The sequence below is a fragment of the Carassius auratus genome, chromosome 3, assembly GCF_003368295.1.
Source record: "Carassius auratus strain Wakin chromosome 3, ASM336829v1, whole genome shotgun sequence".
NCBI lineage: Eukaryota > Metazoa > Chordata > Actinopteri > Cypriniformes > Cyprinidae > Carassius > Carassius auratus.
The window spans coordinates 19,142,436-19,213,374 of NC_039245.1; the positions used below are offsets into that span (position 1 = coordinate 19,142,436).

Consider the following 70,939-nt stretch of genomic DNA (forward strand, 5'->3'; position numbering starts at 1 on the left):
TGCAGTGCGATTCAAGGACAAATACTGAACGTTCACAGTTTAAGATAAAGGACTTTTCAGAAAGTATTTTCCTTGATAAGAGTGAACAGAGAACCCTTTCGATCACTGATAAGGTAAACATTATCATATCGGCACTGCTGTATGATTACATGAAAAAGTCATCAACATTCTGTTGCCTTTTATGCTACATGTAGGCCACGTACACACTACAAAGTTTTGGGAGTGACAGTGAATCCCTTCTGTGTGTGTGTGTGTGTGTGTGTAATGCAGGAGTTGCTGTATAAAAAAAAAAGAAAAAAAAAAAGAAAATCGACATTATCCATCTCAAAAATTTTCTGGGGAAATATTAAAGGCTAGTTGAAAATGGAATTTGATTTATGTGTTTGGAGCAAATATAAACTTATGAATCTCTCTTGCAGGCTGGTAGCTTGAAAAACTCAGTTAAGCCTTTTTTTTTAATAATTTTAATATCTGTAGACATACACTACCATTCAAAATGTTTGGAAAAAAGTTTTTCCTGTAGATATATATATATATATATATATATATATATATATATATATATATATATATATATATATATATATATATATACCTATGAGGTAAGAAAAAGAACCTTAATTTGATATATTCTCTGAAAACAAAAATCTAAAAAGAGATTTTGGACATGTTGACTTAAAAACAAGTAAAAATATTGATCAAGAAAGGATATCTTTGCAGTGAACCATATTTATCTGCAGTGTGTACGTGGCCTTGCAGAACTGCTGCATGGACAGAAATTCTGTTACTCTTATAGTGCTTGTTGAAAATCCTCAAGTAAACATCTGTGTTTATTTCAAAGTTCAAGTCACAATCTATAGCTCAGGTAAGCATTTGAATTCAATTCAACTGATAAATGTTTCTTTCAAAATAGACCCTTCTACTACTAAATGCATACAATTCTATCAACAATAAGCTCCATCAGAGGGCTTCGACATCAAAACAGCACACATTAAGTGCTGAACAGTGATAAAATACTGATCTTCAAACATGATCATTTACCTTACCTTTTTATCTGGACAACAGTGAAAAATACATTTCAAAGAGTTTGCTTTTAAAGAGTAAACATAGTACAACATGTAAAAAAGACCACCATCAGAAATACATGCACTGCAAGGGACACATTACTCTTCCTCCATTGACTTCTCGATCTCTTTCAGCTTTCGCACGAACTCTTGAGCCTCTCTGTTTCCTGTTCTTGCCTCCAGCATCTTCATGATGGGCTTCTCTGTATCAAAAGAAGCAACTCAGTCAGAAATGGATCCATTAGACCAGACACGACAATATTGTTGAGGTGGCGGTCCTCTCAATAGACAATGACACTTGTAATGGGAAATCTTTTCAAGAGGACAGGCTGCAACAGATACTAAACACCAAGCAATGGAATCGAACCAGTAACACTTTCCCTTTTCTCTCTGAATCAAGAAATAATCAGCAGTCTTGAAATAATATGTCATATTTGCTGAAAATAATTACACATTATTCCACTGGACTCAACCCTGTTTCTATAAAACAGTTGATTTTGTATGTGCTAGCTTAAATCAAGTCAAAAATAGAGCTCTACAGCATTACTAGACAATTACCGGCATGTTTTTAAGATCTAAACTAGATCTAAACTCTACAGGAAGGTTCAGTAGTTCTTCCAAAGTAGAGTGGAGTACCCCTGATTTAAGATTTGTATGGTTACTCTTATGGAGAAATGTTACGGGTCAGTGGATCAAATGGATAGATTAGCATACCGCTTGGTTTTTGGCGGGACAAGTGCAGGATAATGGGTTGAAGGGTCTTTCCAGCAGGTGTGGCACTCGGCCTGCCCGGCCAGCAGAAGTCACTCAGTGGGGCAACAGCCTCGCCAGCGAAATCATTAGTGGACAACCAATCATAGTCCATCACAGTGAAGGTCAGACAGGCACACCTGTGCCTGTACTGCTCAGGGCTGACATGGCTGTGAAGAAGCAAATGGGATCAAAGAGCTGTTGGGGGTGCTGGGACCCAAGCAGTTGGTGTGGTACTCACAAGTAAAAAAGCTCATCAAAAACAGGATGCAGGGTTTTGAGCTTCACTTGGGTGCGCTGACTCCGAGCCGTGGGGAACAGATGGTGAGGGCACAGCTCCACGATGACAAACGGGTCGCTGAGGCCTAGGAAAGAACGAGTTTGGAGACAAATCCAGTAACAGATAACAACAGAAAATATCAGTAAGTAGTTCGTTTGGGAGGAAATACCAGTGCTTGCCCAGCAGCAAAGAAATAGTGCCAAAGTTTTAGGTAAACTTTCCCGTCAGAATCAACACACAATGAAATACTGTATTTGCAGTGTGAAATTGGCTATGAATGGTTGAAATATGCAGGAAAGCCCAGATGTAATGAACACCAATACAAATTCAAGACTCAAATGTTATGAAATCATCTCTCTTGATGCTGAACAATGTCAATGTAAGTCAACAGGATATTTTAATTTATAAAAAAAATGTAATCTTAAAATTCTCTCTCTCTCTCTACAAATATGTAAATACATGGAGTCTGTAAGTTTAAATAAATTGTGTTTTACATGCAATGTATTTAAATTAGTAGGCCTAAGGGTTCACAGTAGAGATATTAGTAGAATATGGATGCACCAATTTGAAATCTGTCAGATATTAAAATTCATACCATTCTGTCTGAATAAATGAAATTCCAAAGAAAAAAAAAAGTTTTGAATGCTATTAATAAATTTAGGCATCTCAATATATATATATATATATATATATATATATATATATATATATATATATATATATATTAGTAGATATATATTTACCGTTAGCATCCAGGGCAATGAGGTCAGCTGCATGCAGTATCTCCACAGTGAGTCTTTGCTCAGGGGCATCATAGTAACACTTCACACTGACGCGACCAAAACGACTGTGCTTTAAGATTCTCTGTAAAGCAAATGTGCATCTGTTAAAGATTACTATCTCAAGCTTATAATGCAAACATTTGCTTCTTGTTAAGAACTGATAACACATTAGGGAGTGCAGAGACCCTACAATTGCTTTTAGTGAAAATGTTTGGAACATTATTTATTTTGTGTGCATTTGCTGTGCTATTCGTGAAGTAAAGCTAAACAGAAACACCACTCATTTAACTAAATTATGAGGCTACACATGAAAAAGGAGGAAAAGAAATATAAAATTGCGTAAAGTTTTCATATTCTAAGCAAAAACACCTGAATGCACAAATCAAGAAACTTTTAAATTCATAAGAACATAAGAAGATCTGAAGGCACAATTCTACACTATTAAACACTAAAGTAAAGTTGCTGCCTGTGAAAAGCAGTTCAGATCAGACATTAAAGTTGGGTTTGGTTTTGTAGCATGCTGGTTATGCAGACATCTGCCCCCGTAGGCAGCAGACATCAAGTCAGCTTAGCAGGATTTGAGACACAGTCAGAGACTGCGAAATCTTACTCAGTGCAAAGAACGCTTAGTCAAAGAGGAAATGACTGATGTAAACTTTTAATCATCAGAGGAGGGAATGGTATTTGTGATGTCTGAGCTCCTAATCAACACCTCCTCTCTCTGCAGGGCTGGAGCTAAAAGTTGTGGAGGCCCCGCGGGACTCCTACCCACCTGCTGGGAGATTTTCTCCAGGAAATACTGTTCGATCAGCTCAAAGGAGGAGCATTTGTTCAGACGCAGCTCCTCGTCCAGGGCCTGATGGGAAGGAAGAGGGAAGGTGGATGAAGCCATGCTTATTCATTTCGTCAGCCATATTGATTAAAGGTGAGAATACCTTATAATCTCCACTTTTAAGATCTTCCAAAAGCAGCCCTTCTCCATCAGCATGGAAGAACCGCACCAGTGTCTGCACAAAAAGAGCTGGTTATTAAGGTGTCTGATCACTTCCCAACTGACAGTCAATACAAGTCACTGTACTTCATGCCTTGTGCTCTTTCTTTGACTGTATGGACTCCAGCAGACATGCAGAGAGTCTCGTAACACACTCTTGTGACTTGTTATGCTAACAGACCAACTATATGGTGAAGGACATGTTCAGCTCACACGCTCGCTCAGCACTTCATGAGATTTCATGTAAATCTGTAGTGAGTTCCTGCTAGTTCCTCTCCGTTGAAATACTGGATCTTACATATTGATATGCTACTGGGGACATCCTAAGTTCTCCTCTGAGCACTGGCGAATATCTGATGTGCTTCTGACGGTTTCAGGCATGATGTAAAACCGTGACTGTGAATACAGGCTGAGCGATACCGGACATGAGGATCGCTGCCCTCTGCAGTCACAGAGTTCTTCTAATAAACCACCAGCTAGCAAAACTCATCGTTGGCTTTCAGGAGTATTTCTAACTAATATAGTACTCATTTTCCCTCAAAATGCTGGAGCTGGAGCTCAGGCAAGAGACCTGCCAACCTCTCTCAAAACAGACTCTGATTTTTTTATCTTTAGATTATGATTCCATCCAGTCATAGGATATTAAATATTTTTGATCTATGAGTGGTTTGCATGAGTGGAATGGCTGCCAGGAGGTGTTGCAAATAGGGTCATAGAGTGAATTGATTTTATTTGAAAGGGAATTTGTGATGTTCATTTGCCACTTTTAAACTGTCGGCCCGAACAGTTCTAAGAATGATAAGGAACAGTTACAGTTATATTTCAACTTGAGCTTGGTTCTGGACGGCACAGTTCTCAGCCTGTAACCATGCTGATTGACTATGTGTAATGACATCGATACTCAGGATTGGTCACTGGTCTGTTGTCTGGCTACCAGTTTCTCTCTCTAGCTGGCCAGATGTTATTTGAGCATTGTAAACAGAATTATCTGATCATCCTCCATATCGCATTCACTATTTACATCTCAAACTGTTTGTAAAAACTTGCATTACCAAGGCAGTGACTGATGCATTGTATTACGAGCTCTGTTAACAGCCCCACAGTGGAAAATGAAACCATATCTGTACTGGCTGAGCTGGAATTGGCACGGAATGGAACGAGAATGTTTTTGCCCAACTGTGGAAAAGCAGCAGTTGTGACTCATCCGTACTGACCTCTACGGTGTACTGGAACCTTGTGTAGAATTCCACCTGGACGCCCCTGTTTTCCGCCACAGTGTCCATGATCATCTGCAGGAGCAGCTCCCACAGACTCTGCAGAACCCTGGGGTGCACAACAACCAGAAAGATCACGCTCACAGACACAGCGACTTCCTCCACACACAGTCAGTCGATTACCACTTTACAGAGCCCAGTCTACTTGGAAAACATGCTTCAAAGGATAAATCTGTGTCATTACTGTTATCGCTACAGTATGTCCCTCTTATCACTAAATGAAGCAAGTAATTACCTTGTTAGATTCTCTTTAACCAATGACTCATTGAGGATGACTACAGTGTCATCTAGGTACTTCATCAGGGGAGCCACAGCCTGGAGCCGTTCATCGAAGAGGACATAAGTTGAAAAACACATTAGGCCATACTTTATTTATACTTATTTTATTCATACTTGCCTCATCGTTGTTAATGGAGTCTGGGGATAGGCTGATGTGTTGAATGCATCTTCTGAGTTCAGGAAGCATCTGAGTAGGACAGATTTTCATGTGATCGACTTATTACTCCAGAAACTGTGGAAAGCTAACCAATCAGGGGTGTTATTGCTCCAATACTTTTGTGACGTCATTAATGACAGTTTATTACTGTTAAACCAATGCGGTTCAAACAACGGATGAGTGACAAAGTTAATATATTTTCGTGAAACAGACATGACTAGCTTTTACAGAAATAATCTGCCATTAATTTATTTCTTTTTAATCTGACATAAGGTCTATTAGCAGTTGAACTGTGCTTTTGGATGCATGCCATTACCCTATCAGTAAGGTGTGCAATTATACGTTTGGCCTCCCTTTGCAGGTCGATATCAGCATTGTAGAGCTGCCCATTGAGGGACTTGTTGACCTGGTCCTTCCCTTCTAATCCGCAAGACTCCTCCATGGCCTGTTCGACCCCCCGCCAGTCCAGCTCCCGCGGTAGACCTCCCAGGTAAACACGCACATGCTCCGAGCTGTTCAGAGCGACACAAACCTGCGCCAAAGCAGCAGCCAGGAAGAAGAGGAAGGGAGATCGGAAATGAAGCAAGGATAGGTAAAGAGTGGAAAGAACAAAACGGTAGAAAATAAGGAGGTCTAAATGGGGTGGAGGGAGAGAGAGAAAGCATATAGTGCAAAATGAAAAGGGGGGCGCTAACGAGGTCAGACACACCGTGACACAGATGCACCGCTGCGACGTCAGTGTTGTCAGGGAGAAACACTCAACGCTGACATTTACTTCGCTTGTAAAGAAAGCCAACCCTCCCTTGCCCAAAAGCAGTACCTGCATGATGAAACTCTTGTGGTCTCGTCCCAGCTGGTCCCTCTCAATCTTGCGCTTGATCAACTCAGCGTAACACACCGCCTCACTGCAGAAATTCTGCCACACATCAAGAAAAAATCAATTCACATCAATTCTCCTTTCCATTACGAGAATGCTTTTTATTTTCAGTGTTTTTGACCGCCGGTCCCCAGCAGTGCAAGCTTAAACTGTATGCTTTTAAAGTGGAGCTTAGAGCTAAGAGGCGCTCACATCCGTCAGGCGTGTGATGAAAATGAAGGCTCCTGCTGAATCAGGCCATGCCAGCTGGGCCCAGAACTCCTGCACCTGGCTAAAGCATGTAGTAACGTCCACCGCCGAGGAGCTGTGTTTGGTCTGTCTCTGGATCGGCTCCAGCTGTGTAATTAAAACAGACACGTTACACTATGCAGCCAACACACACCGACTAACACACTCTCAATACTCCATACAGTAACTAGATTTTTGTAGGTCTTCTCAATAAAGACTTAAAAATAAAGGGGGATTTTGTAGCGATGCCATAGAAGAACCATTTGGTGTTCCACAAAGAACCTTTCTGTGAACAGATCTTAAAATAATTATTTCTTTCTTAACATAAAGAGAATTATCTGCAATAAAAAAGAACTGTGAGTAGATTATAGAAATTATTAACAAATTCTTTAAATTATAGGCTAAAGTTGATCCCAAAAGCATTGTAACAAGTACTAGAAAGTCTGGAAACTGGAAAAGTTGTGCAGGAAATCTCTAAAAATATCTCTAAACTTAATATAGTTGATGCTACTATTGTTATATATGTTTCTTTTTTCCATTTAAACAAAAACATTAATATTTAAATTCGACAAAGAAAAACTAATCTATAATTAAAGTGAAATAATAAAATAAACTAAAATAAAAAAATTGGGGTGGTCAACCAATGTTGGTAAAAATAATGGCGTGACTATTGCAGACAACTAAATGAATAATATTTAGCGGGAGTGGACATGCTGTCTTTACAGTAGAAACGGTTCAGTCAATAACTCACTGGCAGGCATGTAAACCATTACACACGTCTTGACTTGTCATCATGTCGCCCCACACCATCTTCCTCACTTTCCATAAGCTATTTCTTTCTGTTTACTCATCTGCGGCATTGCTATATTGATGTACAACACTTTAAATACGTTTTTAAAATGATTCTGCCTAAAACACAGCGTCCACCTTATTGTTCGCCCCACACCTAGAAAAAGAAGTGGACCAGGGTCGTGATGACACGGCCTCAATGTTTTTCAGTTAGGTTACAATGCAGATATTGATAAGAAGAGCTTGTATGTTCATGTCAAGTCAATGTTCAGGAGCTCTATTTGGGGTAACAGGCCCAGGCCAATAATCTGTTGCATTTCATGCTATTCTTCATTACATCACTATTGAAGAACTCTGATTGACTGGGCAAATATTGTATTGGTAGCTATAATATATGCTATAATGCTCACCTGATCCATTTCCACAGCTTTGCGGATCCTTTCAGTGGACTTTTCATGTACAATCTCCAGCCATTTATGAATAGAAGTCTTGAACCAGTTATGAAATCCAGTTAGAGCCAACATCTTAGTGTCTCTGAAGAGAAACGACCACATGTGAATCACAAAGTCATATTCAGGATCACTCAAGAGTAGATAACCTTTTCACTTATTGGTAAAATCATTTATCTATCAACCCTCATGTACAATCCCTCTTTATATAATTAGCCTAGCCGATGAATTAGCTCTTTTGCAGAATAGGAACCCAATTACTAACTTGAGAGGCAGAAACTCCCTGAAGCGCTTGAGGGACTTAAGAGACATGAAGAGCTCAAAAAGGGTCTCTCCCATGGTTTGGGTAAGCCGTGAACTCTCCTGCTCCAGGTTCCCACACACTCTCTCCATTGCTACATTCACGTCATCTGCCACCTGGAGACACAGCAAAACATTAAAGCTCCCTCGCGATTGCCTGACTCTTGTTTATCGAGGCAAACCTTATTTTTAGAGATCTGTAAGCATTGCCAGGGGTGCTCAAACTTACAAGCTTCTCTAACTGCCGGTAGGAGATGCTGAAGAAGTCAACCTTCACAGAGCTAAAAGACAAGACACAAAAACAAGTTTTTTTCTATGTTTTGTTTTAAGCTTGTTTAATTGTTGTTGTGCCCCAATCCATCACATTAAAAATGAAGTGTGTTTTAAATAAACTATTCATTGGTCGGTTTTCCCAAAATGTGTAAATGCTGTATCTCTGCGAGGCAATGAATCAAACCATTGTTCTGTTTGTTGTCTGACTTGCCGTGAGTTTGTATTGGGACTGACTGACTAATGGTAGGCAGGAAGCATGCTTTGAAAACCTGTTTGAAAATAGTCATTATTTTTGCAGTTCTGAAATTACATGTCAGAAGTTACCTGTAATAAAGTGTGTTGTAGACATTTTGTCCTTTCTGCACATCAACACATACCGCATCCACCACCATAACCAAACGCCTCAGCTGCTCCTCTAGAGTCTGTAGAGATGTGCAGACAACAGATACATCGGCTTCAGTAATGCTTGACCAGTGCTTTCCTGTTCAGTTATGAGCAACAGAAAATCTACAGATGCTTTGGACAGTACAACATGCTCTGTTTGTTCCTGTTTTATACTACAGTATATGCTAATATAAATCATAATATAAAGGGCCACTGAAACTAGGTATTTATTTTAGTTTCAGAGCTGTCTTTGTGCTGTAGCTAAATGGTTGGAGCTACATTTGAAAACATCAATACTTACGCCTTCATCTGGTTTAATGTTTGATATTATTCCTTCATACCACTCAACTGTGCCTTTCTAAAGTCAGGAATAAACAAAGAAACCCACAATTACAGACGGTAATAATATACAAATGCATTAATAATGAAATAGAATATTAACTATTTGAAATCACTGTGTAGAGTGGACCAAAAAATATTTGGACAATTTTGGACACAAAAACCCAACAGAAATTTCTGAATGTCACATTCAATACAAAATATAACATCAAGTAGCATCTGCTAGAGCATTTCTCAGAAATAACTTAGGTTTTTGTGAGCTGTGACTTACATTTAACCATCTGGGCTCTCAAGATGAGACGTGCATGTATGAAGTCATACAATTAATGTAATAAAAATTATCCATCACAGGAACTATATTCTGTTGAAAACAGCCGTGCTCCTAAATACTTTTGAGAAAACTGTGATCAACCACCATCCAACCCCACCCCCCAGGATTTTCTGATGAAACTAAAAATTATAAAATAACAGCATTTCTTTGAAATTGTAAAGCCATATATGATGTTACAACACATTTCTGACAAATTTGGTCAGTTTAATGTTTCCTTACTAGATAAAATTCTTAGTTACCCCAAACTTTTGAACAGTTGTATGTGTATATTTTTTGACAAGTCTGGCTTCAGTGTCCAAATACCTTTTGGGACCAATATATGTCTCACTGTTGTATGTCTTTATCACTTTATTACCTTTATAACTGTTGCTATTTCCAAGTGCAGTTCACTGCAGTTTGAGCACACTGCTCTAAAGGCTGCCATTGCCTGCATGTGACCAATGCTCCTAAAGCACACATACACAGAAGATCAATATCCAAAGAACGGTTTCAACAACACCATGTGGAAACTGCATGAACTGTTTGTGTGTATCTGAGCTCAGTATACAGTACTACATTGTAGTAGCAACACTAGAAATGCCCACAAGATGTCAATTTTTGAGTGCTGCGCTCCCCATAACAGATCTACCCATAGAAGTTTGAAAGGGCAGATCACCATGAGTTCCCAGACACAGCTGCTGCAGTTGATTGCAGAAATATCTGAATCGCAATGGTTTTATTTTGGTCCTTTGAGAAGGGAATCGAACTCATGAATGTGGGTTTCTGTGGACATATGTGTGAGTTTATGAGTGAACCTGTGTGTGTGTGTGTATGAATTCACCTCAGCATAAGCTCGCAGCGTATGATGGCAGCAGAATTGTTGCAGGGGAATACTTGACGCATACTCTTGATTTGAGACAGGCAGTAATCACAGTAAAGTCTGAAGCTCTCTGCCAAGAGACACTCCTGCACTCAGAAACACATAATTACAGACTGGACCCAGATGAAAAGAATTAGTTCCAAACTAGAGCCTTAGTGGGGAATTCACAGAGAATTAATTACATCCGCTGATAGCGCCGTTTATTTGCACACGCTAACTGCGTTGTTTTAGCACCCGATTCGCTAAAAGAATTATGCAGTAAATTAGCACCAATTAGAATATGCAATATGCCTACCAATCATGTATTTTTCTCTCCGTAGTTTAACAGAACATGTAAATGTGACCAGCTCTGTTCAGTTAAATAAACGACAGAGATATTGAATTTATGATCCATTGTTAGATTTTTTTATTACTTGGGTTTTTGCATAGGTCTTATATAGAACTTTCAAATCATGTTAACTCTTGGAACCTTATAAAAAGGATTCTATTTGGCATTATATGGTTCGGTTATTGTTACAAATGAAGAATCCCAATTTAGTTCTGTTTAGAAACATTTTACTTAAGAGTGTACTTTTTTGGTCACTAAGTATGCCTACATATGATTTTATCTCCCCAAAATTGTAAACACCGGCCAACTCAGATTTTCTTTTCACTTCAACCAATAGCGAGAGTTTAGGGCAAGGCTACTGACAGACAATGGGTAAAAAAAATGGGTGAATTGTGCCAGTGCTTTTACAAGATGAATTGAATTTGATGGATTGCTTGGGTTTCAGTCGGGACACCAAACTTGTGGAGCTTCTTCTTGACAGGTAAGCTAAACTCAAGTTTAATTCAAATTCTTTATTGTCAAACCCAGATCAAACAGCAAAATATTTTAGGGATAAGAATAACTGTTGGAAAATGTTGTTTGAAAATATGACAGCAGTAGCACTTACTTCACCTTTAAGCAAACATTTTAAAGGATATTCATACATTTTACTGAAAAAAAATGAGTAAAACTCCAAAAAGCGCTGAACCCCAGACCGAATTCTGGTCTCTGTGCTATGTGCCCAGATATTCAGGGTCAGCGAGCTGTCGTAAAAACTCACCAGCTCCCCGTGAACAGCAGTATCCTCCCACTCTGCCTCCACAGTTTTCAGCAGCCTGAGGAGCAGAGCGTAGCTCATCCTCTGAGAGCGGTGATGGCTGCTGTAACACTGCCAACGGCTGCAAACACATGCAAAAACATCCGTTTTACACACTAGTGTCAGTCTCACTGTTGGCAGGCGTGTGTAGCTGAAGCATGCAGCGATTATCAGGATGGGTCTTGGTGTTATAAGCATTTGCTGTATTCATGCTGTTGTGCTCATCCTGTCAATAAACACGCCGACTGCGTGGTCGCTTCGCATTTGAGACATGATCTCACTACAGGTTTGATGTTTAATACGCACATGATGGCCTGCTGCAGAGGGGAGAGGTCGGCCTGCACTGCATGATGGGACAGCACAGTCCATGCAGCCGCACACACTTGTCCATTCCAGTTATAAGGCTCTTTCTGAAATTAAAATGCAACGATAATTATTTATGAAAAGCTCTAAGCTTAATGCAGATGCATGCTAGGCAAATAAAAAAAGCACAACCTGAATTTGATTATGCTCATAGTCCAGAATCTGACTTAACATCTTCTTGTGAATGGATACATTGGAGGCCATTTTACTCAGTGCTGTGTCTCTCTGTTGAGCAGAAGGAGGAGTGATTAATAAATACTATGAAGATTTTTATGTAGCGTTATAAATGTCTTTACAGTCACCTTTGAACTATTTAATGCATCTTTGCTGGAAAAAAAAGTCCTAATTTACTGATCCCAAACATTTGAACAGTAGAGTACTAGCTGCTCTTTTTCCATTTAACGCATGCAAATATGGATCTATGTGTTTTCGAGTTTCAAAATTATTGAACAGCATGCATCCCCCATTGAATAAGTAGATGGAAGAGTGAAGCCAACATATTCTTCAACATTGTACATTTGTGTTCTAATAGTAGAATGCAGGTCATGTATCATATGGGGGTGAATTAAAAAAATGATAATAGAATTTTATTTTGGGGGGTTACAGGTGAGCAGCAGTACCTGAGTGGTGAAGAGGCGAAGAATCAGGTGACATTCTCCTTGAACTTTAGAGGCACTGGATCTGGGCTCTAGCTTAAACCATTTATCATAACCAACGACCGGGATCTCCTAGTGAGAGACAGAAAGTGATCCAAAAGTCGATTCAATGACAAGCACAATGAGTTGCCTCACTGTTACAGAAACTAAGTGTGCGGAATTAGAACTCACATTCAGCGGAATGTTGATACAACCCAGGAAGTCATCAGCATTCTCCTCACTTCCTGATGCAGCGGCCCCGTTAGCCCTCACCGATTTGGCAATTTGCTTGAAATATCTAATAATATGATGCAACAGTTTGAGTCACACATTCAGCATGCATTTGAGCCAGTATTTGCAGAGAATATGTCAGATGTCCTGTATCACAGGCTCATTTGCTTTAGCTTAGATAACAGATGGCCAGTGTGTGATCTACCTGCCCATTCCTCTGAATCCACTGATTTCATTCAGCTTCTTACAGGCTTCCGCAACAGAAACATCGTCATCATGATCCCTAGGGTGGAAAATAACAAACAATTTTTCAGTGAGAAAAGCAGAGATGACTGTTCTCGTTCTGAGGGACATATGTTGATTAATTTTACCATATGTCCAGATGGAGTAGGTCATTGTGAACATCATCAATGTCACTGTGGAAAACAAAACACATTTAAAAAAGCACAGATAATCTAATATTATCTATTCATTTCTAACAGTAGGATACTCACAAAACAAAGTGTTCATTCCACACGGGGTTAAGAGTCTCCGGTTTGACTTCGGTCACCTGGATATCTCTACCTGCCAGCACTTCCTTAACACTGGAGCGCTTCTCTAACTTTTCCCGTCTCTTGCGAAAACTGAACTTCCTCTCTTTCTTCTCCTCAGTGTCTTTGGGCGACTGTCCCAAGAGGATTCCCAACATGCAGTAGGGGTCACTGTAGCCTATACAGCACCAATAGAAAACAAATACACAAATTAATTCAATAAAGGTCAGTATGAATAGTTTCAAAGCAGATAAACAAATGGTCTGTTTCACTGGAAGGTTGTTGGTTTTTGTGTTGTCTTATTGTTTGATCATTTATGCACTCGCAGAAAGAAAATGACAAAACTGTCACTTTAGTAGGTAAATAAGGTACAAAAATGTACCTTTTAGATTTTGTACCTTAGGGTACTGAGTTAAAGTTTTGTACCTTTTTTTTTTCTTCCTGAGTGTGTGATGGGAATTTTGGCTCAACAAAAAAGGCGAAAAAACTTTAAACAAAAAGTTTAAAGTCTAAAACTAATACATTTCTATGATTCTTTAATTAAAAATATATAAAGATTTTTGAAGATTTTCAAAAGGTATTATGTCTAGATGTGAATGTTTTGCCTTTTTGTTCTTTTCTCCACAACAAAAGTCAATGCCACTGATAAAATCAAAAAGTCATGATACTAGAAGCGAAACACAGAAATAATTCACAAAACATCTTACCATTGGCATCTTTTGCCATGAGATTCTTGCCTTTCATCACAGAGACCCTGAGAGAAAAGCTGGCTTTCTACAAAGGAATGTTTCAGACATGGATTAGAATACATCCCGCCGGTAATAAAAACTGAGCATGTTTCATTGGCTGTTTGACATGGTGGCAGCACCTCGAGTGAGTGCACAGTAAAATAAATGCAAGCATGCCATGCTGTAGTGCCAAGGCCTGTCGAGAGGAAAGAAATCAATAGAGGTTTTTCAGATGTTAGAGGTGAGTATATTATGTATGACAGGCAGTGGGAGACAGCTGTTCCAATGAAGGTTCGGATCATTGTGGTGCACATTCAGATACCATAACATTTTTCTGTTCTCTTCAAAGACTTTTAAGAGGTTACAAGAGGTAACCAGGGCTTCTTTCATTGTCTTGCAAAAATAAAACTGCTTTAAATTGTTTCTTTTATTGATTCTGCATCAGAGAGGCTTTCTACTAGATATCAGTATTTTCCACTTGTTAAAGAATGATTTTACCTTTACTTTGAAATCTGTCTATAAAGAAATAAGTTGGCTCTTGATATCAAGCTGGCGGCAGATACCACTATTGCTGTGATCGTCAGAACAAAAGATTGAGAAGAAGAGAGACATGTTTGTAGTATCAGACAAAAGTTCACAAACTCTATGTGTGTCCCTCACCTTTGATTCTCTGACTCGCTGGAGGATGATGTCATGCTCCTCTTGACCCATATCAAAGACCTGAGCGAGAGTGATCAAATAAAAGATTTATAGAAAATTTGCATTTTGTATTTATTTCTTGTCTCATCTTCAGTTTTTGTTCAGTTGTCATTGCTAGAAAACGCTTGTTTTGTTTACTGTGTTGAGACAAGCTGAAGTGGTGTTTGGTATCACACTGTATCACGTGCCTTGTCCGTTTTGTATGCATTCTTATTCTTAGAAAAGGTTAGTATACCGCGGCAGCCCTTGAGTGAAGCTCTCCATGTGTGAAAACAATGTAAAGACCAGCAACCCTACCTATGTGACTTCACTGAGCAAGGACACAGACAAGGGACTGGAGTATTGCTTCTTATTCATCCTCTTTCGTACAACTTGTTTCACACCTATTTCAGTTTATATGACCATTCTTTACTATATACTTTCAAATACCTACTATTATTAACATTTGCAAACAACATGTCACACACTGTGTAGGCAATGCAATCCTGACAACCTGCTCAGTACAGGTTATGCAGGTAATGATAGAAATGTCAGTGGTGGGGGGAGGGGAGAGGAGGGTGAATGTACAGTGCTCTCTTCCACTCTCAATACCACGACTGAGGTGAGACCCTTGAGCAAGGCACCGAACCCCCAACTGCTCCCCAGGCACTGCAGAAATATGGCTGACCAGTGCTCTGTGTGTATGTTCACTACTGTGTGTGTGCACTTGGATGTGTTAAATGCAAAGCACGAAACACTTCACTTTGCCTATGTCCGCTAATATTCTACTTTCTTTTCCTATTGGTCTCTGGAACTGCCAGCATGTAGTAAAAAAAAAAAAAAAAATATATAGTAGAAACAAGTAGATTTCATTACATCTATTACTAGTCATTCAAGGCTCAGCTTCATGACCCTGACTGAGACCTGGATCAAATCAGAGGACACTGCTAAACCACTAGCCCTTTTCAATAGTTTCTAATTTGTTTTGTCAAAACAAATATTTGTTATTCACATATTCTTATTCTGTGACAACTTATTTACATTATGTTATGTTTTTTTTTTCTATCTATAAAATATTTGAAATGCAAATACTTTGAAGCTCAATAATTTATAATTTATAAATGTATAATTACACGGTGGTTAACTGTCAAACACATCTTGTAGACATCACCAAACATACTGTAGACTCACTCCCGTCCTTCTCTCCATTCTCAGGGGCAGAACTTATCCTTTTTAGGGATGCAACAATCAAGATCAGCCGATGATTAATGCGCATCTTGTCAGTAAAGCCGGTTCTCTAATCAGCAGTAAATTCCATCAGTTGCGTGATTTCACATAGAACAGCTGTTACTACACATAGCCGTTGTTAACTGACTAACTTCGCAAATAAACACTGAAAATGAACGTGGACTTGCACAGCTAGTCAGTTAATAACGGCTCTGTGTAGTAACAGCTGCTCTATGTGAAATCACGCACCTGATGGGATTTACAGCTGATTAGAGAACCAGCTTTACTGACGAGATGCGCATTTGATCGGCCGAAATCTAGCTTCTGGGGTGCCTCAGGGCTCAGTTCTTGGACCACTTCTCTTCTCTATCTACATGGCATCACTAGGTTATGTCATTCAGAAGCATGTCTTTTCATATCACTGCTAGGCTGATGACACTCAACTCTACCTCTCATTCCTTCCTGATGATCCAACGATAGCTGCTCGCATCTCAGCAAGTCTAACATATATATATATTTTTTCTGGTTGAAAAACCATCACCTTAAAATCAACCTTGCCAAGACAGAACTGCTTTTCGAAAAGTGTAGAGGTGTGACCTCGGCATTCTGGCCAAATTCACCAATTGGCCTTTAACCATCATGGCCTCCTAACAAACTCCATACTGATTGGCTTCATTACTCGGTCTCCTCTTCACCAATAAGCCAGGTGGATGCTGCACACTGGTGGTGGTGAAGATACCCCCTGACGATGTGAAGCGCTTTGACTGCTTAGAAAAGCGCTATATAAATATAAGGAATTATTATTATTATTAGTTTCAGCGAACCCAACACTTCATCACAATTTCTCAATCCATCAAGGACAGCCAGGAACCTTGGAGTTGTGAGTGTGCTCTGTGAAATTTACCTGATCATTATTGCTAAAACTGTTTTCTACTCGTTTTCTTTTTAATTATATAAAATAATTTAATAATTATAAAAATAATGATAACATTAACTCTTTTTATTCTTTATATATATATATATATATATATATATATATATATATATATATATATATATATATATATATATATATATATATATATATATATAAAACTTGCCATGTGTACTGCGTTAGACTAACCAGGACTTGTCTCACCACTTAAATATTGTTTTGTTTGCATCTATTACAGTCATTTCTAAATTGCTTTGGATAAAAGTGTCTGCTAAATGATTTAATGCAAATGTAAATGGGTTAGACCCTACACTGAAATAGTAGCTAATGTATTCCCCCCAAGAGGCTTTCCCATAGCTAAATTCATTCCCAGTTATTGTGGTGCGAACAAGCCAGAAACGAGGTACTTTCACCAATAGTTATAGGAATTATGAAAACATTCGGAGCAAAAGTCCCTTATGTGGTCCATGGGTCCCTAATTTGGAGTCCAAGTGAAGTATCAAATAATTACTTATGAGCACAACTTGTTTCAGAAGCTCTGGTTCTTAGTGTCTTTCTCAACTTTCAAAAACTGCTAAAGAAAACAATTTAACTGCATATATATGTCTTTGTTCTCTTTTAAACTCTTTAAGAAATAATTTAAAGGTTATGAGTGCTGACAAACATGATTCTTGAGTATTGAGAAAAGGGTCTTTGCCTTTTGAAGCAGTGATAGGAATCATGGTTATGTCAGTGGTTAGGGGAAACATTTTTGTTTTTTAAGAAAAAACATTACAGATGAGATACTTCAAACGTAAGACCTGCTGCACCTCTGTGTTAGAGGTCTCAGAATGGAATCAGATTCCTCTGGAGTGACGGGTTTCATGGGTGTGATATAAGCACCAAACATCAATCCCCATTGGGAAAGGGCTTTGATGTTAAATCATGTCTAAGACAAGAGCATCTGCTCCAACTCATAAAACCAAGTCGGTGTAAACAAACCCCCCACCAGCACCTAAGCACAACCCTCTATTCCCCCACAATCCCTCCAAAGATTATCTTTTTTTTTTCAACAATGCAAGCATTCAATCTTTAAATTCAAAAGATAAAAATATCCATATCTATATATATTTATATATATATATATATATATATATATATATATATTTCTGTATATTTCATTTTTATTTAGAAATCAATCAGAGTATGATATTTATTTAGGTCTTGGTGGATTTGAAGTGCCAGAGGTACAATATGCATTGTAATATTTGTGTTGTTATGGAGGGATGCGGGAGTGTTTGAAACATGTACTATACAATTTATTGAGAAAACAACAAAGTTGCACCTTCTGCAGGTAATTGAAAATGTCCCCTTCGTTGGTTACATATTCTGGCGACGGCACCCCAACGCGATTGACCATGGTGTAGATTGCCTCCTCATACAACAAATCCAGCTAAAACAGAATGATTTATTTCAAAATCGTTTAAGGAGAAAAGCTTAGGAGAAAAACTGCAATGTACCACAAAACGGAATCATGCTATCTGAATCACTGCTGCTTTTGAAAGGATGACCTGGAGACTCACCTCATCCCTGGTGGATCTCTCAGGAACAAAAGCCTGGTCTTTGCACTCCGGGGGTGGAGGAGCACAGCTGCTCTCCTCCTGTAAATGCATGAGGATGGAGAACCAATAGAAACAAAGATGACAGGTGAGGTGATCAATGAAGAGTGGGGAGATCATTAACTGTGTTTAACAATGAGCTCAAAGCATCTCTCTAACTGTGTAGACTCAAGGGCTTCACTGGCTGAGAGCAATGAGCTGGCAAGAGCAGAGTTTATGAGCCCCTCAGAACGATCCTTTATAAGAAACTGATAATTTGATCCAAAATATGAGCTTATTTTCATTTGAGTTGGGCTAATAGTTTAAGAGGATCTTGACAATGGCACAGCAATTAACTCCCACTTTTGTCGATGAATTTCATTTACTTTATAGTTACAACGCAATCAGTTCTCAGAGAGAAGTGATTTGATTCAGATGTTCTAATCAATGTCTCCACACTCAGCTATTTCAGGGAGAATTTGAAACAAAGAATAGAAAATAAAACTCAGACACAGAGGTTTTCCTACCATGGATTATTACTAATAGTAGTACCACTGTATTCTTTAGAGCACTTTGTGATAGTTACCATAAATACCATGGGCCATGAATAAAGCACTCAATCGGTATCAAACTGTTATTAATGAATAGCCTCACTGTGCTATGTTTGTGTTCTATTCATAATTAATTCAAGATTTTAAAATAAAATAAAAAATTCCATTGGAATTAAATATTGATTTTGAATCGAAATAGCACAAAGAATGCAGAATTGCAATTAAAATTTACCTTCACCTACAGTAAATATAGTTGTACTTAATTTATATATACTTGTGTATATTTAACACATTTATTGACAAGTGTGGAAAAACACTTTATTTCCCAGAATGCCATGCCTGTTAAATTTTCCACTTTTTCAGCAGCCTTGTTTCTGGAAGTTTTTTCATCAAAAAGTTGATTTATTTCACTAATTCCATTCAAAAAGTGAAACTTTTATAATATATTCATTCATTACTTACGGACTGATATATTTCAAATGTTTATTTCTTTTCATTTTGATGATTATAACCAACAAATACGGATAATTCAATATCTCAGTATCTCAGAAAATTAGAATATTACTTATATTCTTAGAATATAAGACCAATACAAAGAAAGGATTTTTAGAAATCTTGGCAAACTGAAAAGTATGAACATTAAAAGTATTAGCATGTACAGCACTCAACACTTAGTTGGGACTCCTTTTGCCTGAATTACTGCAGCAATGTGGCGTGGCATGGAGTGGATCAGTCTGTGGCACTGCTCAGGTGTTATGAGAGCCCGGGTTGCTCTGATAGTGGCCTTCAGCTCTTCTGTATTGTTGGGTCTGGCATATCGCATCTTCCTCTTCACAATACCCCATAGATTTTTTTATGGGGTTAAGGTCAGGCGAGTTTGCTGGTCAATTAAGAACAGGCATACCATGGTCCTTAAACCAGGTACTGGTAGCTTTGGCACTGTGTGCAGGTGCCAAGTCCTGTTGGAAAATGAAATCTGCCTCTCCATAAAGTTGGTCAGCAGCAGGAAGCATGAAATGCTCTAAAACTTCCTGGTATACGGCTGCGTTGACCTTGGACCTCAGAAAACACAGTGGACCAACACCAGCAGATGACATGGCACCCCAAACCATCACTGACTGTGGAAACTTTACACTGGGCCTCAAGCAATGTGGATTGTTTGCCTCTCATCTCTTCCTCCTGACTCTGGGACCCTGATTTCCAAAGGAAATGCTAAATTTACTTTCATCAGAGAACATAACTTTGGACCACTCAGCAGCAAAAAACCAGTCCTTTTTGAAGCGAGACGCTTCTGACGCTGTCTGTTGTTCAAGAGTGGCTTGACACAAGGAATGTGACAGCTGAAACCCGTGTCTTGCATACGTCTGTGCCTAATGGTTCATGAAGTACTGACTCTAGCTGCAGTCCACTCTTTTTGAATCTCCCCCACATTTTTGAATGGGTTTTGTTTCACAATCTTTTCCAGGGTGCAATTATCCTTATAGCTTGTACAATTTTTTCTATCACTTTTCCTTCCCTTCACCTCTCTATTAATGTGCTTGGATACAGAGATCTGTGAACAGCCAGCCTCTTTTGCAATGACCTTTTGTGTCTTGACCTCTTTGTGAAAGGTTATAGTCATCAAAATTAAAAGAAATAAACATTTGAAATATGTCAGTCTGTGTGTAATGAATGAATATAATATACAAGTTTCACTTTTTGAATGGAATTAGTAAAAAAAATCAACTTTTTGATGATATTCTAATTAATATGACCAGCACCTGTGTATATATATATATATATATGTGTGTGTGTGTGTGTGTGTGTGTGTGTGTGTGTGTGTGTGTGTGTGTGTGTGTGTGTGTGTGTGTGTGATACAGTCTTTCATTCACTGCTAGATAATTTTACCCAACTACAACAAACCCAGAAATGTGAAACAGGTCCATTTAGTGCAATTCTCCCACTTTGATTTGGTGGAGATTTCTGGTAAACTGTAATCTGCTGTTAAACACAATTATTAAAAAAAATAATAATACAAGTGAAATCAATTAAAATGTTCATCTTACAGTACGTTTGTTTTTAAAAATGTATAAGTAATTCAAATCAATTACGCATAGGAGAAAAGAATGGGATTTTTATTTCCAGGATATTGACTGTTAAACTCATATTGTGATACAGTAAATTACAATTCCTGTAATTCCAATTCAACTTCCTGTGGGTGTGGCCAATTCAATTAAAATTTCATAAACATCACTTGATCATAAAATCCCAGGAAAACAGCCATCAATTTGCTAGCAATAACTCTAGCACTGAACGCCGTCAATAGCTCATGAATCCACTGTAAGGAAAACACTGAGCCAGAGATGTGCGTGTGGGAAGTTATTAAGGAGGGATTCGCTGCTCGCCAAAAGAACAGTGCTGCCTGTTTCATCTTTGTTAAAGACCACCAGAATGGTCTACCAGGGTGAAGAGATAAAATTTGAACTTTACAACATAAATGGGAAAGTTATTTTCGTCCACAGCAAAATGGTGAATTCCGATATCAGACCCTCACAGCAGACGTGCCATATGGTGGTGGGAGTATCATGAATTACAGCCTAAGAACTGGATAGCTTGCAGTCTTTGTGGGCATAATGAATCCTAATTGTACTCTTCATCTCCACAGCAGTACCGCCGGCTAACGTTTGTGAATTTCTCTGTCTGCTTTGTATCCAATCTCACTAGACATTGTATTTCATTCTGCACTGCATTTAGTCTCTTTGCTTGCATTATTATTTGTCTGTCAATTACGTTAGCTGACATTTATTACCATTATTATGTGACATTTCCTCCTATCATTTCCATTGTCGCTGTAAGGTTGTGGAGGAATTGCATTTAGTTTTTCCTTACAGATGGACTATAATGAGAAGAATGGCACTAAACCTGACTTGACTTTTACAGAAAAATATACTAGTGAATGTCAGGATATCCGCCCTCGAGGTGAAGTGCAGTGTGTAGGTCGTGCATTGCAATGCTAATGATCTTAAACACACAGGTAAATCAATAACAGAGAACAACCAGAGAAATTCTGTGTTTCCCAATGGTCAAGTTCTGACCTTTAGCTGAATGAAATGTTGTGGCATGGCCTGTTCAAGCAAGACAGCACCAAAATCTCAATGACATAACGTGAAGGAAGGATTTGCTTAAGTGCATGCAGCCTTTGTTCAGACCTTCTTAATATCTATATAAAATGTCAATATTATCTCATTTTCCAAGTAAAAATTTAAGTTTGCACAATTTTCCCCGCAAAGATGGTGAATGTTGAAACACTGTGATCAATAACAAAGTGAAAAAGCATACTTTCATGCATTAATTGCGTGATTAGATCTTAAGTATGCCATTTCTATAGGATTCTTCAATAGTGAGCATACAGTACTACCCATTTTAAGTGTTAATGATGTTTTTATTACCCAGAACCACTTGAAGGCAAAGTCTACTCAGGCAGCATTGATTGCTGTCCTTTTCAACATACTGCTAGAACAGTGGGAGAGGAACGCTCTTCAATAAACATCTAATTCAAGCACATTAACTCTGGCGCTGTCTTTATATGAGGGGAAGAGGGAGGGTGAGTTTCTGAATCCCAAAGCAATGCTCAGGAGAAAGAACTACTTTAATATGACCTGATTCTTCAGCACACTTGGGAATGTGGTGACAGGGATACACCTTGGTAAAAAGCCGGGATGCAGTCTTTTTGAAGAATGTGGTTACCTCAGTTTGGCCAGCAGACAGCAGACTATCCTGTTTCTGGAGGATTTTATTCATGCGGTCAAAGAACTCCCCGTTTCCCCTGGCAACCCTGGAAAAAAGAGATGGATTAGTTCAGATGTGGAACATTTCACCCTTGTTTACATTTAATTGCACAGTGGGGCTTCAAAAAGGGTTTCCCGTCCAGCCGAGTCTGGGACATTTTTTTTTTTTTCTCTGCTCTGCTTCACTGTAATCACTATCACATATATGCTCAAAAGCTCATCTGGACCTCTGGAGTGCTGCTCATTCACACTAATAAGATGAGCAACATTGAGAGAGCTATGACAGGAATCCAGCAAACGCTTGTGTTGGGTTGACGTAATTACTTGAGCATAGATAAATGGAGAAGTGGTAATAAACTGTCAGATTTAGACTGAAACCGAGAGTGGTGTTGACATACGACAGGACAAGGACAAATCAGCATGAAGCTTTTACTTTCAGACAATGTTTAGATTTAAGAGAAGTAAAAAAACATTTTGTAATGACAGTAAAGTTATACTTCTCTATTCCATGTGAAAATTAATACAAACAATAACACTTAAAGGAGCACTCCACTTTTTTGAAAATAGGTTCAAATCCCAACTCCCCTAGGGTTAATCAGTTGAGTTTTACCATTTTCGAATCCATTCAGATGATCTCCGGGTCTGGTGGTAGCACTTTTAGCTTTGCTAAGCATAGATCATCGAATCTGATTAGACTGTTAGCATCTCACTCAAAAATGACCAGAGAGTTTCTATATTTTTCCAATTTAGTAGGTACACTGTGTACTATGACTGACGGAAAATGAAAAGTTAAGATTTTCAAGGCCGATATGGTTAGGAACTATACTCTCACTCCGGCGAAATAATCACGGAACTTTGCTGCCATACCATGGATGCAGCAGGCACAGTGATATTAGAGCCAGGGCCGCATTAATGCATGGGCTTACCTGGATGGGGTGGGCCCCCACTAATGCTGAAAAAAAACAACAACAACAACCGCATTTTAAAATAAGTTGATAGTCCCTTTAAAAAGTTTCATCGCTTTGCTTCGAGAGTCCGTGCATGAATGCAGTTCCCTGCGCAAGAAAATCTCTCACTTACTGAACCCTGCTGAAAGGATCCGAAAACAGTTAAACTCAACTGTTTAACTCGAAGGGAGTGGGAAAATTAACCTATTTACACAAATAGAGGAGTGTTCCTTTAATTGCAGTTGATACAAGGGATGTGCCAATTCTAAATACAGTACCACAAATAATGACTTATAACAGAAACAATAATAAAAAGAAAATATTAACTGAACCGATTATCCAACGAGCATCATAAAAAAGCACCCTTTTTTTCTTCTTCAAAAAATGATATCAGGTTACAGGAGAAAAATGCACAGATAAATACTGTTGTACCTTTGCTGGTTTGTTATTATAATCAAATGACTTAACCATCCTCGTTATATAAATTCCACTGATAAACATTTTATTTTATTTTTTCACTAGTTGGCTAGTACCAAACTAGCACTAACCTGTGGTGTGCTTCCCAAACAATAGCTGGATTTCAATCACCCTGCTTTTATGCACATTTTGAAGTATCGCATCAGAATTGAGTGATGGAAACGTTACATTTCGAATAAAATGCCTTAATGCGCCAAAAAAAGTTTTTACGCTCGCTTGAGGTGTTTTTTTAAGTGTGCAAAAAAGGGTTAATGCAAATAATGAGAGATGGAAATTCATTTTGCAAAGCGCATCAAAAAAAGACATGTGACTTTGCACTATGGGACGGTAAATGCAGACTAACCAGCGGACCGATCTCATTCCACAGCATCTAAAATGTTGTTATGGTCATTCGGAAATGCCAGAGCAAATCTGCCATCAAAGTATTTCTGTATAATTGCCTCCCAGAACTGTTAAACGACTACCTCTCAAACAGCAGCATCCACCTCCGAAAGCAACAAATGCATTTATTGTGTTTCGTCTGCTCATTCTGAGGTGCAAGTAATTTATTATATAGGAAAATTATTATATTCAGTATCTTCTCCTACTTTTCTTAGTGATGTATAGTGGCAGTTTATCAGGAAGTGACGATCTTGTTCTCTTTGACTCTTTGGATGGAAATGGTGCTTGTCCGCAAATGCGATATTCCAATTCTGCGCATAAGTCAAATTTGCAATTTTGATGGAAACCCAGTTAATGACATTACCAGCAGCTTAACTACCATAGTACAATACATTGATGGAGAAACTAAAAAGCTAGTCACAATTAGTTTTCAAACCACGTTGGTTGAAACACTGGTTAAGCTGGTGGAACAAGAGTCAAACAAACATGTATACTCCTCAAAAATGGCACTTTAGTTCTCCTAAAAAATACCAGAAATAGATTCAAATTTGTAAATGTATGGAATTACAGACATAGATTGTACTGCATATTAAACGGATAATTTTGCTCAAGAAATTATGTTTCTAACCACAGGTCGAGAGCTGTAGTTTTAACCACACAAGTTTGTGATGCTGTTTGCAAACGTTCTTTGGACCTATGGATTCACGAAACACCAATTATGTTTGAAACGACAGATCTTACAATCATAGTTAGCTACACACTTTTGGAAAATGCACCCCAGTCCGGTGCATAATGGAAATGAATGCTAGTCTTTTCAGTGAGGCAGATAATCCATTACTTTACACATCTGAAAGAATGGGATCAGATAGCAGATGTGGCTCTTGCAAACAGAGCCAATCCTCCCTTCATGCAAAATATGCAAGTTGTGTAGGGCCCCCGAAACACCAAGGGGCCCACTTGCTCTCGAAGAAAATTTAATTTGAGTTTTGTTTTTTAATTTGGCCAGCGGTTATGAAAACATGAATTATCATTTATTTTATTGCGGTGTGCTGTCGCCTTTTCTATGTAAAAATCAGTTAAATCATGTTATGTGAATGTCGTAGAGTCTTGCTCGAGACTAAAAAAATAATTTCAAAGCGTATCGAGTGGTGGAATGGATACGGTTTCTCAATCGCTTTCCACGATTTAAGATGGCGTGAAACACTGACAAATGCATTTCATTCATTTCATCCCCCTGGCCAACACAGTTTTGAGTAGGGCCCCCTGAAGTCTAGGACACAAACAAGCTTGGGAAACACTGACAGCAGAAATCAGGACTTGTTGTGGACCTTGCTGTTTCGAGGTTATGTACAGAACGCCTGTGCTCACTGGGAATTGAGGTGACAGGCCTCCTCGTCCCTCTGACAAGCCTGAAAATCAACAGCTTGAAGCACGTCCCAGAGAAATGGGCTCCATGGTGATAAGAAAATGATGGACGTTTTCCATTCTCATTAGGCTGCTTAAACATCATCAATGCAACAAGTATACAGTCTCATATTGCCGCTTCCGATCAAGACTCTTACACACTGTCCAACTTCATTTATCTTATCGCAAGGCGATCCAAGGAGGGGGTGGAAAGCGTGCATCTCCCGCAAACTGGGGTGAACTCCTGGACCCCTGCCACTTGCTAATTTTCCAGACCCGGTAGTCATGGTGATGATAGCCCGTTCAATGCAGGATTGGTTGGCAGAGTGAAGCACCTAGGGAATATCGCCCCATCTCTCCTGCTCTGCCCTGCCTGACTTCAATAGAGTGTGGAGGAATGAGCGGGGAACGCATTAATATGGCCATACAGCTGTCAGACCCCCTCGGTTGAGCTCCAGCCCCCCATATCTCATTATTTATCCAGCCCATCCACTCCAGACCATTTCTTTATCAACACCATCACAGCAGATGAGCATTATATATCTGTGACCCCAGATATCCAACAGAGCGCTCCTGGGTTTCCCTCAGGAGATGAATTAGGGATGACACTTTGAGTCTGCATTCATCCATATTAATATACTCTCAACGAGGCCACACATTATATCATTGTCTGATAAATCTAGGACTGTCTAGACCATTTTGTACTTACCCATGAGAAAGAAAAATCACAAATGATACAGCTTTAATGTATCAGTTGATTATCATAGATGGCATAGAGATAAAAAGATGTGCAAACGTGTATCAGTTTGCTCATTTCAAGAACACACTCACTGTCCAAAATCCCAACCTCCAAAAACATGTCCGCAAACCCCAAGGTTGGGCTGGTTATCTTAGCCTTGTAAAGGGGTGGTAACTAGGGTTGGGCTGATATATCCATTGCCAATGGCTGATAGACATCATAATGTTGTGCCTGCATCGTGATGACCCCAGCTTGAAACACGTCCCCGAGAAATGGGCTCCATGGTGATAAGAAAATGATGGACCTTTTCCATTCTCATTAGGCTGCTTAAACATCATCAATGCAACAAGTATACAGTCTCATATTGCCGCTTCCGATCAAGACTCTTACAAACTGTCCAACTTAATTTATCTTATTATATATATATATATATATATATATATATATATATATATATATATATATATATATATATATATATATATATATATATATATATATATATATATATAATAAATCTCCATTATAGTTCAGTGGTTCTATAGTATTTTGACATGTGTTGACAGGGTGTTAGGAATTTACTGAATTTACTATTTAGGGAACTTACTGCCTTTAGAAGAGTTTACAAGGTATTTTTCTTTTCATCTTACCTCAGTAGAATGCATATTAAAGTTCATAAGTGCAGCACTAATTTGTTTACAGCGGAAACGCTTTGAGAGCCACCTGCTGGCAGAGAGTGAATATGCATTTCATTCAGCTTATCTGCCGATTCGGTTTCATGTAGATATTTGTATGTATAGTTTCACAAGACTGAAGTCAAAACATTCTGTTTTAGCTTCAAATTTAGAAGTTATACAATCTAATTTAGATTTAAAAAATGCTCATGTTGCATGTACGCAGCATCTTTGTTTGGATCGTGATTAAAATCCAGTGGTTGCCTCTAATTTTAAATGTAAAGAGCACAAAGCCTTATTTTGTTTATATTATTATCTGCTATATTAGTGCAAGTGACGTGACATATAGCCAAGTATAGTGACCCATACTCAGAGTTCGTGCTCTACATTTAACCCATCCAAAGTGCACACACACCCGGAGCAGTAGGCAGCGATTTATGCTGCAGCACCCGGGGAGCAGTTGGGCAACTGCAACCTTGCTCAACGGCACCTCAGTCGCGGTATTGAAGGTGGAGAGAGCGCTGTACATGCACTCCCCCCACCTACAACTCCTGCCAGCCTGAGACTCGAACTCACAACCCTTGGATTGCAAGTCCAACAACTTCCCCGCTGTTTTATGAAACGTGCAGCTTTTTGTCCAAGCAATAATAAAAGGACCCATTTAATTTACAATTTGTCAAAAAAAGAAAAGAAAAGTAAATCGAATCGTGAGATCAAAATCGTGACTAGTTACATCCCTACATTATGATATAGTAGTTTTACCAATGCTGATTAATTTGCATCCAAAATCATACTTAGTAGATTAAGTAGTATGTCTGAATTCATAGAATTCATGAAACAGTAGACAAAAGGTGAGTCCTCAGGAGAGGATTTGTGAATGACAGTGTAGCGACACAAAAGACGCTGATAGGTGACATGACAATATCAACATAACAGATGTGGTACATCTGGATTCCATTCTTCGACACACATTCATACCATATAGAACATACTTTTTTTAATGTCTCTAAGTATGCACTTAAAAAAAAAAAGAAATATCTACACAGAGAGTATGTGATTTTTGCATGCAGCCTTTTTCCCTGTCTTTGTGCTGCCATCAGCTAATCAATGTTGTCATGAGCAGCTATATAGTGATTAGGTCACATGAGATTTACAGCTCAGGTGATTGGTTCAAATAAGTTATGGTCCCATGAGCACAGATGGCAGATATCAAATCAAGTCTTTGAGGTATTATAGATAATATTGGCAACCATGCAAAATGACTGACAGACAGAGAAAGTTTCTGATTGGCTAGTTTCAGAGGCTGCTTCTCTCTCTATTTTCATCTGGGTACAGAGGCTAGTACTGTCAGATAGAGACAGGTAATGATATAATTCAGTGATATCTTTCAAGTAGTAAAGACATTTCATGCGTGGTATTCCAAAACATTGCTTAAAGCCCATTCAAGTTGCCTGTTTCTCAGATTTTGTCTCCTGGGAAAAGACCTTAGTCATCTTCTCTAGAGTTTCACAGTGTCAAAACTGTGCCAAGACACAAAAGTATGCAATCAAGTATCCTGATATGAACTCTTAAACACTTCAGAATGTCAAATTCCTATGAAACGAACTGATCTGAGCTCTGTTATCTGAATTAATTTTGTAACTGTATGCTTTTACTGTATATCAACAGCTGCCCCATTTGTTTCTGTTTTATTTCTCCTCAGGAATTTTAAAGGCCGGGTAAGCAATTTTAGAGAGGCTAGAAATAGAAAGTTAACTTTGAAAGCATAGGATCCCATCCTCCCAACAAATCACTCTCCAAAGTCACACTTCAAAGTCAGCCAATAAAGTGTAGGCCTCTGTGTTTCAAAATTGTGTCTAATACTATATAAATTACAAAGGTTTAATTGGCATCTTTATTTCAAACGACCGGACCGACCACGACCCGAATATCATTAAAAATATTTTTGAATGACTCATAACAGCGGGAAACTGCGGGTGACCGCAGGCACCCGCTCATTTTGGATCAACCCGCGCATCACTGGTTTGTCAGTGCAGACAGGTTGCATGTAGGTATGCAGATAAATACATTGACAGGAAGGTTCGACAGCCTATCGTAGTCCTCGGACAGAGCAAAATGATTGGATGGAAATGTATGGCCCTATGCCTTCCACAGATGATATAAATACATATAATTACATTTAGACCACTTAGTGATTGCTATCAGGACGTGAAGAGATTTTCAACCAGCATAACAAAAAATATTTTTTTGAACCAAATCACCTACCCTGCCTTTAAGATAAACATCTGAGACATAACTGACAAAGCTAATAAATAGTAACCTCTGAGCTGTAATATTTTACTCTGGGTGTTGCTGAAAACCAATAAGCTTGCTGTTTAAAAGTCAAGAACACTTTTGCATCTGTGCTTGGCTTTACATCTCAAATCAAAGCTTTTAAACCTTTCTGTGCTGTTATTACTTGAAAAGTGATTGCATGGGAGGCATGGATTATTACAACTTCTGTGATTTATACGAATGCAAGTGTGACACACACACACACACACACACAAATAGGCACAAAGCTTATTTGGCCGTCCATGTTCATGTTGCTAGGATACAGACCTTTCCATGAAGCTTTTTATTATTTTAGCAATATTGTTTATTTTCATTATTCAGACTTCAAAGGTTGTATTGGAGACCAAAAAAATGAAAAGTTAATAATTTACTGACATATCACAAACACACACAGATACAAGCGTATGAATGCAGGAGCCTCCCGTTGACTGGACTTCAGAGGCACAGAATAAAAAATACGGCTTGGCACTTATGAATCAGATGAATGCCCAGCAAAATTAAATGTTAAGTATGCAATAATCATCCTTTGGTTAAGGCGACATTTAGAGACAAATCGTTTTGCCGAGTTCGTGCAGAAAATAAAAGTAATTCTCAACCACACAACAGGAAATAAAATTCTGAATGGAGCTCATTACCTCTGATTCCATTCGGACCCTTCAGGTCATACTGCATGTGATTACACTAATTTCTAATGCTGCCGCCAATCAACCGTATTCCTCATATTTTCCACAGCATACTGCGGGCGCATCATAATACAAGATCTTTCTCTTAACCAGGTAATTTAGATGACTGTCACAGCTATACCAATGTTACACATCGAGGCTCCTACTGCTGTTTGTTTCCCAACAAGGTGATTATATCAAGTAAACATGGTGCTGAACTACTGCTCCTTCATGTTGTTGTGAAAGTCTTGATTCTTGTGGATCATTAAGAAGGAAAAATATTTAATCTATAATTTAACATAATCGTTTGATTTTTGTAGTTTGTCATGTTCTGTTCTAATAAGATGGCAATAAGACACTAAATCTAAATTATTCTGTGAATGATTGAAGTGTCAATATTTGTGTTTATATTAAAATACTTTTAATATTTATATTCAATTTGAGTCATGCATGGGCTAAAATAATCACTTTTAAAAGAGAGAAAAATATAACACACTGGTTCCAAAACTGAATTATCAAGCTAGCATCTTTATAATCGAGCTATATACTCACTTATAGATCAGAAGTACATAGCCAATGGTCATGTAACACATCTGTAAGCATGTGATTCAATAAAAAGCTTGGGATGGAGAAATCATTCCACCTCTTTCTCCTTTTAAAGTGATGACAAATTCTCTCTGTGTATTCGTATGAACTGCAGTCTACGGTCGGCTTGACAATACAAAATAAAATCTCCTATTCACTGTAATGATCAACTCAAATTAGTGTGCATGATTAGATACAACCAAGACAAAAACACTATTACAAACCGTCTGATCTAATCAATAACAAAATATAAGGGAAACCTTGCTCTGATTCTGAAGATATGGAACATGAATGGCTACAGAACTGAAAAACAAGCGTATTTTCCTGCAAAGAGAAATTATTTTGGATTTACATAAAAGTTCAGAGGTTCATTTATTCCTGTTTCTCCGATAATCTCACACAATGCACTTTTATCGTCCTGCCACTCAACATGGGTCAACACCATCAGATACACAAATGTTTAAGATTAAGAATGAGACTAAATATGTTTAAGCTCCTTCTACTGGACTGCCACCACAGTCAGACTGAAAATCGTATGGTGATGACAAAATCACAATACATAATATTCTGTTCAATCCTGTATTTACTGTATTCAGCAGCCATGTTGCTTTTCTGGTGTCGCTACTAATAGGATGTACAGTAGTTAACCATTATTCTCATTCTATTATATTGTATTATTATAAATTATCTATGAATTTAAAAAAAAAATGTGATGTAGATGACATATTTTAAACTTTAATATAATTTAATGGACCTGAGCTGACACAAACTACCAATGAGCAATGAACTAACATTAGCAAAGATCAACAAATATTGAAACAAATATATTGTTTATTGTTAATTGATGCATTAACTAACTTCAGCTAAAAAGACCTCATTGTAAAGGGTTATGCAAAACATAAACAAAATTGGATCAAATTATGAAAAGAGAAAAAACAACAACATTTAATTAACCTGTATACAACCAATTAGAAAAACTCTGTGTGACCTTGTTGAACTCAAAGCTGGTGAAACATGGAAATAAGACCTACTCTGAATGAAGAAACTATGAGGATTTACATTTTTTTTATTTTTTTTTTTTATAGTAGGCCTAATAAATGAGTAATAACATAGTAATATATAATATAAAAGATATTGGGATCTTATTCCACATAATCGTTTTTAAACGTTTCCATTGATCTGTAGATCAGGGTCTCCTGTGATGTGAATAAGTACGGGACGCTCTGCACAGCTTTGTATCATTTGCATAATATTAATGAGTGAGTATCTGGGTTACAGGTATTAATTCTCTTTGGTGCTAATGAAGGAGACAAACAGCTTCCTGCAGACCTAATGATGGTAGACATATAGCCCGAGGCAACAGCGGCAAACGCACTTCGCAGTCTCATAGGAGGCTGACTGAATCCCGTTTTTTTTCCAGCTGCTAGTTAGGAAAACAATGGCGGGATTGCATGCATTGACCGCTGCTAATTACATCTGGTCAGTGATTTCAGCAATCACCCTCGCGTACAGTATTAAAAACATTAACGAAGAAGGGGACATCAAACCAAACGCAAAACAATCACTTAGTTCAGTTCTGCACGTAACAGGTGTTTTTCCCTCCTAGACAGAAGAGGTGCAGTCATTAAAAATAAAGCAGCTCATATTTTAGGAGCAGCTGTGATAAACAGACGTGTTTCGGTTGCTATAGAAACCACAAGGTTCATATGCCCATCATTACGTTTGGCTTTGAAATCATTCAAAAAGGAATCAGAACATGACAGACAGAGAGGACGGCGGAAAAACAATTGACTTTGTTTCCCTACAACAGTGAACCCGTTCACAACATACACGTTTGTGGACATGAAGTTGATCATATAGCATTGAACAATACCTACCTAGGACTAAATAAGTCAAAGTAATGTGTTTACAAGCATATAAACCTGTAAATACACCAGATTGGGTGAATAACATGTTCTGTTCTTGTAACAGTGTGGAGATGCAGTGGAAAGCACATCAGCCATGTTTTATTTATAGCCTCTAGTATTAGGACTTTCTTCGACTTGCATTATCATTCATCGCTAAACAAAAGTAACCAAACCACTTTTATCTTTGCTGCCTGAAAATTGTCTACAAAAAAAAAAAAAAAAAAACCTGGCATGAGTGGAGAAGAAAAAGTCTACTGCACTGAGCCAGGAAGGTAATTGTTGCATGATCCACACAAAGGCCTTCTTGTACTGAATTCTTAACAATGATAAAATTGAAATGTGATAGAACAAGGTGTCAGGATTGAGTCATTCTCAAAGCATGAATGTACTATAGACGTAGTAGGCGTTCAAGAGCTAATTGAGTCACTGGCCTCTTCGTGGACAGTCATGCCACCATCTGCTAAGATCTGGAGGAAGTTGATAGATCAATATAAAACTCGAAGAATTAAGAACATTGAAACAATAACCCTCCATTTGTTAAAGGTATTAACCTCTACTATATCACTATGTAAAATAATGATCGTTAAAGAAATTATTTTCTGAATCGAAGTATAATATTAAGGCATCCATTTTTAACCAGTTTACACAAGAGGTAAAAGCCTCACTTGACAAGCTGTTCATGGATGAAAATCACAAAGACATTTTCAAAATGAATATATTGCAGACTCTTCATCAGCAACCAATTTGAGAAATTAAGTTAAAGGTGGGGTGAAATGCTATTTCATGCATACTGAGTTTTTTACACTGTTAGAGAGTTGGATTCCCATGCTAAACATGGACAAAGTGTCAAAAATTAAGTTGTACGTTTGAAGGAGTATTTCTGTTCCAAAAATACTCCTTCCGGTTTGTCACAAGTTTCGGAAAAAAGTTTCGAGTATGGCTCTGTGTGTGACGTTAGATGGAGCGGAATTTCCTTATATGGGTCCTAAGGCACTTCTCCCGGAAGAGCGCGTGCTCCCGTATAGCAGAGCACTGAGAGCACAACAGACATTCACTGATCAAAGCGAGAGCGTCGCGAAATGTCACAAAAGTAGTGTGTTTTTGGTTGCCAGGGCAAGACAACCCTGCACAGATTACCAAAAAAAAAAACAGCATTAAGGGACCAGTGGATGGAGTTTATTTTTACAGAGCATCAACGGAGTTGTGCAAGTGTTTGTGTTTGTTCCCTGCATTTCTAAAATGCTTGTTTTACAAACAAAGCCCAGTTTGACGACGGATTTGCGTATTGTTTATTTCTTAAGGATGATGCAATCCCAAGGAAAAAGGGTCACGATTGTGTGTTGGAACCACAGGCGGTGAGTAAAACTGCTTAAAATATCTCTGCCTCCTTGTTAGTACGTCCGCCTCCCATCGGAGACCTGGGTTCGAGCCCTGCTCGGAGTGAGTCGTTGCTGCTGCTGCTCTCAATCAGTTTCATCAGCCTTCACAGCTGTCACAACTTCCAAACGCTCTCAACGCAAAAGCTTACTCGCGCTCGTGATTCTTTAGCTCCGCCAACACGTCACGCCTCCAGGCGCTCATGTTTTTCCGGGAAAAATCGGTACAGACTATCTTTCTCTTATGAATATAATAAAATGAAATACTTTTTGGAGTTATGAAGGATGCAGTACTACTCTATAGGTACTCAAGATTAACAGGATATTGAGTGAAAACGAGCATTTCGCCCCCCCTTTAAGTACACGCCAAAATACCATGTATTACTTCTGCTTTTAGTTAGGTAGATGATGAATTATAAATGTGCAATCTAAAAAAGTTTGGGTTCAGCAAGTTTTATGTTATATATTTATTATTTCAATAATTTCATAGCAAGGATGCATTAAATTGAACAAAAGTTAAGAGTTTTACAAACATGGTCAAGGTTAAAACCTAATAAAACCATTGACACTAATGATAATAATATGTTTATATGATAAATGTTTCTGAACATCAAAGATTCAGCATATTAGATTGACGTTGTAATACATAACATGATGCTACATTATATGTTATGTTATATGTTTGACTGCATTACACCTGTTTTCATTTAAATTTGTACAAAATATGCTTTGTATAAATGTGTTGCCAATGTTGCACACATGTGTAAGTATTAAAAAGTGGGACTCCACATCCATGGTTCTTTTCAAGCTTTCTTCCCCATTTCCCTTAACATTTTCAGCTTTTCCACTGCCACATTTGTCTTTCTCTCTGCGAGGTTTCAAAGGCACTTTTCTTTGTAAAGCAGCTTTGGGACAATATATTGTGAAAAGCACAATGCATACAAATAAAAAATGAATTGACTTCATGGTTCTTTGGAGATTAGAACTATTCTCTTCTTTAGAAAGCCTAAATCTTTGTACTGGTGCTTTATGGCAGTTGTAGTTGGGTTCCACTTTGCCTATAAAGTAACAAGATGCTTTCTAAAGTACAAACAGATTAGAACTGGTGAGTATAGAAGTGAGTTCAGCAGCTTTAGGCTGTAAAAGCCTTTTAGGTTGTAATGGAAGCTTTCATTTTGAGAGAGTGTGCTCTCACGGTGCAGACTCACCTGTGTACGATGGTGCCAGAGCGGCGTGCGAGCGTTGGGGGACTCCCTCCAGCGCTGGTGCTGGCCGGTGGCTCCCTCCTGGTCCTCAGGGACTGGCTCCTCTGCACCTGCCTCATCACACTGCTCTTCAGATCCAGCAGCGTCGACATGCTCATTCACTATCTGCAGAAAATACCACATACTGCATCAGCTACGCCGCAGGAGGGGTGGAAAGGTGACAGAATGAGGGGACGTGTGGGGGCCATTATCAGAGAGCATTTCTCAGAAAGTCGGAAGAGGCGAAACAATTAACCCTGCGTCCTCCTCTAGGGCCGACCATTGGCTATGCTCACAACGGGAACGATGAGTAATTACAGGAATCATTCCTCCCTCTCATAATCCAGTTATAAACACACTTAGCATAGGGCACACGCGGCTGCTGTCCAGTGTTAATTGACGCACGTGTCAGGCACATTTGTCTTCAGCCGCAGTGAGCGGTCATCGGTGTGAGAAGCGATTACTCTCACTGTCAAGACAGCGACAAATTTTTCACCCGACAGCTCAGATGTGGTGCAGATGGAGATTGTGAGAGATGGAGTTCGGTACAGACTCGTAATTCTGTTATGACTGGAACCAGAGGTTTAAACTCTATGCTCTTAACCCAAGGAACCTGAGAGCGAAGAACAGCCACTTCTGAGAAGAGACTGAGAGTGACTCACTAGTGAGCCACATTCAGTCACATCTCTGGGAAAAGCAATGGGTCTATACAGAGAGAAAGAATCACCGGGTGAAAAAAAGATTCGTAAGCGATTGACAGAATGAGTGGCGGATGATCATTCTGATTGAGATGTCACATGCAAAATGTACAAATGGTTCTTTCATCTCATGACAGTCCGCTTTTGTCAAATCTCTAAATGTTACGAGGAGGAGTTCTGAAGCCCACTGCCGTATCAGTTGTTTCATATACATCAAAGACATACAAACAACTTTACGTTTTCATGTCACTGGTACAATATTCACAAGACTGCATTGAATTGTCAAGTTTTGGTTAAGGGCATATTTTTCCAAAGATTTAGCATATTAAATCAGTGAAGAAAGCACCATAGACCCGTTTGGGCCGGTTTATATTGCAACATATTTTTTTCGAGCTGTTTACTACAGTCCAGCTTGATCAACTCTCGTACATGACAAAACCAACATGAAGGTGGCCCAAAAGATTTATGCTGAGTACCAGTTTAGCTTTTCTAGCAGACATTTGCAGCATTGATTTCATTGCATTGAAGTCCACACAGCTGAAAATAAAACATCTTAGCCCTGTCTACAGCTCTAATTTGCTCCTGTCTGGAAGTTTCTAATGATCCTGAAGACCTTGATTAGCTTGTTCAGATCTATTTAACTAAGGTTGAAACCATGTTTTGCAGGACAGTGACATTTCCAGGGGCAGGACTGGACAGCCCTGTTTTAGCCTAAGCTGGTTTGCTGATTGTAGCAGGTCTCTGAACCTGGTCAAAATTGTATTTTGACTGATTTTACCAAGGTTTTGGTATTTTATTACTATTAGTTCTTTTAAATGCAATGTTTATATCCACCTATTTCCTGAACGCGGAAGTCTCGCCCGACTCATACTGGAACGATGCTTTACATTTCTAGTCTCTGGAGTTTCTAGTCATATTACCATTTTCTGAGCTGCTAATATAACATTAAACCTCTGAACATTTTTTAAAAAGCACATGGTGACATAGTTTTATCACTCTGTAGAGTTGCAATGACCATCTTTTTGCAGTAACTCACCTGTCATAGTTTAATGAGAGAGTAGATGGCCTGAAGCAGCTGCACTGTAAACGGATGAGTGCACATATCGCAACACATACACTGAGAGATTTGCTGCTGCACAAAACAAGTAGCCTACTGTACAGGAATTCCTTAGGTTTATTGCTGTTACTGTGACAGCCAACAACCTAAAAGCTTAAACCTGCTCACATTTATATGGCCTAGTGGTTAGAGAGTTTGACTCCTAACCCTAGGGTTGTGGGTTCGAGTCTTGGGCCAGCAATACCATGACTTAAGTGCCCTTGAGCGAGGCACCGAACCCCAAACTGCTCCCTGGGCACTGCAGCCACTGTTCTGGGTGTGTGTGTGTGTTCACTGCTGTTTGTGTGCACTTTGTATTGGTTAAAAGCAGAGCACGAATTCTGAGTATGATTCACCATACATGGCTGAATGTCACGTCACTTTAATTAATTAAGTAAATTTTATCCTGTTTTAACATGGATTTCTATGGAGATTGGAACACAGGAGCATCCTAATGGAAGTTAGAATCCATCATGGCGGCACTCATCGTTTACTCAGGAAAAAGGTAGATAATTGAGAAATGTTTGAAGACTACATGCTAATGTTTTAAAGTATTTACTTATAAAAAAATAACAGCATTGCAGTAGTTTTTGCTATACTGAAATTGTACCAGAGAACCTTGGAACGTTTTACAGGTAATGGAACCGTCTACTGAAATCTAGGTACCGTGACAACACTAATGTCAACTCAAATCTGCAGACTGGCTCTGACTTTCAGTAACTAGCATCAACTCATCCAAACTGTAAACAGGGGCAAACATTGAAACAAAAGTCATATTAGTGTATTTCTGCCTTGATTCTGCTTTAAGGTTTTTCTTTTCCAGAAAGGCAAGCTCATTTATGGTTTCTCTCAGCTTGAAACGAGGAGAAGACATTCTTGCTTTTCCCCTTCTTTTTATCTAACCAGACGTGCATCAAGAAACGTTGAAAAGATGAGACGAAGCAAAGCAGTCCATCTGAATCCCAGCACCTTCCCGACTCCCTCCACAGAGCAAATTCCACCAGTCGCTGTGCTGGAATCGAGTGTAGTGCGCATCGAACAGCACCGCGGCGCATTCACCTGAATTCTCAGCTCTTACTGGCGCCAATTAGCACCAGGCCACCGAGCAGCTGCTTCCCAGGTAAACTCATTTCAATCACTCACTCCGCCATCTGAATTGAATGTCACTCCGTCTCAGTCATCAGCTCCCATGAAAGGCGAGAACTGACACGCTACCAAACACAAGACAACAGCTGCAGAGGGAGCACTGCCATAGCCGAGAGCGGGAACATCGGGTCCTTCTCACCGGGTCGTCCCCGCTGAGCCTCTGTCCCTCACAAAGGTTCTTGGGCCATGTGAATGACATCGCTGCTCAATAGAGAGACGGTAAGCCTGGCAGTCAAAGGCTTCTCCGCTGGGGATGGAGGGGTCTCTATGGTAACGGCTGAGCGAGAGGAACCGCCAGTGCAGGTACATAGGATTCAACAAAAGCTGCACAAATTTATCATATCACCTTGTGTCGGGTCAGTTAAACTGGCAGTAGTGACCAAGGGAATCTAGGAAAAATTTCACATCATCTTCTATTCTTACACTGGCATGTAAAAGTTAAGTGCACCCCCATCAGATAAGCAATATCTTATTCTCTCATGGCTTCAGATTTATCGATTTCAATTCTTCCAATTGCTTTATTGATTTCATAATCTTCCGTTTCGTAGATTCCTACTCCCATTCATATACAAAGGCTGAGCGACTGCTACAGCACATGGATTTTTATTCTCATTTATAGAGATGAGGTAACCTTCTGATCTTTGTCAAGGGAAATGAGGCAGGGCTGCTGTATAATGCTTTCACCATCCTGAGCGGTGCCTATTCCTCAACCTTCATTTACTGTGGCAAATTCTTTCTGACAAGATATGCCATCCAAGGGAGAAGACCTTTCAGACTACAATGAGGTTGTCCAGGTCAGTATTTATGCCTTCGCTAACCATATTTAACTATATAGACCATCTTGAATGATTTTGGCATCATTAGGTGTCACATAAAGTTCTGTTTTGCATAATTTTTTGTGATATTTTAACATGAATCGTATGTGCTGTGAACACTATTTCCAATTTATTCTATTGCTCTCAGCCCACTAATCCAACAGGAACACTGTTTTCATAATAATTTGTGATGGCAGGCCCTGTTGATTGTCATCGACGCAATCACAGCTCTCTTTCAGTCTTTCTGGATAAGCACTGAGAGACGGCCCATAACCGTGTCTCCAGTATTTCATAAAATTGGAGAAATGTCAAGTATCCTTCTCATTATGAAGCTCTGAATGGTGGGGTAAAAGGTTGCCAATATGGGTGCCAATTTTTTTCCACTTCAATAATGAAATGATATACACATATATTTAATATTTTAACCTGCCTAGCCACAGTGTAATCCAATCAAATCAGAGCCACAGTCCTTTCTCCGAATGTGTCATCTATATTATTTGTGTGGGTATAGAGTACCCTGAGCTTTTTCTCCCCAAGCGAGAACTTGGAGAAGAATCTATGTCTAACCTGACTTACAAAAAAGACAAACGGAGCTGTGGATCATTCAGTAGAGGGGCAGAGACATGGGAACGCTCAACGCTATCTCACGACCAATTCGTACATATTTAACGAGGTGGCTTATTCGTACGAATTTGTACGACTTCACTCGTACGATTTTATACGATTTGTCTAACGGTTAGGTTTAGGGGAGGGGTTAGGTGTAGGTCATTCGTACAAATTCATACAAATTGAGCAACTCGTAAAATACGTACGATTTGGCAAAAATCTTATGAAATTGTACGAGTGTGGTCGTACGAATTTGTACGAATAAGCCACCTTGTAAAATATGTACGAATTGCCGTGAGATCGGGTTGGATCACTCAGTCAGTGGGTGATTCCATGGGAACCTAGAAAGATTTCTACTTCTTAAAAGAAATCATGAGAAAAAATGTTATATACACACCACATATATTATTTTAATAAAAAAATATTAGGGCAGTCAAAATATTAAGATATTTAAACATATTAATATTTTTCTTGTAATTAATGATACACTTTTTAATGAAAGAAAAGAATGGTATACTATCTTTAATAACAAGGGCCTAAAATTAAAACTTGCCAAGTGCCAAATGCATGCAAGTAATAATCAGCAACGGCGAGAATATGACACAGTGTTACTCGCCAGATGGCCGGTAACTTTTTTAAATTAAATCTAACAACGCCTGAGAACAATCTGATTTAGCGTGATTATCAAATCGCAAAGACTGTGTGGTAATTGTATAAATAAGTAATTTGATTCACTGCATGTCTTTTAATGATTCACAGTAAATGCGGATGGAGTATCCCTTAAAGTAAAATACTGTCTTATATAATATTGATGAATTGGATGGATTGGTACTTACTACTACTGATGGGGTGCTATGGCCCTGTGACAAAAAAAGGTTAGGAAATATTAATACGGGGCAGGTAGCACAGGGGAGGAACCAGGGCTCATATCATTATTATCTCAAAGCCGATAAGACCAATAATCCTCCAGGCTGTGATAAAGGTGTATGAGGCCATCAGGGGATCTATGCCAGCTTATTCCCCACAAGCCCATACTCAAAGAGCCAATCTGCAGTGTTGATCAACATTAGCATCAGGCATAATACCACAGACATTTTGCAATTGAGATCGATCGGACTCGAAACCCTATTGGTCTCTCCAAAATGAAACTAAATGAGAATAGCTATAGTTCTGTCTCCGTCCAAGCTGCATTTGAGATGTTTACAGGCGCTTACACTCACCATGTGATGGAACAAATCAGTTAGACGTCCAATGACACAGTCTTTTACACCGAATGTGTTGTGTCACTGAATGCTGAACAATGACTGCTAGTGAAATAGCCCTGTTCCAAAATCTAGTAATCTGCCTCACTGCCTGCATACCATGGACAACTTCCTTCTAAATCAGCGTCCCAACCATTATGGCGCCTCAAAAGATTCTTAAAAAATTCGAAATAAGCTAAGCACGTACTACAAAGCTGAAATTGTCTCAATTTGGAGACTTAAAGACTCCTGTCATGTTGCTGTTAACACAACTGATCGCTGACTATAAGTGCATCAGTTACGAGATCATTCTTCTCCCTGATCCTTAAATACATACTGCACGAATTTGCTCCCATACAAACGGGAGAGCTGATTCTCGAGAACAGCTAAATAAACAACATGTCACAAGTCATCTCACAAGTCATCTCACTGGAAGAACTTCAGCAAACAGCATGCACTGCGATCTGTGACTTCTTGTAGCAAACTAGCCATCAACTTGAATCAATCAAAGGCAACATGCTGTAGTCCTGTAGTACACTATTTGGCTATAGGCCGCAACACAAATAGCACTCTGCATAGGAGACTTGACACACACAATTGATTTTTACGTTGTTGCTAAGGTAACACTGCAATACTCTTAAAGGGTTAGTTCACCCAAAAATGAAAAGTATTTCATAATGAATCACCCTCATATCGTTACAAACCAGTGAGACCTCCGTTCATCTTCGGGACACAGTTTAAGATATTTTAGATTTAGTCCGAGAGCTCTCAGTCCCTCCATTGAAGCTGTGTGTACGGTATACTGTCCATGTCCAGAAAGGTAAGAAAAACATCTTCAAAGTAGTCCATGTGACATCAGAGGGTCCGTTAGAATTTGTTGAAGCATCGAAAATAAGTTTTTTCTGATGCGCCCCATAACAAAGATAACACGTCAGCAGCGTCACTGCAGTGTTGTGAATGCGCTCACAACAGACACGGAAGAGAAGACAATGCTGAATAAAGTCATAATTTTTGTTCTTTTTGGACCAAAATGTTTTTTCGATGCTTCAAAATATTCTAACTGACCCTCTGATGTCACATGGACTACTCTGATGATGTTTTTCTTACCTTTCTGGACATGGACAGTATACCGTACACTCAGCTTCAATGGAGGGACTGAAAGCTCTCGGACTAAATCTAGAATATCTTGAACTGTGTTCTGAAGATGAACGGAGGTCTCATGGATTTGGAACGACATGAGGGTAAGTCATTAACTTAAATTTCAGTTTGTTCATCACACATTGCTTAAAATGACTTCAGAACACTTAGAATAGAGCATACAAAAACGATGAATTGCATGCCTTTTTTAACTTTACTAGACATGGTCACTATAAACTACCAACATAAAGAATAAAGCTGTGAAGTAAGGGTGAGTAAATTATGAACATTTTTATTTTGGGGTAAATTATTACCATCTATTACACATATTTTCCAGTTGTCAGACTGTGTTGTCCACTTTATATCAACGGGAACTGATCTTGTGCTGCTTATTTCATATGATAGAATGAAACAATAACACTGCCTCGATTTATTTGACATTTACTATGGTTTACTAACAGGTTACTTTTCAAATAAACAGCAACTCTCAAGTAGTCTTCTCAAATTAGACAGGGAAATTTTACTCTGCTAAAGTAAAGCAGCTGATTATTGGGTAACATAAATGGTAAATGATGACGAGCTGTCATGATTTTAGAGCGAAATGAAAAATGGATTGACATTTGCAAGCCAAAAGCTCTAATAAAATACTGGTTACTTTTAAATCAAAAGACTCTTAAACTCCAGGACAGCATCTGATTGCAGCCCATTAATATATATATATATATATATATATATATATATATATATATATATATATATATATATATATATATAACAAAATATATATATAAAAAAACAAAAAACAAAGAAGTAATAGATTTCCACTTGTTTTCTACTGCCGTACTGAGACGTTCACAGAAAGACAGATGAGAGAATGGAGTGCTGTCTTTCACCTGTGGCAGGAAGCTCTGCTCACACGTCTGCTCAAGCCCCATTAAGAACAGCAAAGATTTAAACTGTCAATCACACACCAAAGGGAAGACTGCGGAGCTTTCACATTCAATTACAGTGGGACTAGCTCTTACGTTTTTCTCTGATTCCACCCCCCCCCCCTCTTTGTACTAAAAAGTTTTTGCTCTCCAAAATTGTGTTTAAATGAACATACTACACTTGATTTATAATTTTCTTCTTGGATTTTCAACCTGGTCTTGTGTCTATATGTGTTGTTGTCTTGGCAACTAACTGGCTTGTGTACCATTGCACCATCAACCTATTACTCAGGGGTAAAATAAAATATGTGTTCGCATTTAAATTAAGATTTTTATGGGTACCCCATGTAATCCAGACACACCTCATTCAATTATTTATGCATTATTTGTACTTTTTTTTTAAATCTGCACTCTTAGATTTGAAATTTGAACAAAAAATGTATTTATTTAATTTTTTAGTGTATGAAGCCCTTTTATACTATTTAATCCATCATTATTTCACCATCTAGACAAATGAAAGTGAAATGAAACACTGCTTCACCTAATACCTAAAGCTTATTGATGTACATCACACCACAAACAGTTCTACTTCTGTCTAATGACTGCATACTAAATAAGACAAAAGCAAAATGATAGTTCAGTTTCAAGGCAAAATGTTCTGTTTCATTGTCAGGCAAATAAATAATAATAATAATAAAATAAATTGCGCCCTCTGAGAGCTACGTTACCACCCATAACATCTGTTGAGACATATCTACAGGTGTTAAAGTACTTTAAGATATAAACAGAGACTTGCAAGCAGCAAAAAAAAAGCGTAAAACCATTAAATCAAATGCTTAAAAAGCCCAAGCAGTCACTAAAACCCAATTCAAATCCACATAAGCCATTACGCAGATTAAATGACAAAAATAATGCGATTGAGTATATTGGAAAAAAAATCCTGTAACCCTATAACGCAAGTGTAAAGCAAGACTTAACAAAATGTGTGTTGACTTGCACTCACAGAAAATAGAATAAAGCTAGTAATATTTCCCACTCAGGCTTATTAGACTATAATTCACAATGTTAAATAAAAGCATCCCGTTCAGGCAGCACAATGCACGTAAAAATCCGTAGAAATGCGTCTCACCTGTGGATTTCTCTCATTCACTGCTGTGCGATGCTTGCTCGACTGTTTCTGTGCGTCTCTGACTTTTCTTCGCCCATCGAAATCTACGCAACTGGTCGGTGGTATATCCCTTTAAGACGGGAGATGTCAACTAAGCAATAAACGTTAATTTGTCCTCATCTGATGACAGGAAAACGTTTTAATTTCTCCGAGACGTTTCCGTCTGCTCTCTTGCGCGCCGGTAAGATCCATATATGGTCAAGGGAAGTGCAAGACTACTTTGCATGCCACGAGCTGTTGCTGAGGGGCTGTCAGCTGCTTTGCAAAGAAAGAACAGCTTTTCGGCGTTTTATACTATTATAAAGCAAGATATTTTTTCGTTTTTGTGTGTAGATCATGTGCTGCAACATAAAATAAAAAAGACTTCGTTATGCAAAACAGCTATAAACGTCCAAAAAGTGTGAGTATTTGGAGCTACAATTCATCTGCTTTATACAGATAATAATAGATTCTCTATAAGGGTTGCATGAGTGTTGCCTGCCAAACAGATGAATATCACAGTCTGGACAGCCTACAATTTTATAAATCATCCCAATAATTGACTCTCCCTTACTGTGGGGTTTGCCAGCCTTGTATAACTAGGGCAAATTTCACAAAACCACCATCAAACCTCTAGGCTATTGTTTTCAGAGCTTGGTGAAAGAAAGCCACAGACGAGACTTGGCATTTATGTAGGTCTCCTCTATTTTGTTCCAATTAGACAAACCAGTAGGAGGAGGTGCTACCCTGCAGACAGTAAATCTGAGACATTTATTAGTTTGAGGGAAAGCGTGGACCCGAGCTCCCAAACAGTGCGGTGACTCATGCTGTCACAGACCAAACGTGTGAGAGCCTTGTGTTCATGCACATGTGTGTGAGAATATGAGCAAACATGATGCTTTAAGCGCTCAGGGCCGGAGGAAAAAAACTATAGCACAGAACATTGAGGAGTCTTTCTAGATCACAAGAGGAAAACGACCTCCACTCCAAGAACATCGCTGAGATATGAGGTGTTTTCTCCAGATAGGTTTAATTTAAATGGGTGCATGTGACAGGTTTCTTTAAAATTGGCCTACTTCTTCACTGATATAGGCTGATGTTATTGAGCTGTGGTTATTGATTACCGGTCTTTCAATGTGGGAAACTAAATTAGATTAGTGTCAACATAGCTATTGGACTAGCTAACGTCAGTCTCAAAAAACAGATCTGGCAAGTCAGTTCAGGAAATTAAATCCCTATCTTTGCCAAATGCCAGTTTTTCATTTTGTTTAAGCTTTTAAACTCAAGCAGAGACCAGGTGATTCTATCACGGGTCATTTTTGTTCAAAGAATTATGGAGAGCTAAGAAAAAATCCTGTAATGCAGGTGTAAATATATATATATATATATATATATATATATATATATATATATATATATATATATAAAATTAAAACAGTTTTTTATTATTATTATACAAAATGTAAAAAAAATAAATAAATGTTGCTGATATTTCTGTGGTCAGAAGGTATGTTGAAATTCTAGCTTGTAATGTAAATTATTGTTATAACAATCTCATTAACAATAACAATACTAATATAAAATAAATAATAAAATCAGTATCTCCCAATACATCTCTTAGATGATTTAAATGCTTAGTTTAATGATGAACATTTTTTTTATTTAAAATATATGCAATATGAAAAAAAGAAAATCATATCATATTTGATGCTCACATTTAACATGAAATTACAGAAAATGATGTGTGGATAATCAAGTAAGCCTAAGTTGCTTCAGTCCAGTAAGTGTTGATTCTTGAAATATTAATAACAATGTGAAAGTAATAAATGAGTATCATGACATGAAGAGGGAAAGTTTTAGATTTATATTAAAAGGCAAAGTATAAAAAGTGTAAACTGTCAGTCAAATGATAATTTATGTAGTAGGTTGTGTACAACAGCTTTTATTTTCAGTCATGTTGATAGTCTAGAGACCTTCGAAATTTGTGTATCAAATACAATAAAATACAGTTTATAGAGTTAGCATCTCAATTGTTTACAGAAATGAGATTTGATGGAGACACTTAAAGACACTTGTTTGCTTTTTCTCCTCAGAAAAAGGTCTTGAAAAACACACCAATCAAAAAGCTATGTATCAAACTATGCTCTGATTTGCTAAGTTTGCTGCATTCAAATGTCAGATCTGAATATGAACTCTCATCAAATTCTTCCAAATCAAATGATTTATATGCCATCCATGTCCATCTTATAGCTCTTTATCAACAACTGTCTATTTTTATTGCACATCAGGAATTGTAGGAGAAATATCCGAGTCAAATTTGATACTTAGCTGAAAAAACAGAACTGAGAAGTCTGCAAGCGATGAAAGAGCAGCTACTGAGTTCTGTTGAATTGATCTCAAACAGTGCAAACGCTCTCAATAAAAGTGCCTGAAAATAGTCGGCTGGTATTTTTTTGTACAAAATAGGTTAAGGTAGAAGATCAGATGTTTCATCGGTACAATCGGTGTCTTTTATTGCTACATCAGACCCTGTCTCAGGACATTTCACTATTTGCCATCTACATATGAAGCCTCAGAATTCATAGAGAAGAGGCAACGCAAAGTGTCACTTCACCCCCTCCGGCTCGTTCCTTATACCCCACCACCAACCCCTCACCCATCTACACCACCCACGTCTCCACTGCCTTTCCTCGCTATACTATAAATAGCCTCGGACACATTAATTACGTAGCTGCTGGGGTTAGGCGCCTCTCAGTATGCTGATATTATTCTTTAGCAGCTCCATCTCTTCTCAGCAATGGATTTCCAAATGGCTGGAAGAAGTTCTAAACGGTTTTACCTGCACACAAGAAGGTGAGGATGGGAGAATGTGTCTGGCGGGTGTTTACTCTGAATGATTTCACAGCTGCACCGAAATCGTAGCACCTGGCTTCAACGCTGGACTGGATTGGGATTGTCGCCATCAAACATCTGCTGCTTGTCAAGATACAAGCGAACCATATAATTAAACAAGCTAGTGTACTGAACAAGCAGTTAGGTATTCTACAAGCTACAAAAAATATGTTTGCTATTACAAAAACTGAGGATTTAAAATGAATGAGATCAGTTAGAGAGAGAGTTTTTAGTATGGGAACCAAACTTTGAAACTGTGTCAAGACAACTGTCAACACATCTATAAATGATGTTATGCAGATGTTTTGGATCTAAGGGTTAAACCTCTTAAAAATACTCTTTTTTTTTTTCATGTCTCACACACTTTTGAGTCAAAATGTTGTTATGCAAGCTTACTGATGAACAATCAAAGCATCACACTATTCACCTAGAGGTTTATGAAAGCAAAATGTATTAAATTGATTGAAAAATATTCCAGAGTAATATTTATGTTCGTCTGATGTTGTTTTGTTAGACAAAAAAAGGATATGTAACGTTCATAAATTTGACTCTTTTTGAGCAGTCATTTCTTAAAAGGTTCAAAGGAATCTAAATCCAGCTGATACTGGTAATTCTTAAATTATATTTTCATATTATGAAATAGTGATTTCTTTTTCTGTAGTAAACTTTAAAGGGTTAAATGTGGCATTAACGTTGAAATAGCTCATATGGTAACATTTAAATCCTTGACATTTTTGCAAATTCTCTCATTAATGAGAAGTTATTGATCAGATACAATACGGTTTTACAAGCTGTTGTTCAACTGGGTTCAAACTTATCCCAGAACGCCAATGTTTATGCAGATTTTAAAATGCATTACGAGGGTTAAAAACTAGCTCGTTATTGGAAAAGCTGCACTAGTTCGAACACAGTTAAATTAAACTACTTTTGCTAATTTAGAAGCACCACTACCTTACTCCCTGACACAGAAAAACTCTATTTTTATATACTCTATTTAAAGCTGATTGATTCTGTTGGCTACTATGCAGAATAGTTACATTTAATATGTCAAATTTTTTTATTAGATGGATTAGCATCGAAACAGACTTTCCACAACAAATAAAACATGCTAAAACTCATTAAAAAAAGAAAACATAATTAAGAGCCACTATTGTTGAGCTATAACCCAATGTACTACCACACGCAGGTTCTTTTCTTTTTGAGTGCATGCTAAGTGGTCGGGTCAGAATGAAATAGATTTGAACAGGATGCTACCGTGTTGTTTTCCTGCAAACACTGAGTGCTTGTAACATGGAGAATTAAGGCCCGCACTTTATAAATAGACGTTTGCCACAATTGATGGATCCTTTGAAGCTCTAGAGGTTTCCACTTTCACCACCCCACTTGTGGTGCCGCGTACTGTTTTGTATTCAAATATATCAGAGTTTGAAAGGATCAAATGGAAATATTTCTTTCAAGCTTCCCTAATAGACAGCACTCAAAGCTTTGCATGGCTTGAATCGTCATCGCACAGGCGTCTCCTCCTTTTGTGTAATCGTGAGCATTTTATATATTACGGGGTTATTCAGTGCTGCCACAAGTGATCATATTATTGTTTATATATATATATATATATATATATATATATATATAAATAAATATTTTGGTTGTACAAAGCATTTGTTTATTACAAATACAGCAATGCCAAATGTTGTGCATGTTGTTAATTGAATAAGTCTGTTATTAATAGCTGTATGCAGCTGAAATCACATTTCATGAGTCAGTCATGTAGAAATGTAGTTAATTTGAGTGATGTGCAACAAAGCTCGGCTAAACAGTCAGGCACAAATACAGGAAAGTTATTTCTCGATATTAAAATGACTCATCCAACGCACCATATACCATTCAGTTCCCATCCCTATGACAGCTTCTAGACATTTTAGTCTTTAGATCCATTATATCCTATATTCCTTTTATTATAATGTGTGATAGATGCCTTAGTGGACGACTGCAGATATCTGTTGGTTTTTGATCAGAGGAAAGGGTTCACAATGACCCTTTCATCTGTTTCCATGGGCACATCATTAATACCCTGCTCCAGCTAGATCAGACTATTTGAAGTATCTACAACACAGCAAATACAGCTTTACTTTAAAGACGGATAGAGACACAGAGCAGGGACTTTTGATTTAAACATGCATTGGGATCTAACACGGACAAGATCTACAAATGAACAGCATTTGGAAAGGGAATGCAATAATGCATCAAAGGTATTTCCCTTCCTGGTCTTTGACTGTGACATCCGAACATGTACAATTTCCCCATTACATCCGGTGATTACCAAATGGATATTAGATGCAGCGATTCTGGATACAGAGGAAATAAGTCATTTAGAAATGAAGTTGCTGTCAGGAGTAAAAGGTCTCTAAATGGCAATCAGCATTTATGAAACGTGACTGAGAAAAATAATCAACGCCACCTTCCCAGAAATGGGGAGAGGCATGAAATGCTTCGGTGTCGAGGATGTGGGTAGAGCACTGTTAATGATTTCATTTGCATTGCAGAACTGTCATTTGCATTGTGTGTTAATCTTATTTAACTTGAAGATGGCAATCAACAAGATTACTGTAAGAAATCCCTTAAGACACACAAAAGGTCCCGGTGACATTCTTGTACCATACGTAATTAGCAAAATGCAGACTGCTGCATATGGTTTCAAAATCCTATTGTGTCCTATGAAACTCACAGAGGACATTCATATCCAATTAGATTTTTTCATGCAAAACAAGGCAGCACAATGATGTGATAAGTGCATTGTTATGTGTTTGGAAAGGTTGTTAGAACTTTTTTTTTTTTTGGTGGATGCTAGATGGCTACTTACTTACCCAAGCCAAACAGCCCATCTTTAAGCCACTATGATATTCGGCCAGAAGAATCACCTGCAGTGAATGGGTGCCGTCACAATGGGAGTCCAAACAACTAATACAAAAAACATCACAATAATACACAAGTAGGCTAATCCACACCAGTCCATCAACGAATGTCTTGTGAAGTGAAAAGCTGCATGCTTGTAAGAAACAAAACCACCCTTTTTTTTTTTACTTCAGACTATTGCTTTCTCTAAAAAAAACGAATGGTCTAACCATAATATTGCTTCTACATCATGGATGGACTGGGGTGGAGTACATGTTCAGAATTTATGATTTTTTTTTTCGTGAGAACTATTATAATTTAATGTATAATAAAAAAAATAATAAAAAAGTAAGGTTTTTGAAAAAAATATTTAATTCCAATGAGTAATAGTAGTAGTTTGCCTTCACAGCTACCACGAATTATATTGTGTCTGCTTTAATGATGCTGGGGTTTTGGATTCAATTTGAAGTGCATAAAGTTAAAAAATATCAAAATACGCTTTCAGAAGAATTCAACCCAGTAATTACCAAGAAGTTACACTCTAGCAATCTCCTCCTGCAATTAACAGAATAACATCTTAAGTGGGTCTTTCTGTCTCTACAGTAGTGACATGATATCCTCCCTAATAGTTTCCAGCCGCTTCCTACAGCTCAGGCTGTAGAAATCATGCAGAAAATATTCATATTCATAATTGTGCTGACCCCCGAGAGAGGCTGGAGTCTATCAGAACAGCCTTGACAAGCTCACTGTATTTGCAATTCTCACGAAAATAAGAGCAGTATAAATACCCAACCAAGTTCATGTCAGAGTGATTAAAAATTACCTTTGTGAGGAAGAATACGTAATTAGCATGGAAATTCTCCTGCTTTAACATCTCATTTCAATGAGGCGGCTTATCAAATTCAGGGCCAGCCATTGTTACACCTTTAAAATACAATGGTGGGTATTTTTCTCATGGGTATCTGGCTGCTCGATCCCTCCAAACAGCCCAACAAAACACTGAGCTTTCAAGTAGAGGTCCTGGTCTGCAGCTGCTAGGCAGCATCGACCCTAGAGATCTTCTGCCGAATCTGACAGCTATAATAAATGAACAGCTTCATATTTAATCTTGGTAGCAGTAAAGTGATTATCCAATTTTTCAGACCAGGTACCACCATGACATAAATTTCACCTAATCACATACATTGCCTCTAATTTAGAGAACTTAATCTCACTCAGAGCACAAAAATCTAATTATTAATCATCTATTTTCCTATAGTTATTAAATAATTGTGAAGACCATTGCACAATATCATGTTTGAGTCAAAAGCAGGACTTTACAAATCATACACACACACACACACACACACACACACATAAAACAACTTCAAAATTAACATTCATACGACTAACACTGTTTATTAAACAACTATTAATAATTTAATGAAATGGTTGATTCATACTTTCAGTTTTATGATGTCTACTACAGTTGCATAAAAATTTTACATTTATCAAATTAAGAATTTTGTAATTCCGGTCACTTGACATTTTATAAAACATTACACATTTTAATAATCAAATCATATCTTCAGGGGTTTCAAATTTATTCCCATTTTCAAATGTAACATTTAATAATAATAAATGTATATTACTATTAAAAACAATAGTTTCCAGTGTTGTCACATTTTTTCTGTGTACACCTCCATTCACTATCTATCTATGCATATATATACATAACACACACACACACACACACACACAGGATCCATTCCAGTAGCACAGCAATCGTCAAACATTAAAAAGTGACCATGATCAGGAACCACGAGTAGACTTACCTTTCAAGATGGTTGCAGTCGATCCATTCGTGTGAAGAACATGTAGTCATGACTGGCTTTGTATAAACACTTTTATTTACTCTATACACTTACATGAAAACACCATATAAACACAAAGAGACTGATGCAGCGGTTAACTAACCATTTGATTCAGAGGCCTTTTACGTGACGTTTTTGTATGTTCGTTTTTTTTTTTACTTTTTTTGCAAAACACAGACAGCCCAGGCAGCACAACGCCATCATACTGAATGGTACATGCTTAGTACACTGCCTGCATCAGGAATGGAAATCTCTCTACTGACACTAATCCAAAGTAAAGAAAGTAAAGAAAGTATAAAAGTATCGTTTTACAGCAGTTGAAATACTGACATTAATAGCAAGTTTTAAATTATTAAAACCATGAAAGAGACTAAGGAGGCCAGTCTGAAAGAAAAAAAAAGATTAAGCAAAAACGAAAGCAGTTTCAGGCTCATACCTCTGCATCGGTGGAATATAATTTCTTCTGCAGGTGGATGATGTATATTGTGCCTTTTTTCTTTTTTTTTCCAAATATGTAGCACTGTTAACAAATAACCCCACCCCTCCAAAAAAGAAAAAAAAAAAAAAGAAAACCACACCTCACAACTTTTGGTGAGCTCCTCTGCTGCCCAAATGGCAAGGAAAAAGATAATATACAAAAGACCAAATTTAAAACCCCCAGGAAGAGTTTGTTATGACGAGCATCAGTGGATCGACAATGGCACGACACATTCATTTCTTCAAGCCCAGCAGTAAATTAGCATGAAGTGGATCTGGTTTGTAAGGGGGGGAGGAACAGGGGCGAGGAGACCTGGTCAAAACCCATTTCCAATACAGTGTGAAATCTTGAGGTTTACGGCGAGAACTTTTTGGCTTGTGCTCGGACCCTTTTTTCATACTCCACTCTGTTCTGGCTGAAACAGAAACGCAAACAAGATTCACAACAGAGGCAATAAGCATTTCGGCCTCCACAGGTAAGACTATATTTGAGCTGGAGGTGCGTACCAGTAAATCGTGTATGCTTCAGCCTGTGCGGGGTCCTGGATATTTGGTTCATTAAGGAGTTCTTGGATTCCTAGCAAGATCTAAAAATATAAATCAGTTGTGGAGCTTTATGAGATAACACTGCCCTCTTCAGGATTGCACTGAAGATTTGGTTTAAAGGGGATTAAGATGCACCGCAAATCAATTGCATTAAGTTCAAATGGTCAAAAAAATAATAAAAAATAATACACTTATTGTTATTGGCTGCTCCATTTAAAGACCTTTAACAATGCGTCGATCAATTTACAAAGCAGTGCAACCTTTAAGGATCCAATCTTTAGAGCTTACCTGCTTGATTGTAATGGCAGGCCTCCAGTCTTTGTCTTCCTCTAATATAGACAAGCATACGGTACCAGACGGATATACATTCGGATGGAATAAAGGAGGCTCAAATTTACCTGAATTTAAACGATAAAAACCAGGGAGAATTAGTGCAAACATTGTCTTTGTCATATGCACAATGATAAGATCCACTGAACGTCTGATTTACACTTTGGTGGAGAGGAAGGATAGTCGTCCTTAAACAGCATGCGAAGTTTGAACAAGCCTCCTTCCCACGGAGTCTGAGAAGGGGGAGAAAGAAAAAAAGCACACACACCAACTCTTATCATCTTCTTAATATCAAAAAATTAATTAAACAATAAACTCAAGGGCATAGAATGTCTGAAACATGCTGGGAGATGATTGCAAATACCAGATGTAAATAGTAATGAGTCTCTGTACTGTAAACCATCACCTTACAAAATTAATGTCATATTCATAACACAAAAATTAAATTCAATGTTCTAAATTTGGCACTTACCCCTTTTTTTCCAGGGATGGCACACTCCCAGTTCATCAAGTTCATAGTTCCATCAGGGTTTTTTGTTGGTACGGCTACAAAACCCTGAGAAAAAAAAAAAAAAAAAATTCTCTATATATATTTTTTTATCCTGTGGGTGGGTGGCTGCAAAGGTTTCAAAACGTCATACTCTGGAAACTGTTTTATCTGTGGTTTCTTTTGTGAGAGTAAATACACCCCAACAGTTTCAACAGTGACTTAACAACAGAATAAATTTAAATAGTGACATAAGTGAAATAAGTTTCTCCTCCATAGATAGAACATACTCCCATTCATTGCTTTTCCTCCGAAGGTTAATACCACAGTTTAATATTATATTAATTTATTAATTCTCTGAAAAGGTTGTTTGGGAACTGATAGACATACACAAACCCTGTTGCACCTCAAACACTTAAGTTAAACAAGATCTCTGTATACCAGCTGCACATCTATGATCGGAAACATCTCATACTTACAAAAGGATGGTCTTTCCGCCAAGCCTTCCGTTCTTGTGAGAGACGACTCAATGCTATACCAGACATGACTTGTGGCCCACAAAATGATTGAAAATCTGAAAAATAAGGATGTTTTTCTCTTTAAATATCTGTAAGGCTATACACAGCCAGCGTGCCATTTCAAAAACTATTGTGAATATTTAACTCGATACTAAGCCTTTACAGGTTATTACAGGTTAATAATGGTTAGAAAAAAAAACTCCTTATAATATTCATCAGCATTTTCTTCCATTCTGACCTTTAATAAAATAACTTCATAAACTAACTAAGACTGAAATATCACTGGTTTCACCCGACTGGTTGAGACTGCCATAAAAGGTAAATCGTAATAACATCAGTTTCACACCAGTAAAGAAATGTCACCACAGTGTCTGAAACACAGGAGCTTTTACGTTTCTATTTTATAAGAACATGCAGCAGTGAAGTTGTAGCAGTGGTGATAAGCAACACTACAATTGTGATTGTGAATTGTAAAATCTCCATTAGTGAATGAGCCGACAAAATCATCCAAATAAGGCCTTTCTCAACAAAGTTATTGGCTATTATTATGTGATTCTTAAGTACAGTAAATGTGAACTTTACTTTCTAAATGTATCAGGAGTGATTAATAGGTTGTAATATGTTCACATAACATCAACCATTTAATAGGTTTCCCTATTTAATTCATTTATAAAACCTGGTGCTCTGGGATTTCTGAAAGGAGGAAGAGTCCAGCTCTCCCTTCAATGCAGTGACATGAAAAATAGTAAATTAAAAAAAGAAAAGAAAAAAAAAAAGGCCAATCAGAGCTGGGCATGATTCACAATGCTTACACTTTTCATGAAAACCAAAGCACTGGAAGAAACCAGTTAAAAGGTTAAGTGGAAGTGGAGAAGGATGAGAAATCCATGTGCATTATGCAATAATCTAATATTGTACAATAACATCTGAATATTACTGTAATAATATCCGAATATTACTGTTTCATCTGAACCAACTATGTGACATTTTAGATACTTCCACTTCAGGGGTTATTAATGTTATTAAAGTCACAATGTAACAGAAATAGCATCATATTTTCATCTGTATTGTGACAGAGTAAAATACATGATCTAAAATGTAGGATGGAGCTTGGTTCTATAAACTGGTTGTCGATTGTATATTGAGATGTAGACATTGCACTTAAATGAATGCAAGCTTCAGGTGGATTATTAGAAAGGGACAGGGTTTAAGAAGACTAAATGATCTGAGAAATTGGTTTCACCTGAAGATTGATGACATTTTATTGAACACTGTGGCCCAAAACATATGCACGGTTTGCACAGAATATGCATAGCAGAGTTCACAATAACCTCTAAACTCCTCTTCTTTTTTTTTGCCAGGACATTATCCATTAACCAACTAATTTTACTGACATTCCATTAAACCTAAAACACAACAAAAGCCTAAAATATTAATTCTGTACATTGTTCCTTATTTTTAGTGTGCAAATATGCATTTAGAAAACTGATGACGTGAAATTCATTTCATGCAGACTACAAGGCGACTTGATGATTATAAACATGTTAATGTCGGTTATTTGCGGAAAACGTATGTAACTTACAGTAAAAATCTGTAAAAGGAGAAGCGAAAATGAAAAAAATAAAATAAATAAATTATGCATGGTTCTCATATCCAAGGAATTCGAAAATTACCATTTATTCCGAAACTTTGACGGGCAGATAACTTTAATAAAAGGAAGCGATAACCATTACCATACAGGTTCATTAAATCGCGGGAAACTATTTGCAGACATTAAAAATCTATTAAAAAAAAAGAAAAAAAAGAAAAAAAAAGACAGAAAACAGTATTTTTTTGGTATAAGATCAGAGCATGAACGGGAAAGCGCGAAGGCATATGAAAATTACTTTCAAAATTTCTATAGTTAGCGCAAACAAAGCAGTGTACTATAATGAATATGGTCTCCTATGTTAGATTAGAGTGAATAACGCAACGCGAATAGAATGAATCGACTTGCGCAGTTTTCAGCGCGTTGCCGCACACCAGCACCCCTCACTGGGCACTTTAACCGTTCAATGTGGTCAAAATCGCAGTTTTTACCATGTGCCTGAGTAAACACTACATGTATGAAATGAATGCAATTACTGGATTATAATGCATGCGCGCCGTATTTGTCGCGTCGCGTGTGTGGGTGAACGGTTAGCCTAGCATAGCTGGCTAGCTAACAAGAGCCGCAAACAAAAACACCGCAAACTACGGTAAGTGCTCACAAATTAACTCTTCTTTCTTATGCCATACGTACCTTTTCGGTGAAGACGAGTACAATAATTTAGGCCAATCACCGTTTTAGTATGAATTCAAGTCAAACTCGGAGCCAAAATTATCTTCTGTAAAAAAGAAAACAGAGACATTTACCCAAGATAATTAGGACCCGTGAGCACACACGCCAGATGCCTGTGTGAAACTTTCTGCAATGCCTGTACGTCCTGAATCCTGAATGGATTGCTTTCTTTCATTTCAAGCTGATAGGTTGAAAGCTTTTTTTTTTCTATAAAAACAAGCTGATGAGAGTCACCCGAATTTCCAATTTAAAGCAAACAACGAAGACTTCACTGATTTAAACATAATAATTAATAGTATGTGCAATAACAATACATTTCAACTTCCGTATTGCTTGTTTTTACAAACCGAGTTAGAGAACCCACTGATTTATGATCTAAAGATTTAAGTCGGGCATTTCTCAGACACCTATGGGATCTCGTAGCTCTTCAATGCACATGTTCTTGTCTTGCACATGTCTTGTAAATATGATAGAGGAGATAAGGTTGAATAAATATTCGAGTCTAATATTCAAAACACACAATCTAATCTGATTCAGAATTGTATATTACAGCACCAAAATATAAAAGATCACACATTATCACTTTTCTCTCTCTCTCTCTCTCTCTCTCATTTATATTCATTCATGTATTTTTTTTTTATCTGTTATCATCTGTCTGAATTTGATGACATTGCACTTTTAGGCCATTGAGGACAGCACCTTCATAACAGGAAATGTCCTTAACTGGCTTCGCAGAGGGCGAGGCGTCTTTTGTTTTAGTCATAACCACATCCTTCAGTCATATTTTCGTCACAAGCACTCTGACTGTGCATGTAGATCAGTAGATTGGCATATTAATGGCAATGCTTATGCAATGTACAACTGGTATTTGACTGAGAACAGAATTTTTAATTTTCATTCAAATTGAATATTTTTGCAAACCTGTTCAATGGGAATATTATCAAGGTAAGTCTTAAATTTCATCTTCTTTTGGAACTCTACAATCTCTTGTTTAATTAAAACAAGCTGATTATAGACTAAACTAGTCTATATATGATGATTAAGAGGACAAATCTTTAATAAATGACTGTGATGTGTTTGGGCTTTTTATAGGTATTAAAATGTTTGTTTATTTTTTATTACATTTATTGTATTTATTGTATTTTTTTTTCTTTTCTTTTTTTTTGTGGAAAAATTAAAAATAAATGACATTATTCATTTGAATTACAACAAATTCATTTATTACACATTAATGCATTATAGCAGGACAAAAACATGTTTACTTTCATTGCAGTTTGCATGTGGGCTCTGTACAATGCATCTGAGCAGGGCTGACTGCAGATTCGTACCTTGTTCCTCCATGATGGCTTTATGGCAAGCCCTAGCCTTGCTTGTAATTTGTGGACTTACTGAGTGCAGTAAGTGTACATTTATTGCAATATATCCGTTCCTCTACATCATGCAGCTTGTAAAGCAAGTGTAGATGTGTAGCATTTAAAAAAAGTAAAAGCAGAAAAAGTGATTTAGCTGGTGTCCTTTGACCTATTCAGGTGTTGCTTTGAGAAGAAATGCTACCGCTTCTGTATCTCGACCGACCACATTTCCTCTCACATCACTGTTTGCAGATGATGGCGTGTGCAGCGTGACCTGTACCACAGACTTCATCTCCACGCTGAACTGCTCTAATTCTGACTCGGCAGGAGCAGCTTCGTGTCTCGTTGAGGCTGATTGCAGGTACAGATCTAGCACATCAGGTTCTTACTTGGAGTCCTGAAGACATTGTCCAGCCTACTCATTGGTTTTGACCAACATGTTGTTGAATTAGCACATTTTCATGTTTTCCAGGGATGAATATTTTTCGACGAATGGGAGCTGCAGTATCAAATCCCCACAATCCTGGTGCACAATGGAGCCAGACGATGTGGATTTTATTATGTCCTATGATACTACCTGCTCTATCGTAGTAACACAAATGGCCAAACAAGGCAACATGGAGATCCCTGCAAAGAGTCACTCTGAAACAATACTTTTATACAAATTTGGTACGTCCCGATATCTACTTGATCAACGGTGTAAAAAGTGAACATCATGTCCACCTCATTTTTAACATAAGAGCACGGGCGGACATTGTTCAGACTTCTGGTGTAATTCGCTTCAGGTTGTTTTAGCAGCAGAAAAACACTATTATGCTGATTTATACTGCAAACCGCTGTTTGTTATCAAACAGGTAGTTTTACCGTTAACCGCACTGTTTTTCTTATTGTGGATGATGAACAGGAATTTTTGTTTGTTTACAGAAAATCGCTCACTTCTGCTTTGCGAAATAAGGTGGATACAGTGAGATCCAAATGTCTAGGAGCACTACTGCTTAGATTTTGTCATTTAATGTGATGATTTTCACAATCTCATAGTATTCGGTTTATCCTCTTTTGCTCAAGCTACATGAAGTTTGCCTCAAACCTAATGCTTATGTTCTCCAGCATGATTTGAGCTGCATCTTGAGCTGTAATGGACGAAGAACATAATCCTCAATCCTAAAATATTCTGGTTGAAATTAGAACTTAGTCCCAGAGATTTTAATGCAAATGCAGGCTCCCACTGTAGTGTAAACATGTCTTGTTTACTTGTGTACTGTGCACTAACATTCGTTTTCTTTTCATTTCATAGTTAAGCCAAAACAACCTTTCAACTTAAATATACAAAAAATTGATGATGCTTTCAACCTCACTTGGGATGTGGCTTATACGGGTGACGATCTGTGTACAAAATTATACTACAGAGTACGATTACGATCTAAAAGTGACCCAGATGAGGTAAAAGCTTTTTTTTTTCTTTATATATGTATATATATGGAAGGAAAATCAAACATATTTAGCACATTTTTTTCTGAATACCATGTAATGCTTCCACAGATGGCGAAAATTTTCCCGCTGCAGCAGAACCAACAATCAATGGTTATCATCAGTAAAAAGCTCCTGCCAGGAAGGCAGTATGTGGCAGACGTTCAGGTTGCTGTGGATCCAAAATGGTTCACATCTATGTGGAGTGAATGGAGCAACAGTGTTGAATGGACATCTGATTCTGAACACCCAGAGTCAGAACAGTACTATTTCCTGCTGTTGGCACTTCCTGTTTTGGTGGTGGTGCTACTTGTGTCCAGTGTGAAATTGTGAGTACCAACCATACTTGTTTTTATTATCCCATAGTTCACATTGTTTCAGTTCAGTAGTCTGAAATAGATCTGTTTACTTGACAGACAAAATTGAAATCAAGAAGTCTGGCTCCTTTATAAAGGCCATGAGGCACATTTAGGGAATTGCACAAATTGTACAGAAGTCACTTTCTGGAATATGGAGAAGTGAAGAAAACTCAAATCTCTTTCATTATGACCATTAGTCCGTTTATAAATCACATGAGTCACTTTATTATCTCTAAGTCGTAAGCCTTTGAAACCTGCATTAACCTTTCAAACCATCGAGATCAGTTCATTCATGTTCCTAAAAATCTGAAAGATAATGTATTGAGAAGTTTAGCTGATATCCCACAAAGTGGAGGGGGATTAATAAAAGTCTATAGATGAGTATGACCTTAAATTTCAACAGTGTCTCCTCTAAATGAGTCTTCCAGTAATCGAGATGACAGCACTTACCGTATATGAATAGTCCCACGTTCGCGAAAACCACAACAGCAGCAGAGATGTTTTTGCAGACAGTCGATTTTCATGTAGGTCTAAAACTGGAGGAAGTCAGACCGACAAGCTCTGCAAGTGCATAAAGAGTGGCATTTCTCATGACAGCTGCTGTTTTTCATTGCTTTTTCAGCACATGTTTATCAGCATATGTTTACAGCAGAATTTCGAATTTGCCTTATTTTTGAAGTGTACATAATTGATCCTGTTACTTTCATGTTTGAATGATGTGCGAAGCAGTCTCTTTTGTATAAAACACTTAAAAAATAAAGCTGACTTGACTTGATGTGTCCTACAATAACAGCCTGTTTTTAATGAATCCACCAAGTCCTATAACACTTTGTTTTGCATCTGCAGAGGGGGCATCAAAAAGCTATCCTTATGGCAACACATCCCAAGCCCTCATGAGTACTTCACACCACTCTACCATACATATCAAGGAGACTTTAAGGTATGTTCTCTTTTGTCTTTCAGCTAGCTGTGTGTATAAATCTCTGGTACATAAGCAGAAGTTTCTGTGTGCGTATGTATGTGAGCCTGAAAACAAGTCTTGTTAGGGGAATTTCATTTGTGCGACATGCTTAACCTCACTTGCAAGCGGGGAATGAGAAATGTTTTTCAAATGAGTCAGTCTGTAGGGGCTTCAAAGGAACAGGAGGGCTTAAACGTGATTGCGTTAAACGTAAAAACTGAAAGTAGCAGTTTTCCCCTCCAATGGAAAGTACTATGAGTTCAAACTCAAACTCTGGTAAGGTGGGTAGTTATAAATAGTTGTTTTTAACTAAAGGGGAATTTAGTAAATATTCCGCTGGTAATGTAAGATGAAAATACTACCCTTAATCTCAAGGAGTTTGAGAGCTACTTCTTAGTTATTTTTGTCCATCAGAGAACTCTGACAAGATATTAATACTAACGGCAACTCTGAGCTTGAGGATTTCTGTAAAACATCAGCATTGTTATGAAATGTGGCAGTGTATTGAACTCGGAAGACTTGGGGCACCAGCTTTGTTTCATTTAACAGTTACTGAGGAAATGTGGCGGTCTTATGATTTGTATTTTTTTAACCTGTAAATAAAGCCATATTCCAGTAGGGGGCAGTAACACGCTGCATTAACGACAGCGAGAGCTGTGTGACGTCAAATGGAACGTTAACACCATTAACCTTGAAGCGTCATCTTTAACAACTTTTTTAAATAATTCCAAAAGGACATATTTAAAAGAGTACAATTTCCCTTACAGTGTCAAAACAGTAAGGTGTAAGTGAGATAAGTGTTCTGATCTGGTGTAAATTGTTCCGTTACACCCTCTGTATTTTTCCAACCCCTCTTATTCTAATCTATAGAATAGATATCTCAGAATATGTTACAAAATTAATGACCGACATAACTGAACATTGAATTTTACCCTATGTATTTTTTTTTCGTGTAGTTGGGCTATTTATTGTTTATAAAACTATTTTTCATTCTGTGTGCACCAAAAGACCTGATAAATGTTGTTTTGTGGTTCATTGTTACTTCAAGAATCGAAAAACATTTACTAACCATCCATACAGATAAAAAAGCATTCAATGAATGATTTTTCTCTCTCTCTCTTTTAATACCCCTTTTTTTCTTTTCTTTTTTTAAGTCAGGAAACGATGGTTACAATGATAGCAGATGTTATTTCTGCAAGTAGGCTTTGTTTGTGATGAAATGGGTTAATATCAATCAGTGTTTTAACAAGTTCATTCACTTTGAATTTCATTCAGCTAAATATATATATTTATATATTTTTTTAGATAAATGATTTTTTTTTTCAGCAAGGATGCAGCAAATTGATCAGAAGTGAAATAAATGACATTTATAATTTTATAGAAGATTTCTTTATCAGATAAATTTTGTTTTGAACTTTTTATTCATCAAAGACTCCTGAGTCGATCACAGTTTACCACAAAAATATTAGGCAGCACAACTCTTTTCAATATCAATGATAATGATAATAAAAGTTTTCAAGCAGCAAATCATCATATTATAATTATTTTTGAAGATCATGTGACACTGAAGAATGTAGTGTGTATGAAATCGAAATAAATAAATTACAATTTATAATATATTACAAAAACAGTTATTGTAAAGTGTAGTAATACTTCACCAGTATTACAGTTTTCACTGTATTTTTGAATAAATTAATCCAGCCTGGGTTAGCATGAGAGACTTCTTTCAGAAATATTAAAAAGCCTTGCTGATCCCAAACTTTTGAATGATAGTGTATATGTTTCACATCACCAATGCACTTGAACATACCTCTTGTAGACGAAAATGTTTTTAAGAATTTAAATTTGTTTATGTTTCAGGGGGCATAAAGAAATACATTTTCATGACAAAATGAAAAAATATCTACTTGTGTTTTATTTCAGAAATGGGTAGGACCAGTCCTGACTTTCAACAGCTTTGATGTCCTTGAGAAGAGCACCACTTTGCAGGTGCTTTGTGAGAAGCAGCAGAATGAAAGCTCAGAGGAACCTGCTAACAGTGGTCCAGTGGGTCAAAACTCATCTAAACTCTACTTCCTTGGAGGCAACAGTCAGAGCATCGCACACTCCAGCGGCCACATATCGATGGACACCGTTACAGTGTCCGGTCAGGAGGGTGTCGTGGCCGACTGGTCCGGTGACAGCCACAGACTAAGCCTAGAGGACTTCCTCAACGACAAAGACGCCAATCAGAGACCGGCTGAGATCGATGCAAGGCAGCCTCTTATACCTGACGGCAGGAGGAGTTTACAGGGTTCAGACTGTGATGACTGGCATCTACAGGAGCACGACCTGGAGAACATTGAGCAGGTCTCGCTGGACTCCTACGTTTCTAATGAGCAGTCCGATGATGGTTACCCACAAATGGGATTGGATTTGGACACCATAGACAGTGGATTTCAGGAGTCAGACTGTTCCAGCCCCTCAGCATTTGATGGGAACGAGCAAATAGACACTTCATCACTGGATGGCGTGGGTCGCTCCCATTCAAATTATGTCAAACAGTGGGTGACTTTTACATCAGTTCAAGTTGATGCCCACAGCACTGGAAACTAGCTGTTCATGGGTACTTCGATTGCTACATCAAACTAAATCAATCACAACTGAATAATGAACAATAGAAAGTGGAAGCATCTACAAAATGTATGAAGACCTCACTGGTTGCACCTAACTTGCTCACAGTTTTTTTGTTACACTGAACTGTATTTGTGGCATAATGGACATAACATAAATAGACTCATTAGACATCAGCTGTGCGGTTGTTCACAGGACATTGGTCTACTGTATATTAAGACTGCAGGACAGTATGTATGGCCTTATCTCAATTTGCAAACTATCATTCCTTTAGGCCTATAGACATTGGTCAGGGTAGCGCCATATTTCATATTTTACAGGATGAGTAGTGAGAGACTGAAGTACAGTGCTTTCAAAGGATTGTACTGTTTTTTAACAATTTAACAATTGTTCAGCCAACGAAACATCTTAACGGAAAAATCTAAGTTAACCAAAACTTTATAAAACCGTTTTCAAATTTGTGAGTAGTGCTGTCAACTGATCATTCACAATTAATCGCATCCAAAGCAAAAGTTTTTGTTTACATATAATATGTGAGTGTACTGTGTATATTTATCATGCTTGTATATTTTTAAGAAAAATATGTTTTACTTATATATAAAATATAAATGTTTATATACGGGTACATCTCAATAAAGTAGAATGTTGTGGAAAATTTCATTTATTTCAGTAATTCAACTCAAATTGTGAAACTCATGTCTTAATTAAATTCAAAGCACACAGACTGAAGTAGTTAAAGTCTTTGGTTCTTTTAATTGTGATGATATTGACTCACATTTAACAAAAACCCACCAATTCATAATCTCAACAAATTAGAATATGGTTACATGTCAATCAGCTAATCAACTCAAAACACCTGCAAAAGTTTTCTTGAGTCTTCAAAATGGGTCTCAGTTTGGTTCACTGGTGATACACAATCACGGGGAAGACTGCTGATCTGACAGTTGTCCAGAAGACAATCATTGACACCCTTCACAAGGAGAGAGCCACACACATCCATTGCCAAAGAAGCTGGCTGTTCACAGAGTGCTGTATCCAAGCATGTTAACAGAAAGTTGAGTGGAAGGAAAAAGTGTGGAAGAAAAAGATGCTAAACCAACAGAGAGAACCGCAGCCTTGTGAGGATTGTCAAGCAAAATCGATTCAAGAATTTGAGTGAACTTCACAAGGACTGAGGCTGGGGTCAAGGCATACAGACAGGTATTTGGCTACAGTTGTCGTATTCCTCTTGTTAAGCCATTCCTGAACCCCAGACAACGTCAGATGGGTCTTACCTGGGCTAAGGAGAAGAAGAACTGGACTGTTCCCTAGTTGTCCAAAGTCCTCTTTTCAGATGAGAGCAAGTTTTGTGTTTCATTTGGAAACCAATGTCCTAGAGTCTGGAGGAAGGGTGGAGAAGCATATAGCCCCAGGTGCTTGAAGTCCAGTGTTGAGTTTCCACAGTCTGTGATGATTTGGGGTGCAATGTCATCTGCTGGTGTTGGTCCATTATGTTTTTTGAAAACAAAAGTCACTGAACCCGTTTACCAAGAAATTGTGGAGCACTTCATGCTTCATACTCTTCACTTCCTTTTGCTGACCAGCTTTTTGAAGATGCTGATTTTTATTTTCCAGCAGGAATTGGCACCTGACAACACTGCCAAAAGCACCAAAAGTTGGTTAAATGACCATGGTGTTTGTGTGCTTGACTGGCCAGCAAACTCACCAGACATGAACCCCAGAGAGAATCTGTGGGGTATTGTCAAGAAGAAAATGAAAAACAAGAGACCAAAAAATGCAGATGAGCTCAAGGCCACTTTCAAAGAAACATGGGCTTCCATACCACCTCAGCAGTGCCACAAACTGATCACCTCCATGTCACGCTGAACTGAGGCAGTGATTAAAGCGCAAAAGGAACCCCTACCAAGTATTGAGTACATGTACAGTAAATGAACATACTTTCCAGAAGGCCAACAATTCGCAATTTTTTAAATTTTATTCATTATTTTTTTTTTTTTTATTGGTCTTATGAAGTATTCTAATTTGTTGAGATTGTGAATTGGTGGGTTTTTGTTAAATGTGAGCCAAAATCATCACAATTAAAAAACCCAAAGACTTAAACTACTGCAGTCTGTGTGCATTGAGTTTATTTAATACATGGGTTTCACATGGACTGGGTTGTATTTTTTCAGTCATGCTCTATTTCAGTTAATTTAAAAATTTTGTAACACTGGATTTCTAATGTGACTTTCTCACAAGAACTTAAAAATCCCATTAATTATTATTTTCAAAAATCCTACTTTTTCGATATATGGTATAACAACTGTGAGATTGGAGGTCACAAGAAATAAAGTAGGAAATAACAAGGAATACATGTTTAAAAACCAATACATAAAAAGTTAATTGTGACTATTTATAGCTCAAAGTCTCAACAAATTAAGTCACATTAAGTCACGTTAATTATTTATTTTTATTCTGAGGCAGGATTGCATAATAATAGTCCCTTAACACCTCCAAATTCATCCTGTGAAAACCATTTTGAAATCAGAGACTGAAATCAGTGGGCTCCTCCCCCTTAGTGGGAGGTTTCATATTCCAAATAAATGATCTTTTAGAATAAAAACTTTTCATAGTCTTGAAAAAATACATGTCATTGAAAGGTCTGTTGAAATGATATTGAAATATTGAAATGGTTTATTTTGTCATAGACATAATATTGACAGAGAAATTGATGCATTTGTGAATCAGTGGAGATTGAATGGCACCAGGTGGCTGTTTGTGGTATAATGCCTAAACAAAATTGCATAGAATCCTACTTATATATATATAAAATATAAAACAAATTTGGAACAACTTATTGAGACATATGGCTTTAATTTTTTCTAGCAATTTTGGATTAAAACATATTTTATAAAATATTTATTTTATATAAAATATAATAAAAATAGTACAGTACATTTTCTTTACAGTAAATTTAAACTTCTATAACTTTTATATGCTTTTATTTTGTTTAAATGTTTAAATGATCACTTCTGCAATAATCTACAGATTGTCTTCTTTAAAAAGAGACCAACCTTTGGTCGGTATTCAGAAGCGTTTATGAATTATAATAATGCAAGTTTGAATAGTGTACGTTCACGTCTATGTTAAAAAGAAAAACAGTCAAGAGGTTAAGGCCCATTCACACCAAGAAAGATAACTGTAAAGATCTAAAAATCATTCTTTATTTAAGAGAATTCACACCATAACGATTTAGAGAAACAGTATCAATATTATACTTTCAGACAGATGTTTTCTAGCTGATGAACAATAAAACACCATTCTGCTTTAACATGCTCAAGCATTTAAAATGATAAATGAAAGCGTGCCCCCATATTAAACAGAACATTAATGTGCATCAGTGTGGACACTTACCTACATAGTAATCTTTATAGTTAGCTTTCTTGGTGTGAATGATTCAAGCATTTGTAATTATTTGTCATTATGCAATCACAATTTTCCCAATTTATGGTCACTTCGCAGGGGCGTAGATTACACGGGGGACGCGGGGGACATGCACCCCCCCCCCCCCCCCCCCCCACACACACTTTTTTTTTCTGACCCAGAAGGCGAAATGAACATCACGGAGCTCTAAACAACACTCCTTCAGTGTGTGTGTGTGTGTGTGTGTGTGTGTGTGTGTGTGTGTGTGTGTTTGTTTCATTCATACTCGAAGCCGGAGGGCGCTCTCGCGCAGAAAGCGTCCACTTATCGCTGTATTAAAACAATTGTTTTCGGTTTTGTTCAAAAAAATCTCCAGCAGATGATAAATAAAGTATATGAACAAGTGCTAATAGCATTTATTACAGTATAGAAACTATTCTGCCTTATTATGTGATAAAAAGTGCTTGTAGTATTAAAACAAATCATTATTTGTTATTGTCCAGCAGTTATATATTTCTAAGCAAATTAAAAGCTAGGGATTAGAGAAAAATTTAAGTTGGCTATAGTATCCACTACCAGTCAGAAGTTTTTGAACAGTAGCCTAAGCTTGTTAATGTTTTTTAAAGAAGTCTCTTCTGTTCACCAAGCCTGCATTTATTTGATCCACGTACTGCAAATCAGTGAAATCTTGAAATATTTGTACTAGCCTACTTAAAATAGCTGTTTTCTATTTTAAAATATTTCAAAATGTATCTTATTGAGATTTCAAAGCTGATTTTTTTCATCATTACTCAAGTCACACAATCCTTCAGAAATAATTCTGATATACTGATTTGCTGAAAAAAAAAAGAAAAAAAAAGAAAAACTTGTATTATGATAATGTTGAAAACAACAGAGTAGATTTTTTTCAGGTTTCTTTAAAGAATAGAAAGCTCAGAAGAGCAACATTTATCTGAAATACGAATCTCTGTAATAGAAATCATTGTAAAATGATGTCTTTATCTTCACTTTTGATCAGTTTAAAGAATCCTTGCTAAATAAAAGTATTAATTTCTATCATTTATAAAAAATAAATAAAGCACATAAATGCTGATCTGTGGATCCTTCTAGTTATCAAAGAATGCTGATTTTTTTTTTTTTTTTACTCATCTGTTTTAAATATTGATAATCAGCAAATCATCATATTATAATGGTTTCTGATTAATGTGACACTGAAGACTGGAGGAATGATGCTGAAAATACACCTTTGATCAGAGGAATAAATTACCTTTAAAATTCAAATAGAAAACAGTTGTTTGAAACAATAAATATTTTGATATTTTTGCTGTACTTTGGATCAAATAAATGCAGGCTTGGTGAGCAGAAGAGATTTCTTTCAAAACAAAAAAAATCTTACTGTTAAACTGTTGACTGGTAGGCTATATAGATTACGGAAATGTTATATCGTAATGTTTTATGTGTCTGTGTGTGTGTAATTTCTGTCCCCCTCACTTCTGAAAAGATGGCTATGCCCCTGCTTGTTTGGTTAACACAACCTCTGCATTTATTATGCAAGAGTAGATTCAAGCAGGGTTCCTCAAATCTTGCCCTGGAGGGCTATAAGGCGCTTCAGAGTTTAGCTCCAGCCCTGATCAAACTCACCTGCCTGTGATTTTCTAATGATCCTGAAGATACTGATTAGCATGCTCAGGTGTGTTGGATTAAGGTTAGAGCTAAACTCTGCAGGAAAATAGATCTCCTGGGCTAGTTTTGAGGAACCCTGATTTAGTGCATCCCAAAACATCGACTTAACATCCTAACTGAAAATCCCATGCTTAGACTTCCTGGGTGGTTTAAAAAAGATAAATCTGTTCATGCTTTATAAGTTAAAGGTCAAGATTTAGTCACTGAAAAAGCAATACTGTGATCAACTAATACTTTGAATATTTGCAGGATGTGTATAAATGTCGAACCTAATATATGCAAGTTATGAATTTAGCGGCATGCAAACACAAACAGTACATGACAGGCCTGTGGTGATTTTATGATGTGGTTGTATGTCTCAATCCCAACACAGCGTCTAAATACATACTCAGCCGCAGCTCTACTCTCCCAGCAGCACATGAAGTATGTTAATTTAGCGTGTAGCAGACGTATGGGATGTGAGGTGCGACCAGTGTTTAGGCACTGATAATGAAATGAGGTAAGACTGAGAATTATGCAGTTCGTGACTTTTTTTCGTGAGAAATGCCTGAGCTGTGCAGTTTTTCTGTCTTTGCACACAATGTTGCAGTTATCAGAGTTTGCTCAGAGCAAGATAAGGCATGTGTCAGACAGATCTACAGAATGCCAGCTACCTGATAATACTACGGGTATTTCTACATATCAGATCTTTGGTATAAATCATGAGCTCAGCAGATGGTGCGTGTGTGGGTGGTGTGTGGGTGGGGGGGGGGGTGTTAAAGGGGGGGACTTTGGTGCTTTTTAACCTATTCTTTTTTTTCCATTAATGCCTACATTTTCATGAAATTATCAATGCACTTTATTTTAATGATCTGATTATTTATTACTTAGGAAGTATGTCTACTTCCTATGTAATAAATAATCAGATCATTAAAATTATCTGATGATTAGAGGAGCTTACTGACTTTATTTTTCAAGCAGATTGGACTGTTTGAAAGCAAACTTACATTACCTTACATTTTTTGTCTTATTATTGTACAATTCGTTTTGTTTAAAAGCTATGCTGTTAGTATTAAAAATCATGTTTTCCTCCTGTAAGACACCTCAACTTACAACATTTGTGGACTTATTTTTGGAGTTGTATATGCAGGAGCACTTTAAACATTTTCTGCAGCATTAGAAACTAATTTTTTTTTTTTTTTTTTAAACACCGTGACATACAGAAGGAAACCACAAATAAAGGTTCATATTTCTAACTTGTTATCTTTCAAATCACGTGACTAAATGTCAGCTCAGTCATTTATAGAATCATTCATGCATGAGAAAAGTCATATCAAGATGTTTCTGACTGGAAATGTTAGTACAATTTAGAATAATAAAAATAAAACAAATAATTATGTGCCTTTTATTATAGGCCTGTTCAAAATGCATTCAGATCCTTGCTTTGGTATAATACCTGTATGTGACCTCTTCTGTAAAACTTTCTCCTTGCTACACTGTTACACGATGTTATACTGTACATACTGTTTAAAATCTCCTAGACGGTTGTGTTTACCTGCAATATTCAGTTTGGTAACACTTTATAATAACTTTAATTAATAAATCATTAACAAACATTATATAATGCTTGATGGATCATTAGTTAATATATTCAAAGAGTAAGAAACGTGAGCTAATGTGTTTGCTTATGTTTGGGTTTGATGTTTGGTTAAAGGGTCAACAGGGGGTCGGTTTGATTTTAAGGAAACATAGTTCAGTCTTCTGATTATATATTATATTATATTATATTATATATAAAACATTACAGTCTGTTATGTCTTTAGCCAGTATTTGCATAAACCTTGTTACATAAGTCCAATGGCCATAAAAATACTAAATGATTAGTAAAAATTTAAAAACATTTACAAATGATGAATAGTTTCCACTTCAGAATGGCTACTGCAAAAACATGAACAGATAATTAATAGATTATTAATTAAAGGGTTAGTTCACCAGAGAATGAAAATTCGTCCTTCTATTCACCCTCGAAGCATCCTATGTGTCCCTCACATGGCTCCGGGGGGTAAACAAAGGCGTTTTTGAAAGATAAATATCCAGATTTCAAACTAATAAACACTTTTTTTTCTCACTTCTGCTGACTGTGGGGATCCGCCTGCATGTCTTCCGGTTCCCAGCAGTCAGCAGAAGTGAGGAAAAGAGTGTTTATTACGCTTGAAATCTGGATATTTATCTTACAAAAATGCATGGATTCATTACAGGGGGCCTTTATTCACCCGTTTTATTACATTTATCACATTACTTCAAGTCTTCTGAACTGTTGACATCAAACACCTTGCTTAACACACTGAAAGGATTGGAAGAGCAAGGACAATTTTTAATATAACTTTGATATGATTATTCTGAAAGAGGAAAGTCACATACACCTAGGATGCTTCGAGGGTAAGTAGATGATGGATGGATTTTCATTCACGGGTGAACTAACCCTTTGAGATGTATAAAGAGAGGTCTACAC

The 70,939-nt window shown here is 37.5% G+C and overlaps 3 protein-coding genes across 5 annotated transcripts; 1 reads left to right on the top strand and 2 right to left on the bottom strand.

Moving 5' to 3' along the window:
• Positions 1 to 638: 638 nt before the first annotated feature.
• Positions 639 to 44,550, bottom strand: baiap3 (BAI1 associated protein 3). Its single transcript, XM_026212282.1, has 34 exons — positions 44,279 to 44,550; positions 35,446 to 35,607; positions 22,711 to 22,798; positions 18,419 to 18,496; positions 18,181 to 18,288; positions 14,678 to 14,737; positions 13,997 to 14,063; positions 13,254 to 13,467; positions 13,131 to 13,175; positions 12,965 to 13,042; positions 12,721 to 12,826; positions 12,514 to 12,621; positions 12,026 to 12,118; positions 11,837 to 11,940; positions 11,495 to 11,612; positions 10,368 to 10,492; positions 9,903 to 9,993; positions 9,179 to 9,235; positions 8,818 to 8,915; positions 8,450 to 8,501; positions 8,186 to 8,337; positions 7,882 to 8,005; positions 6,647 to 6,790; positions 6,398 to 6,493; positions 5,894 to 6,109; positions 5,539 to 5,607; positions 5,377 to 5,456; positions 5,082 to 5,190; positions 3,812 to 3,883; positions 3,649 to 3,732; positions 2,838 to 2,958; positions 2,056 to 2,179; positions 1,779 to 1,984; positions 639 to 1,267 (listed from the first exon to the last, which is right to left on the bottom strand). The coding sequence occupies exons 2-34, from the start codon at positions 35,598 to 35,600 to the stop codon at positions 1,164 to 1,166; spliced, it is 3,546 nt and encodes a 1,181-aa protein (XP_026068067.1). The 5' UTR covers positions 35,601 to 35,607; positions 44,279 to 44,550; the 3' UTR covers positions 639 to 1,163.
• A 7,397-nt stretch (positions 44,551 to 51,947) lies between these two features.
• On the bottom strand, positions 51,948 to 56,730 carry ube2ia (ubiquitin-conjugating enzyme E2Ia). Its single transcript, XM_026212325.1, has 7 exons — positions 56,573 to 56,730; positions 54,253 to 54,347; positions 53,759 to 53,842; positions 53,447 to 53,519; positions 53,245 to 53,354; positions 52,918 to 52,997; positions 51,948 to 52,826 (listed from the first exon to the last, which is right to left on the bottom strand). Exons 2-7 carry the CDS (start codon positions 54,316 to 54,318, stop codon positions 52,766 to 52,768), a joined length of 474 nt encoding a protein of 157 aa, XP_026068110.1. The 5' UTR covers positions 54,319 to 54,347; positions 56,573 to 56,730; the 3' UTR covers positions 51,948 to 52,765.
• il21r.1 (interleukin 21 receptor, tandem duplicate 1) lies at positions 54,411 to 64,018 on the top strand. Of its 3 annotated transcripts, none has more exons than XM_026212305.1 (8): positions 54,411 to 56,528; positions 57,885 to 58,008; positions 58,141 to 58,324; positions 58,436 to 58,632; positions 59,258 to 59,403; positions 59,503 to 59,759; positions 60,636 to 60,729; positions 62,674 to 64,018. In XM_026212305.1, exons 2-8 carry the CDS (start codon positions 57,906 to 57,908, stop codon positions 63,343 to 63,345), a joined length of 1,653 nt encoding a protein of 550 aa, XP_026068090.1. In that variant the 5' UTR covers positions 54,411 to 56,528; positions 57,885 to 57,905; the 3' UTR covers positions 63,346 to 64,018. The 3 variants fall into 3 exon arrangements, with proteins under 3 accessions (XP_026068090.1, XP_026068080.1, XP_026068099.1); XM_026212295.1 differs by lacking the exon at positions 54,411 to 56,528 and adding an exon at positions 57,262 to 57,556; XM_026212314.1 differs by lacking the exon at positions 54,411 to 56,528 and adding an exon at positions 57,264 to 57,556 and having other exon boundaries at positions 58,216 to 58,324.
• Positions 64,019 to 70,939: the final 6,921 nt, after the last annotated feature.

Excerpts from the sequence above, each read along its gene's own strand:
- baiap3 (XM_026212282.1), bottom strand. The coding sequence starts at position 35,600 with ATGAGCATGTCGACGCTGCTGGATCTGAAGAGCAGTGTGATGAGGCAG. Across the intron at positions 8,338-8,449 it reads ACCGGCAGTTAGAGAAGCTT|GTGGCAGATGACGTGAATGT; the intron begins GTAAGTTTGAGC and ends CTGTGTCTCCAG. Across the intron at positions 3,733-3,811 it reads TTAAAAGTGGAGATTATAAG|GCCCTGGACGAGGAGCTGCG; the intron begins GTATTCTCACCT and ends CCTTCCCATCAG.
- ube2ia (XM_026212325.1), bottom strand. The coding sequence starts at position 54,318 with ATGTCTGGTATAGCATTGAGTCGTCTCTCACAAGAACGGAAGGCTTGG. Across the intron at positions 53,843-54,252 it reads GGCGGAAAGACCATCCTTTT|GGTTTTGTAGCCGTACCAAC; the intron begins GTAAGTATGAGA and ends TTTTTTTCTCAG. Across the intron at positions 52,827-52,917 it reads GAAGCATACACGATTTACTG|CCAGAACAGAGTGGAGTATG; the intron begins GTACGCACCTCC and ends TTTCTGTTTCAG.
- il21r.1 (XM_026212305.1), top strand. The coding sequence starts at position 57,906 with ATGCATCTGAGCAGGGCTGACTGCAGATTCGTACCTTGTTCCTCCATG. Across the intron at positions 59,760-60,635 it reads CTTGTGTCCAGTGTGAAATT|AGGGGGCATCAAAAAGCTAT; the intron begins GTGAGTACCAAC and ends TTGCATCTGCAG. Across the intron at positions 60,730-62,673 it reads CATATCAAGGAGACTTTAAG|AAATGGGTAGGACCAGTCCT; the intron begins GTATGTTCTCTT and ends GTTTTATTTCAG.